The sequence below is a fragment of the Sus scrofa genome, chromosome 10, assembly GCF_000003025.6.
Source record: "Sus scrofa isolate TJ Tabasco breed Duroc chromosome 10, Sscrofa11.1, whole genome shotgun sequence".
NCBI lineage: Eukaryota > Metazoa > Chordata > Mammalia > Artiodactyla > Suidae > Sus > Sus scrofa.
Genome location: NC_010452.4, coordinates 66393358 through 66464866, shown reverse-complemented (window position 1 = coordinate 66464866; position 71509 = coordinate 66393358). Strand labels below are relative to the sequence as shown.

The 71509-nt window shown below is 47.9% G+C and overlaps 2 long non-coding RNA genes across 5 annotated transcripts; one reads left to right on the top strand and one right to left on the bottom strand.

Moving 5' to 3' along the window:
- Positions 25662-30132, bottom strand: LOC102168177. Of its 3 annotated transcripts, none has more exons than XR_001304307.2 (3): positions 29847-30132; positions 27174-27614; positions 25662-26345 (listed from the first exon to the last, which is right to left on the bottom strand). It is a non-coding gene; the product is annotated as an uncharacterized LOC102168177 (long non-coding RNA). The 3 variants fall into 3 exon arrangements; XR_001304306.2 differs by having other exon boundaries at positions 27439-27614; XR_002336443.1 differs by lacking the exon at positions 25662-26345 and having other exon boundaries at positions 27064-27614.
- Positions 27699-31616, top strand: LOC100624137. 2 transcript variants are annotated; one of them, XR_002336442.1, is made up of 4 exons: positions 27699-28928; positions 30139-30331; positions 30821-30973; positions 31210-31615. It is a non-coding gene; the product is annotated as an uncharacterized LOC100624137 (long non-coding RNA). The 2 variants fall into 2 exon arrangements; XR_299147.3 differs by having other exon boundaries at positions 27717-28928; positions 30821-31616.

Genomic DNA, 71509 nt, shown 5'->3' with positions numbered 1-71509 from the left:
TGCTTGTGAGTCTCTGTCCGCATGTGGATCATTACTGCTACTTCTTAACTGGCGGGAATCTGTCACACCTGCAGCTTTCTTGACAGGTGCTGGGACGTATTAAAATCCCAATGACCTGCCTTTCAGAAACTGAGTCTCTTCATCACCAAGGCTGTTTGAGGGCCGTCTCCACACACAGCTAATCCCTCGTCTGACACAACCTTCTAACCTGGGCTCTACTGTAGTGGACAGCGGATTGCGTGTGAAAGCACGTGGGACAAGGCACCGGCTGACGGAAGGGACCTGCAGCGGAGTCAGGAAAGCCCCTGGCTTGTGACACAAGCGCACCTGAGCTCTCCCGCTGAGCTGGAGAGCAGAAGCCAGGCCCTTTCTGACTTTTTCATAAAACTCTATGCAGAGCTGGGCTCCTCCTGGAATTCCTGAGAAAGGCTCACCCTGGTGCCCACGGCCCACCTCAGAGGCCGTCCTGCCACCAGCAACCTGAGCCCACAGCGACCCCCGGAGATGGAGAGAGTGTCACACGGAGTGGGCCCCCCGTCCTGCCCAGTTTTCCCGCACGGTGGCCTCGGAGAGGGGAACAGGCAGTGTGGCTCCCATCGCTGCCAGCGTGGCTTCACGGGGCACGGGAGCTGTGGGCAGAAAGTGCCCAGAGCCACGCAGCATCTCCCTCAGAGCCGCGGGGTTTATGGGACTTGCCTCCTTCAGAAACCTGCTCTGCTGAGTCGAGTCTGTCTCCTTAGTCACTGGAGCTTCAGCTAGAGGAGCCGGCTTTTTTCCATATGGGGGGTTTGTGTGTGTGTGTTTGCATGCCCGCGTGCACTTACACAAACACACACGAGCACCCTGACTTCCCAGTAAGAATGTATTTGACTGTCTGCGGGTGTCTACGTGGCAAGCCTGCCCTGACCCTTATCATCAGCAGGCTACATGCCCTGGGGGACAGTGGAGTCTCTACAAACCCCACCCCCCTACCCCCGGGGGAGGTGGGACCCTGTGATCAGTCTTTCCTTCCTCTGATTTTCATACCATTTCCTTCCAGAGGTGTACAATTCTCAAAAGCTGATGTTTTAATTCTAGGTTTTCTGTGAACTTAACAAAGAAGGGTACCAAGTTGTGTATAATCAGAAACTTCTGTTTTTCAGCAAATACAGGACAGTTAAAATGTATAAGGTGATATCTGACATTGTCCCAGAAAAGACAAAAGACTCGTTAGTGGGACTGACAGGCGGGAAGAAGCTGTGTGTTTGCAGAAATATTCTCTGTCGATTGGGGTTTGGTTCCCCTGGTAGGCAGTTGCTAAAATTCATCGAATCAGATCCTTAAAAAGCATCCTTGGAGTTCCCACTGATGCTCAGCGGTTTAAGACTAGTATTCATGAGGACTCGGGTTCGATCCCTGGCCTCGCTCTGTGGGTTAAGGATCCCGCATTGCTGTGAGCTGTGGTGTAGGTCACAGATGTGGCTCAGATCTAGTGTGGCTGTGGCTGTGGCGCAGGCCAACAGCTGCAGCTCCAATTCGACCCCAGCCTGGGAACTTCCCTATGCCCTGGGTGCGGCCCTAAAAAGACAATAAAGGGTGGGTGCACCTTGGGGGCATGCAAATTACACTTCAGTCCTGCTGACTGGAAAACAGCGCCTGCTTCAGCCGCTTGGGATTGAGGTCAGGCGAGCACAGAGCAAACGGACTGCAGGGCCTGGAATGCACACAGCCTTCGGGAGGCCTTTCTGCTCTTCGGGCTTTGCTTTTACACACAATGACCCTCGGGAAAGTTGGCCTTGGAGGGAGGCTGTGGAAAAGCTGTGACTGTCCTGCTTCAGAGCTGGGTCTACTGGGCGCTCGGGCAGCTCTGCAGCGCTCTGTGGAGTCTCTTATTGAAAGGCCTGGGCGAGGAGGGCGGGGTCCCCAGGTTGGAGCCTTGGGGTCCCGCCGCTCTTTCTTACCCCTTGCAGGGCGCAGCGGTACCCCGTGCAGTGCTTGCTGAACGAATCACGGGCTGCGGGAGTGCAGACGTCACGGATGTCAAGCCTTGCTGGTTTTTCTCTCAGCAAAGGGGGAGCCGCTGCCCCTCAAGTGCCAAGTGTGTACATGCAATAATTTTTCATTTTTGGAAAAATAGGTTTCCAGGATAGGCTCTTTCAAGTTTCCCCAGCATTTTTTTTTTTTTTTTTTTTTTTTTTTTTTTAGTTTTGGTTCCTAAGTTTTATTGACGAATTCACACAAAGTATTCCAGGTAACAGAGTTTTAATTCTCATCTTCCTCTCCTCTTCATTTTAACTAATCTGGACGTATCAGAATTCACAACTCTCTTTGCTGTTAGCAACGATGTGTAATCAGTCACGTAGGTGCTTCTTCTTCAAATATTTTTTGGTGAGATATTTCAAATAACTTTCGGAAAAAGCCACCGCAGAAGTTACCTTCATCTTGCTTTTGTTTCTTTTGATTGTAACAACCCTCCTCCGCCCCCCCGCGTCCCCCCCACCAAGATTCCCAGCTTTTCCATTGACTTTGATTCTCTCCTGAAGAAACTGCTCAGTCTGCAGCATCCATGATTCCAGCTCCTGTGAGATTTGTGCAGTGGAGAATAAACTTCAGAACCTGCTTCTTTTTGGCCCCTTTTGCCACAAGTGTTTCACAAGCGCCATGCTGGCAGCAGAGGCAGAAAGCTCATTTTTTCCAGCTTTATTGATGTATAATTGACAAAAATTATATATATATACGTATATATATGGAGGGTATGTTACATGATGCTTTATACATTGTGAAATGATGAGGACAATCAAGCCAGTGGACCCATCCCTCACCTCACATAGCTGCTTACATAGATTCTATGTATCAGTGAGAGCTGCAGTGCTTGTCTTTCTGTGTCTGATTTATTTCACTGAGTCCTCCAGAGCCAGCCACGTTGTTGCAAATGGCAGGATTTTCTTCTTTTCAGGCGAATAGTATTCCATAGTCAATAAATTGAAACCCACCATTTCAATTTATATCATTCATAGATGTTGGCACTTAGAATTATTTTCTATCGGTGTTAATCCTTAAGCTATGCCTACAGATTTGTCCGTGGCAGAAAGCGTTTATTTTTTTGTGTGTTTGTTTTGAAGAGAAAGACCAACAACTGGGTCACCAGAAGCCGCTGGATCCCTGGCTGAAGAGTGGCTAATTCTGCTCTTCCCCGTGAACCAGAATCCTCCAGAGACTCTTGTCAAACAGGAATTAATTTCTCACAAGCTTGTGTGATGTTTGCCTTTGAAGTGGGTTATCCCTAAAGCGCACCGTGGGGACTTCGGTAAATAAACATTTTGCAATAAACTTTCAATAAGACAAAGATGTTTTTCTCATGGCTAATCTTTGGACATTCCCCAGCAACATGCTCAGATACTGGAACGTATGGATGCTGACCTGGTGATTTTTTATACATCAGTTTCCTCTTGGATGGAATTTACGGAGCCAGGATGCACCACTCAGAAGTGCTTTAGTCACAGGTCAGATGAGTTACTGCTCATCAGCTCAATCACTAGAGTCTTGACCCTAAAGCATATTACCTTGTAATACACAGATGCAATTCGGCAATTTTATGGCATCTGCAGCATCTATTGGATGGTACCAAAACAGGCATTTGTTTCGTGAGTCCTACTAAAAGTAACGAAGGATGGGGCCTCTTCCTGAAGAATCTGCGTATGTCGTCCAGCTGTCAGCTTAGGAGGACGGCCTCTCTGTTTCTAGGACTTGCTGTCAGACAGGGTAGAGATGTGAACTGTTAAAATTTCATGAAAACGCACGAGCTCCTTTTATAAAATAGATAAACAACAAGGACCTACCGTACAGCACAGGGAACTGTATTGAATATCGTGTAATAACCTATAATGGAAAAGAAACTGAAAGCAAATTTAGAGTGTGTGTGTGTGTGTGTGTGTGTGTGTGTGTGTGTGTGTGTGCGTGTGTGTATAACTGAGTCACTCTGCTGTACACCTGAAAATAACACACCATTGTAAATAAACTCTTCTTCAATAAAATAAAGGGGTAAAAAAAGGAAAATGTATGAGCCTTTTCCATCCCCGCAAAAAAAAAAAAAAAAAAAAAAATTAAAAAGCACTGTTTTTTTCCCAAAGACATGAGGTTGTCTCTGCCTGCGGTGTGAAGTTATTTGAATTCCTTCTGTGTGCTGAATGCTTCTGGAGGGACATTATCAGAATTCCTTGTTCATCTTGCTCTCAAATACCAATTCTGTGCCCTGATCTACCTTTGGTCCATTAAAGCAAACACAGCATTCGGTGTGAATTAAAATCCAGGAGACCCTTAGTCGTGGCATCAAGATGGAAATATGGAAAAGAAGGACATTTCAATCAAGAAGAGCCTTGTGTTGTAGGAAGCACATGTAGCAAGTGACTCCTCTTCTAAGGACGCCTTTCTTTTGTTTGGTCTTTTGTTTAAGGATGAGGAATGCTAAGCACTTTTATTTTAATCAGACTTGGCTTCTGGGAAATTCAGCTATTCTTCCCTCCTGTTTATCTCCATGCTGGGTAAGCGCTATCAGCCACACTGATTAGATAGTCAAATGTGCCCAGACTAGCTCGGGCTGTGCCCCACATCTTCAAAGACAAAGAAAGTCTATAGGAAAAGGCACGTGGCCTGGTGATAGAACGCTGCCATGTAATTGAAGAAGAAATGAGGTCACAGTGGAGAGTCCCAACAGATACCAAGAATTACCTTTTGTCTCTAACCCATCTGATATTCACTGATAGTAACTCAAGTTAGAAAAGTTTTGTCAGGAGTTCCCACTGTGGCTCAGCAGGTTATGAACCTGATTAGTATCCATGAGGATGCGGGTTCGATCCCTGGCCTCCAACAGTGGGTTAAGGATCCGGTGTTGCCGTGGGCTGTTGTGTAGCTTGAAGACATGGCTCGGATCCCGTGTTGCTGTGGCAGCTCCGATTGGACCCCTAGCCTGGGAACTTCCATATGCGGCAGGTACAGCCCCAAAAAGCACACACACACACACACACACACACACACACACACACACACACACACAAAGAAAGCTTGTCATCTCAAAGGAAATGGCTTTAGGTCATCTTTTCCATGCTGATTCCATTCTAGGCATGACTTGGTGAAGGTTATTAGGCGTGGATGTGAAATGTTAGAACACAATTATCAAGGTGCTTCAAGCCCTTTATCTCACTGACATTCCCAAGAGCAGCGTGGACATTCAGGAGACATCGGTGTCTCCAGAAGGAGGAAGAAGACCGGGTACTTGGTGGTGGTTACTGACTACCTTGGGGCCACTTGGCTGGCAAAGTGCAGATGTTGGAGTCAGATCTCATCTGTACACTAATTCTCTCTTCTCTGAGTGGCCTGGAGGACAAATATTTTTAAAGCCTATGTTCTACCTGTTGCAATGCAGAATCAGAAGGAAAGGCAATTTCCTTTTCACTTTAGTAGTTTAAGAAAGTAACCGTTTTTTTTTTTTTTGTCTTTTCTTGGGCCGCTCCTGTGGCATATGGAGGTTCCCAGGCCAGGGGTCAAATCGGAGCTGTAACCTCTGGCCTACACCACAGCCACAGCAACTCAGGATCCGAGCCACATCTGCAAGCTACACCACAGCTCACTGCAATGCCGGATCTTTAACCCGCTGAGCAAGGGCAGGGATCGAACCCTCAACCTCATGGTTCCTAGTCAGATTCGTTAACCACTGAGCCACGACGGGAACTCCGAAAGTAACTTTTTGAAACACATGCTTAATGTGATTATCTCACATGGTACGTTCTCAAAATGACTTTATAATTCTACCTAGTATACCTGGGATCCAAGTTATAATTTTGTATATTTAAATATTCTATATAAGTTCAATATCTAGAGTAGTCATCTCTATATTTAGTTTTTTTCCCCATCAATTTTACAATAATTCTGAACCGTTACCAAAAACAAACGAACGACAACAACCAAAAAACCCCCCAAACACTTAATTGTTTAGCTAAGGTGAAAAAGTCTCCAGAAAGTGTGTGAAATAGAGTTTTGCTGTCCTCGTGCCCTCTCCACGAACCTATTTTCACTAGATAACCCCATCTCTCAGATGACATTTTGGCTAAAAATTCAGTCGTTTTTGTTTATGTTTTTTGCTTTGTTTGGGTCCAAGTTGAGCATTTAGTCCACATGAAAGGTCTACCTAGAGGATTTGGAGACTGGCTTCTTTAAGGAACGAAGCTGGAGCTGAGGACAAATGCCAGGCGAGTGACATGGGCCAGCCACGTATTGTATGGCTTAGCTATAAAACATTGTAATGACACAGTGTATCCTATGTCCTTACGGCTGAATGCTCCTACCAGGTTGGCAATGGAACCCCAAGCAGTGAAAAATAACCTGAGAAGGGAAATCTGACTGCGAATAATACCTTTATTCAGCGTGAAGGGCCAGCGGAGACTCTGCCCCAGGCTGGAATGGTCGGGCCAGGGCCCTCCCAGGGCAGGACCCACCGGCCACAAGGAAAGCCTCACTCTCAAATAAGGACTCTGTTGCCTGCAGGAGAGAGCAGGTTGCTTGGAATCAGGCGGAGCAGTGGGATTAGGCGGATTTTTAACCTCAGGCTACGTTAGGACAGGTGGTTCACCTTAAAGAGAGTGTTTAAACAATACGGAGTGGAGTGGACGTGGGCGCAAACCTGCAAACTGGAGCAGCCTGGAGACAGAAGGAAGACACTGCCCAGCACTGCCACTCTTCCTCCAGAGAGGCCTGCACTCACGTTGCGGGCACTTAGAACACTTACCATTTAATGGAAGGAAAATTACCTGGAGCATCGGCATCTGAAGTATGCAGATATGTGTAAATAGCCTTGTAATTGAGGGGAGGGGGGAGGTTCCAATCCTGTCACCTCCCTTCAGCCTGCCCTGGGGCCTCTAGGATCACAGATTTTAGGGAAAATCTGCAAAATCCCACAGGCCCCAGGACAACAGCTCAACAGCTCCTGCCCTAACAGGATCCTGAGAAATAAGCCAAGGAACGCATGGAATGGGCTGCCGTTACTTTACGGCAGAAACGAAGAAGCAGGCAAAGGGGCTGCTGCCCACCCCCACCCCCCCAGCAACCACGGGTAACCTCAGGACGGTGACAGACGGGTTCAAACTGGCCTGGTGTGACCTGGCCGCGGGCCAGCAATTCTACGCCTCTTAGGGACAGAAATGTCTTTTTTTAGGAAAACGAAGTAGGTGAGAGTTCCCTCTCCAGCCCTCTCCAGCGCGCACGCACTCAGGTCAGCCTCCATGGGCTGGGAGAGAAATGGGACAGAAACGGCATCACAGGAGAGGTGGCCAGAGGAGCAGGTGGCTGTGGGGCTGGCGGGTGGCTGAGCCAGCAGGGTCCAGTTCACTGGAGACTTTCCAGTGGGCTCGGGGGAAGGGGGGGGAACGTAGTGGGCAGGGCTACTGCCCCCCCTCCTGGGGGGAACAAGTGGCCTTCCCTGTGGGAGGAGCCCTCCCTGGGTCTGGGTGGCCCTTTGGGTCACAGCCTCCTTATCCACAGGCCTTTGCTTTGCTCCTCCAGGCGAGATGCCCAAAGGCTCTGGGGCAGGTTGCCATGAGTCTGGGTGAGAGGAGAGCTCGGGGCCTGGCCAGTGGGCATCTGTATCTGATGGCTGAAGCCCAGCTCCTCGGCTCTGCCCAGGTGGTCTCACAGGGCTCCTCCAGGACCTTGCTCAGAGCCTGGCTTGTGGGGACCCCACCCAGGAGAGGGCCCGGATGAGCACTGGCTGGAATGTTGGGTGGGGGGGTGAGAAGAAAGGTGAGGCTACTTCCTCTCCCCTGACCCAGAACAAATAATTTGTGTGTCTGTGTGTGCCTGTGCATAGGTGTGTACACATGTATACTTGTGTCTGTGTGCATGTGTGTATATGTGTGTGCACTTATGTATATGTGTGTCTGTGCCTGTGTGGGCATCTGTCTGTGTCTGCATATGTGTAATCATCTCTGTGTACATGTGTATACATATGCCTCTATGTGTGTCCACGCGTGCGTGTGTGATGCATCTGTGCACGTCTCTGTGTGTGCATATATATATATGCGCATGCCTGTATGTGTGTGAGTGTGAGTGTCGGGGGGAGGCCACAGGGAGGAAGTGCAGGCAGGAATTGAGGGGAAGCACTTTGCTACCTAAGCACGGGTGTGTTTCCAGGAGCAACTGCCTCCTGCCGAGGGGCACAGGGCCCTCGGAGGCTTTGGAGCGACCCTGCCTTGCATTTTGGGAGAAACCCGCGAAGCTGGGTCCACCCAGGGACTGTGGAAATAGATCCGCCTGCGCCATAAAGTTCCACCACTTTGACTAAAGAACGAATTGTGAGCATTCCCTGTATCCTATTTTGCAATAACCTATAAAACAATGAGCAGGCACAGCTGTAAATGATGCAGTTTCTGCTGCAAAGACAGACTCCTCACAGGCTCCCCCGGCAGGATGTTTCCCACTCCCTCGTCCAGTTTTCTCTTTCTTTTTTTTCTATTACGACTGAGCCCTTTGACCTTGGATGTAGTAACGTCGATTTTTAATGCACTAGTTTTCCACTCCTTTTAAATTGTGATCAGAATCGAAATTGAAATGAGGAAAAACTGGAGGACTTGCGTGTGAGCCTCAGGAGCCCTTCAGAGACGCAACTCGCCTCTGAACCTCGTGGTCAAGACCAAGAGGGGTCATCAGGAAGAAGATGCTGGGCTGCAAAAGCCAGCACTGATGTTTCGCTTAGGTTCTCTTTGTAAAATCCAAGAATCCATTTACACGGGTTTTTAAAGGGGTGGATTTCGTATTTACTAGAAGCCTGGAGAGGGTGAATATGGACTTAGAAAGGGGTCACTCAGGGCCTCCCACCGCAGACCGAGAAAGCCAATGAGCCTAGTGCCCTTGGCTGAGCGCACGAACCTCAGGCTGTCCTCAAAAAACAAAGCAAAAAGGTGAAGCTGCTTCTCGCATGGTCCTTTAGTGGGCCATGCCCTGGTGGAAGTTTCTGGAAGGTGTTGCTCTCTGCCCCCAGCAGGGCCTCAGTCTCCCTCCTCCATGCCCCCTGTGTGTTTAGGGTCTGGGCACCTGTTGCCCCCACAGGACCCCGGCTCACCGCTGACATGGGACTTGCCACTTGGGCTGAGAGCCTGGTCTCTTAGCTCCAGTCTCCAGAGCCTATGTTGGGATGGGCTCCACAGGCGGATGCTTAGAGCCGAGTGAACAAATCCATGATTTAGCGGGGGTCGATTAAGCAACCTCGGGAGTTTTGCTGTGAGGTGGGGAGTCAGTGCATGCTACTCAGGGGCCCGCTCTCAAGGCCTTGTGCCTCCACAGAGAGTGTCCTCAGAGGCCATCACAACAGAAACGGCCTCGTGGGGAAAAGTGTGGGGAATTGTGATTATTTTTTCTTTTCCATGTTACACGTCCTTCCGACAGACCTGTAATCTCCAGGATGAGAGGAGAAGGTTAGGCCTTTAGTGAGTGTCATGAAAAAGATTACACACAGCAATGCAACATTCCTCCCCCATCAAAGCGATGAGTCAGCAGCTAGTAGCAGAGGCAATGACTTAGCATTAAACAAACAAACAAACAAAAAACAAGCCAAACGCTGGAAAATTCACAATGGCGTTAAGCAAATTTTTGGGCTTACGAATTCCTGCTGTTGAAAAAGTCCACGAAGCTTGTTGTAGTTTGTGAGTTGAGCACAGATACTAGAAAACAAAACAAAACCAAACCCAAAAAACAAAAAAACGACAAGCATCTGCCAACGCCCCTGAGATGAGCTCCCTGGAAATTGTGTGCTGACCCTGACAGGGGCCCTGCACGGAGGCGCATTTGGGTTCTGGGTTGCAGCCCTGCAGACGCTGGGTGACCTTCTGTGTGACACGTAACTTCACTGAGGCTGTTTCCTTTATGTAAAACATGGAGATAATCCAGAATATTCTAGCGCAATGTCTAAAACATAGTAACAGTCCACCGCAATGAGTGTCGGGGCAAAACAGGGCTTCAGAAAATGCTGAAATGTATGTGACAAAAGAGGCAAAACTTTTTGTTGTTGTTGTTGTTGTTTTAAACCATTTGTATGAAGGCATTCAGACAGGATGGCCAAACAGCTTCCCTAAATCCCCACTGTCTAGGTCAGGATTCAAATAACTGCTATTTCGAAAAATACTAATAGTCAATGAATTAGTTTTCTTTTCTTTTCTTTCCTTCCTTCCTTTCATTTTTTGTCTTTTTAAGACTGCACCCTCGGCATATGGAGGTTCCTAGGCTAGGGGTTGAATTGGAGCTACATCTGCGACCTACACCAGAGTTCACTGCAACGCCGGACCCTTAACCCATGGAGTGAGGCCGGGGATCAAACCTGAGTCTTTGTGGATACTAGTTGGGTTCCTTACTGCTGAGCCCAGATGGAAACTCCTAGTTTCCTTTTCTTGATTCAAATAAGCATCTCAGCCAATTAACCGAGGATTCCAGAAAACCGATCCCATCACACCTGGAAAGAAAACAGCCCATTCATTAGAAATTCCCTGCTTTGGAGGGAGCTCAGGAGAGTCCAGTGTCAGAAAGCAAACGAAAAGCTGATAACAGTTTGTGAGCCAAACCAAGAGGGCAGGAGGTGCACGTCAGGTCGTGGGTGTTTCCAGCGGGGGCCAGATTGTCCTCTGTTTTCAGAGACCCGGGTGTATCTGACTTGCACACGAGAGAACTCTCTCCACACACAGGGAGAGGTTCTTCTGTAAAATGCCAACAAAATGTATAAGCGACTACTATTTAGCATTATCTGTTGGGGTTTTATTTGCAATCTAAATAAGGGTTTGAAGATCGGCTATTTATAGGGCTCTGTACCTGGAACTCGAGCCGATTTTAATGCTATTCTTGGGCTTTGGTGATAGGAGATGACAGGAAAAGAACAACATCCAGGGGGACAAAAAGGGTACAGCTTTGCTTTCCCCTGTGATTTAGAAAGATCAGCTCTATGCGGATCACGCTCTGAGATCAGCTTTCTCTGGGGAAGCTGATTATATTTCTCCCGTGTCCACACCAACCCGATTTAGCCGTAACACGGACACGCGTGGAGAACAGAGGCTGTGACTAAGGAATCACACCTGGGCAGTAAAAGGAAGAGCATTTCTCCTTTTCTGAGGAAACCTCAACCTTTTCGGAGGAGCCTGAAGCAATGGCATTAACCACGTACCTTCGATGTGTTGTTTTTATATGGAGACTTTCCTTTGGCTAAAAAAGAGCCATTTCTTCGGGCTCCTGAAATAAGAGGGACCCTGGTGATTTCATCGTTTTTGTAACTGAGGTCTGTGCTCTTTCGCCCCGGAAAGCGCAGTTGGCCCTTCTCGGGGCCCCACAAGACAGCCCTGGATTTACGTCACTGCTGAAAGAATTCCGAGTATGAAGAAGTGCAGTTCCCATTTGCTCTCATCTCCAACGTAACCTGAATTAAACGTGTGTTTCGGGAGAAATTGTGACTGGATCCGGTTTCCTTGTGTATGCTTGAAAAGTCACGGCAGGCTGCAGAGCCCAGACGCTCAGCTCTCTCAGCAAAGCTTCCTGAGTGCTGGTTTAGTGACCGTTAAGGTGATGGGGACGTGGGGACAGATTTTTTTTTTTTTTTTGGCCATGCCATGTAGAAGTTCCCAGGTCAGAGACAGAACACGTGCCACAGCTGCAACCTGAGCCACAGCAGTGGCCATGCTGGGTCCTTAAACTGTTGTACCGCCAGGGAACTCCTGAGGACAAGTTTTTAATTACAGTCAAATGACCACACAGGCCCTTTCCTCAGAAACTAAAGGAAGGGTGTTCGTTGATAAGAGTCTGGTGGTGCTCACACCTTCCTCACTTTTACACAAATGACTCATTTCCCACACACCGCTCCGTGAGGGTGTGAATTGCTCTGACACCGTTTCAGGAGTGAAGGGCAGAGATTCCTGGGTTTCAGGGCCCAGGGGTTAGGCCGAGTCTTCAGGGTGAAGACAAAACCCTACGTGTCTCGCCTTCTTGTTCCGTGCTTCCACTTGACCAAGTATTCACATCTCATGGGATGAAAGAGCCGGAGAGGATTTCACCTGTCGCCAAGTGGGTGAGAACACAGCTTAAGGATGGGTCCCAGACAGCTGCCTGTCCCTGGGACAGAGACCTGGTTCTGCCCGGATCTTTCTTCTCTAGACACCGGGAGTCTAGTTTACATTTTTAAAAAATTGCTTATCAAAGTATAAAGCATCATTTGCAATCAATGGAAACAGACGGCTGTTCCCCTGAAGTTAGTGGCTGACTAGTCCTGAGGAAGAAAAGCCATTTCCTGAGCATCCCGCTGGGAGAGGCCCAAACAGAGGCGCATGGACCGAGGAGCGGACACACGTAGACAGGAAGGGGGCTGTTCGTGCCTGTCCTGACAGAGAGGACCCTCCGGGAAAGCTGACTGAGGAAAGGCCGGGGGCGGGGGGGACCCACACCCTTTGCGTCCTCACCTCCCTGGGGGGCAGGTGCGTGCCTCGCAGGCTGCGTGGGTCCCTCAGATATCACCATCCTGGCTCGATGTGCCCTGAGTGACACCCAGCAATCCTTCGTACAAAAAAGATGGCGTCCGAAGGTTCCAGGGTTTCATCGGCAGCATCTGATTGAGATGAACACCGAGGTCCCGAAGTCTGGCCCCAGGCGGCCCCGGGGAGGTGCTCCTTCTCTTCTGTGTCCTGGTGCAGTCAGGGCTCGTGCTTTCATCCTCCAAACTCCAGTTTCCAATGTGAAATGAGGGGATGGGGCTGCCTATCCCCCGGGGTTGTGAGAAGAGAGGAGATGGCCCATGTAGAGGCTTGTGCCTGGGACTCACAGGTGCTCAGCCTTAGCTGCTTCTGCACTTGATGCTGTTATTTGTAGACAGCGCTTCAACTGCATGAGCTACGTGTTAAAGCATCCTCAATGCAGAGACGGTAGATGTCTCATCGGAGGGCTTGCTTCTGCTCTAGCATGGTCGGGGGGAGCAGGAGGGAGGGATCCCCCAGTTTTAGAGACAGGAAGATTGTTTTCACATACCCTTGAAGTGAAGCGGGAACTGTGAAGTTAGCAGGGGGCCTTCAGGCTGTGGGTGCTCAGTGGAGGGAGGCTTGGAGAATGGCTGAATGCACATGTTTTTGACTCTCATGTACCCCTCCTCAAACACCGGGTCCTTCCTGTGTGAGAGCTACAGATGAGATCCTGGGGAGAAAGCTGGGCTGGTTTTTTGATTTAGGTCAGAGAAGGGCTGTGATCTTTCAATTCCGTCATCCTCTCCACCCTATGGGGAAGGACCGAGTTGGTCCCCACCGTATCTGCACACCAAGGACAGTGTCTGACCCAGTACAGGCTCCCAAGTACCTGTTTAATAGACGATAAGTAAGTTTTCATCACCTATAAAGATGGCTCCTTCCTAAAGCCAGACTTTATCATCCCTTGGTCAGGTCCAAAAATATTTGTTTAGTACGAACGTGCACATTAGCAAAAGATAGAGAGCCCTGGAAGGACTAAGGTCACGGTGGATTTTGCATTAGAGCAGCTATTGATTTCTGTAGACCCAATGGCCATCTCGTGGAGGGAAGTGATGGGATCTACTCATCTTTGTTTCATCAAATGTATGTATCATACACAGTGCTTTTCCTCAAAAAAAAAAAAAAAAAAAAAAAACCGAAAACAAAAAAACCCCTCTTTCTGGAGTTTCCTGATGGACTAGCGGTTAAGGATTCCACGTTGTCACGGCTGCAGCACAGGTTCGATCCCTGGTGCTGTGAATGCAGCCAAAACACTCCTTAAAACAGAACATGAAAGTCTCTTGCTATCGGATTGAATTGGACCAAGTGAGAAGAATCAGAGTTGGGGGTCTTTGAAGAGAATGAAGACCAAAAGTTGAAGTGGACCCGACTGAGGCACAGAATGGCAAAATGATTGGCATATTTAGTCAAAAGTTTTCAGCAATATGTGGGAAAAACAGTAAAAATTGCTTTCTCTTCTGAGTGGGTTGAATTAATCACATCGCTTAGCATTAAATGCACTGTTTTTTAATTCTAATGAATGAAAATTTAACGACCTGCACCTGTCTTAATATCCCTGCTGTTTAGCTGCAAATTGCTGGGATGTGGACCTTACACTTAAGTGTTTTCCTTTTGTGAATGTTTTAGCTACTTAATAAAATTTTATTGTACGAAAATGTGAAAGTGTGTAATTGAATCTTTGTTAGTTATTCTAATATGTTATACATCTGTAAAAGTGAATTTAAAAATTTGTTCAAATTAATAATTAAGTTTCTGCTTTTTCATGAAGCCTCTTAATAAATGCGTAAATTTATTAACTCCGTTAATATATGTTAATCGCCCTCTAAATACACTCACCTACTGAGTAATATTGAACCATTTGTCAAATTTTTTTCTCTGAGGGATTTGAAAAGAACATTGACTCAATAGTGACCCTTTAAGCTCTGAGGGAACCACATTGAAATAAATAATTGCTTCCTCTCCTCCAGTGAAATACATGGCTTTTTTTTCTGAAAAACTGCTTTTGGATTTTTCAAGTCATTTTTTTTGGAGATTATTTAGTTATTGCGTCATAATTTTTAATTGAAATGAAGCTAGTCATTTAGCAGCTTCTTGAAGGCAGGCTGCAGTTATAAGACCCTGGCAGCAGAATGACTTTGTGGACAGCTGCTCTTGGCTCGTGGGCTGAAGACCGCAGAGCAGAGGGAAGCTGTCACCATAGATCCTCCCAGAGGCTCACTGCTGTGTTCACAGGACTTGCCTGCTGGAACCCCCTGTGGTTTGGCCCAGTTTTACTGAGTTGCTGCTTTGAACCTTTTAGAAAAATAGGTGATGCTGGTTTCGACAGAGTAGTGTCTGGGCAGTCATGGGGACAAGACAGGATGGAGGAAGTACTGCTGCCTTTTGAGCATCCGCATGGGTTTAGCATAGACGACGGACTCCGTGGGTCCTTAAAAGTTACGTGACTTACAGAGCTTTATATCTACATCAGGGACAACCCATCAGTGAATGTAGGTAATAACATGGCACTAACTTTCTCGGATCCATTTAGGTAGTCTATAGCCCTTTCTTCCTTCCTTCCTTCCTTCCTTCCTTCCTTCCTTCCTTCCTTCCTTCCTTTCTTCCGGCTGCACTCCAGTATATGGAGATTCCCAGGCTAGGGGTTGAATTGGAGTCGCAGCTCCTGGCCTACACCACAGCCATAGCAACGTGGGATCCAAGCCGTGTCTGCGACCTATACCACAGCTCATGGATCCTTAACCCACTGAGCAAAGCCAGGGATCAAACCCACATCCTCATGGATGCTAGTCGGGTTTGTAACCCACTGAGCCACAAGGGGAGCTCCTGGCCATTTATTTCTGTTTTGTATTTCTACTATATCCAAATACCTCTAGAAAACTGAAATCAATGGAAGGGTAGGAGATTAAGAGGCACAAACTATTAGGTATAAAATTAGCTCTAAGGATAAGTTGGGTGACATGGGGAATATAGCCATTACTTCATAATAATAATAATACCTGAAGTATAACCTTAAAAATTGCGAATCCCTATATTGTACACCTGTAATTTATGTAATAGTGCGTCTCACCTATACTTCAATAAAAAAATACAACGGTTGAAAAAAAGGAGACTTACATCTATATGTTAAGGCATGTATATTTTTATTTTTCTATTTGTACCCATGGTTATATTTTGGTGTAAAGCAGTCATATCTAGTGATAGCTTAACGTTGAAATTAGCCCATATTTTCCCCATAGTTTTGTGTTTTTATTGTGTCTATGTAGGAATGTCTTCAACCTCAGCTTTAAAAATAGTATTTCTACATTTTATGGATTCATTCCAACTGTGTAAACTGAAAACTAGAGCCGCTCAGACAGGTGGAAATGATAGTTTATCAATTACAAGTTGGCATAATGGCTTATAAAAGCAGACTGCCCCTCTAAGGAGCCCTCGGTGCTTCCAGGACCAGGTAAGGCCTTCAGGATGCAGCAGTTCCACACTTTGAACATTCACACTTGGTGGAAATTAAAATCTGGCTTGAATGCTATCCCGAGTCGGTACTCACAGCGGTTCATTTCTCTCTAGACGGAAATCTGACTGGCTGTGTCTCAGCAGAGCCTGCGGACGTTTTAGTTTGATTCTATCCATGTCAGAGGGCTGCACTGAGTCATTCGTCGCTATTGTTTGTATTTTTTGTGCTTTTGTTTGTTTCGCTTTTTAGGGCCGAACCCACGGCACATGGAGGTTCCCAGGCTCGGAGTCGAACTGGAGCTAGAGCTGCTGACCTACACCACAGCCTCAGCGATGCTAGATCTGAACCGCACCTGCCACCTACACCACAGCTCACAGCAAGGCCGGATCCTTCACTCTCTGAGCGAGGCCTGGGATTGAACCCACCGCCTCGTGGATACGAGTCCGATTTGTTTCTGCTGTGCCACACATGAACTCCTTGTTTGTATTTCTGAATGGTCGGTGTAAATAATTTGGTATTTTCTTTCCCTCCCTTGACAAAATAAGGCGTGTACAGACACGTATGCTCAAATCAGGAATCAGGAATCAAAAAAAAAAAAAAAAAAAACCAAAAACCAACAAAAAACCACCAGGTTTGCTGTGACGTTTCGCCAGATGATTGGCAGATCACCATCTGGCTTTAAGTACCTGGAATGAAATTCGGGCGTCAGCCACCAGTCCCAACCGTTTCGACTCTTTTTTTTTTTTTTCCATTTACGATGATTTTTATTCTTTCCATTATAGCCGGTTTACGGTGTTCTGCCCATTTCCTGCTGTACAGCGAGGTGACCCCGTTCCACACACCTGAGCAGACTTGTATTTCTACTCTTTCTTCAAAGCCACCCTTTCAGGGAGAAGGGAAGGACTCTTTGCCAAGAAGTTATTTCCTGACTCCTGCCTCACCAGTCTTTACTTAATCTCCGTGCGGCTCAGTTTACTCGTCCAGGATGTGGTACCTGCCTCCTGGGATTCCTGCAAGGATAAAGTGAGTCAATACTTTTAAAACAATCGGAACCGCTACAGATATGCAATAATTCCTATATTTGTGTTGGTTGTTCCCCTGAACAACAACAACAAAAATAATAAAACAACTCACCGTGTTGAAATCATCCAGGATGGTTCAAAATTTAAATTTTAATCACGTTACTTGAACAAATCTTAGTGAATACATCTGCTTCGGTTTTTAATGGCAAAAGGTCTGTGCACCTTTCCAGCATGTGTGAGGGGTTCTGTCACCCCAGTTCGCTTAGCTGTGCCGAGGGTGGTTTCTGGATATTTCTTATAGCTCAGCGATTTCTGTGCGCCTCGACTGTACTGACAGGGGACCACACAGGTCATTTCAGAGCCCCCAGCAGTCATCCATCCTCTCGGCTTAGCCTGGGCGAACAGAGCTCAGAGCCCAGCTCCAGGAGCACTCTCTCTTCTGGAACATTCCTCTCTCCTCCTGGAGGGGAGCCATGCCTGCCGTCGACTCTGCTTTGGAAGTGATTCCTTCTGAACACGAGGTATAGCCAATGCCCCACGCTGGCTATCAGGCCTCTTGCAGAAGTGAACAGCCGTCCGATATCCATTAGACAGAAAGTAGCGGTGACGTTGGTCTAATAAGAGTACACTGGGCTCCTTCTCGTAGTTCTAAGAGCTTAAACTGCATTATTGCAATTTTGGCAGTATTTACCCTAATGGACTGAGAATTAAAAAGCTGCAGTTATGGCCACTCTAATGTATTTCTTCATTCAGTGTGGCTGCCTGTGCTTCAGATGGCCTGGCTCTTTGAAATCCCAACTAAAGCAGATTCATCCAGGAGAGATGAAATATAAACTAAGTGTTAACAGGAAGCCATGAGGCTGGGAAGGGTGCTCGGCTGGCCTGGGGTGGGCAGGGCTCAGAGTCTCTTGCTCTGAGGGGTGGGAGACAGTGGGGGAGTGTCCCCAGGGAGATGCGGGGAGGCCGCTGGGGTGGGGGGCTGTGGGGAGCCTGCTTTATTGGTGGTGCCCAAGCCAGGGGCCAGGAGGAAGGCAGGTGCCCAGGGGGAGCCTGGCAAGGTGGCGGGAGTTTCAGGCGCAGGCCTGCTGCATCCTGCAGGGGCTGGGTGGCTCTGCAGGATTAAAAGCAAGGAGACGGCATAACCAGACTGGTATTTTAGAAAAATACAGCAAACATGAAAATGCCCACAACAAAGCAGTTCAGTGGGTGTTAGAGAAACTGCATGCTTGTTGCCCATCTCATTTGCCTGAAGCTCAGGCAAGGCCACACGCACAGCCCCAGCAGACCCTGGGCTTCTAAAGAAACTCACCCAAGTCCCCCTTGAAGACGAGGAGGGGGAGGGGAAGAAACGGGGGGTGAAGGCGACCACGGAGGTTGTTTCCAGAAGACAGAATATTCCAGGGTGTCCCAGCCGGCGGGGGTGAGGTCAGCAGCATGCAGGCGCAGACTCTGACGCTGCTCCGTGCCCCGAGATGGAGCTAAATTGGATGCTGAATTTCCTTTTGATTAGAACAAAGAAGAAATTAGCTTCATTACAGGAGTTCAAGAGTTGAGAACAAACCAGTTGCTCTGTCGAATCACTAACTTCTCCTGGTTCTGAGACCAGCAAGCAGTATTTCCAACAGGCTCTCGGAAGGTGGGTCGCCAGCACAACCCCCAAGGGCCACGTGGTAGCCAATTTTGTGAGGACACTGCAGTGCTCTTGTTGATTATAACACGTCATAAACATATGCAAATTTTATACATATGCACGCAGGCATGATACAAGAAAGCAGAAAGGTACTAAGGAAAAATCTCTCCAGGAGTTCCCTGGTGGCCTAGTGGTTAAGGAGCTAATGTTGTCACTGCTGTGGCCCAGGTGCAATCCCCAGCCCGGAACTTCCGTGTGCCATGGAGCAGCCAGGAAGGGGGAATATACATCAAATGACGACAGTACCAATATTTCCTGAGACCGTCTTACCCTTTTCTCACACTGTTATACCTGCTCACATTTTGTGCTTATTGTTTGCATGTACTGATTTATATTTTTTATCTTACACCCACCTGTAAACCACACATTATTTACTTTGGCAAGTTTTTGAACTTCATCTGAATGGAGTGGGTGTATTGCTTTGTCTGTTCAGCATCAGGGTTTTGACATTTGTCCGTGTCACTGAGTGTTTTGAGCTCCATTCTCTTCCACTGCGGGGCAAATGGCACTTTGCTGTGTTAATAGACCACGTTTTGCTTTCCATTCACCTGTCAGTGAACGACAGGTTGCACTCAAATCATATCAAGCATAATTTAGTAGAGAAAGAGTCAAATGATATTGCCCAGTTGTGCGGCTTTCTAACAGTCTTAATCCAGAATGTGGTTTATAATATCTAGAGGATAAAATGACCCCACATCCCTCCCGAATTCCCAGTGCCTTTTAATAACAACAGAGAACTATTATTATTTTATCTGACAATCATCCGTATGCCCAAATTCTCTTTTGCAAATCAGAACTCTATTTACTTTTATATGAATCAAAATGTCAGGCAAACTTGATGTTTTCATATGAAAATTAAGAAACTGACTAGCACTATTTATAAAAGACCACTGAGTATTTGAAGGCAGAAAAAACATAATTATAAATCAGGACACTTCTGACAGCAAAAAATGAGTGGCGGAGAAATTATAAGAAGATGTCAGCTCACACCTGTCAGAATGGCCATCATCACAAAGACCACATGAGAAATGTTGGCAAGAATGTAGAGAAGAGGGAACACTGCTGGTGGGAATGTAAATTGGTGAAGCCCTTATGGAAAACAGTATGGAGCTTTCTCAAAAAATGAAACATAGAACTACCTATGATCACCCATTCCAATCCCGGGTACTTATCTAAAGATCTTCTTCTTGAGAAGATCTGCACCCTGTGTTCACTGCAACATTATTCACAACAGCCAAATATGGAAACCTAAGCCAAGTTTCCATCAACAGATGCATGGATGAAGAAAACATCTTATGCACACACACACACACATATGATGAATATAATGGAATATTATTCAGTCATGAAAAAGAATGAATTTTGCCAGTTGCAACAACATGTTAAGGACCTTGAGGTATTATGCTAAATGAAATAAGTCAGACAGAGAAAGCCAAGTACATTATGTTATCCCTCATATGAGGGATCAAAAAAAAAAAAAAAAAAAAACAACCAAAAAAACCAACTCATAGGCACAGAAAACAGATTGGTGGTGGGGGTGGGGAGAGAATGGTTATAAATAAATAAGTCCTGGGACGGAATGCACGCGTGGTGACGTACAACATATACATATGTGTGCTGTATACTAATATATAGCTAGATATAGATGTACATACACTATATCTGTATATATAATACGTACTCTACATAAATTTTGTATATGTATTGTATATATACATATGAATATGTTTTTTTTTTTTTTTGGTCTTTTTAGGGCTGCACCCACGGCCTATGAAGGTTCCCAGGCTAGGGGTCGGATTAGAGCTACAGCTGCCGGCCTACACCACAAGCCACAGCAACCTGGGCTCCAGAGTGAGTCTCTGATCTACACCACAGCTCACAGCAACACCGGATCCTTAACCCACTGACTGAGGCCAGAGATCCAACCCGTGTCCTCCTGGATACCAGTCAGGTTCTTTAACCGCTAAGCCACGTCGGGAACTCCTACACATGATATATATTGTATATTTGAAATTTACTAAGAGAGTATATCTTAAAAGTTCTAGCCACAAGGAAAAATGTATGTGTGGCGATGAATATTAACTGGACTTAATTCCTTCACAATATGTACAAATAAGGAAACACTATGTTTTACACTTGGAACTGATACAATGTTACATGTCAATTATACCTCAATGAATTTAAAAAAAGAGCACGACTCTTTTTTTGATTTGTTTCAACTGTTGAAAAATGTAAAAAACCATCCTTAGACCACCGCCACACAGAAACGGTGTGAAATCACCCTGAGGCCAGCGTCTTTGGATCCTGAGTTCCCCCAGTAAGTAAGGCCTGAGAGGCAGGGACTCTTGTCTTGGCGGTGATTCTGGCTGTGACACTCGGGGTGCTGGAGCAGAGGGGTGACACCACATCGTTGTTCACTGAAAGGGCATAAATGGAGTGGTTGCCATGACAGGAGTGCTGATTTTTAGAAGACAAATAAATTATTTTTTAAAAATAAGTGTGCCGTTGCTCTGTGAAACACCTTCTCTCCAGGACCAGGCTTTAGGTCACAGGTCTTGGGACGCGACTTAGTTTCTCATCGCTGAGTCTCCTCTGCTCCTAAGCTGACTGGCACAGCCTGGGGCTCTGCTCCCTGGCGGGGGAATTGGCCGAGTGGAGGGCAGATCTGGGGCTGCTGGTCATCGTCCTGGCCGGTCAGGCACTCATCTGGGAGACGGACCCCCCGGCAATCTGATTTGGTGCAAAAGCAAATGAAGACCCGGAGGCTGAGTTTGTTGTTATTAGACTTGCAAAGGGGAGTGGTACCTAAAAGGACCCTCAGGGAAGAACTGTCCCCAACCAGGTGTGCCCACCACTCTGCCTGGACAGTTCACGGTGCTCGGTCAAGGAGGATCTAGAGTTCGCGGCTTGTCATCCAGAAAGGCGACTCGGGAGCGTGCGGGGTGGAGGACTGCCTGGATGCTGTCCTGCGGAGAATCCGGGGCATCTTCACTCTCGCCGACTGATGGAAACACATAGCAGTGCTGTGGTGCCCTTTTCTTCACTTCCAAAGACTTCCTGATGCCTGGCCATGTGCCAGGCATTTGGCCGGGTGTCGGGAACAGGATGGTAAGACAGACCTGACATCCGCCTCCAGAAACCTTATCAATTGAACGTTATCATTATCTATATTTAAATCTCTATCTTTGTATGTGTGTATAGTTATCATAATAATAGTATTTAAATTGTCATGATATGTAAAAACAATACTGTATTAATTAAAATCCACAAAGATTCTGAGTAAAATTATTCATTTTTTTTTTTGGCTGCCCCCGAATCATGTGAAGTTTCTGGGTCAGGGGAAGAACCCAAGCCACAGCAGTGACCTGAGCCACAGCCATGATAAGGCCAGATCCTTAACCCACTGAGCCACCAGGGAACGCCAAAATTATTCACTTTTTGGTGCGTTCATACCTAACACTCTTAGAGAATAAACATTCCCTCCCACCCCACAATTTGTCTCAAAAGTAAAATGGTCTGAACTTTTTTGTTATAGCCGGGCCTCCATTGCAGTGGGTCTAAAACCCAAGCATCTGGGGGCCATTGGGGGCACAGAGATGTGCTTGATGAAATTTTGAGAAAAGGCCCAGAAATCTGCTTTCTACAAGCTCCCTAGAGGATTTTGTTGAAAGTGCTATAGAACTCCCATTTTAAATTTTGTTTGCAAATATTGTCTTAGACAATATTTTGGATACAGAATTGTTTGAATATTTTCATCCAGAACGGTCACTGGCTTAAAGCCACGCGACCTCCAAGGATGTAGGAAAATCTTTTTCAGGTCATTTAAAAAATACCTAGGAGTTCCTGTTGTGGCTCAGAGGGTTATGAACCTGACACAGCTCCCACGAGGATGTGGGTTCGATCCCTGGCCTTGCTCAGTGGGTTAAGGATCCAGCGTTGCCCTGAGCTTCGGTGTAGGTCGCAGACGTGGCTCGGATCCTGCGTTGCTGTGGCTCTGGCGTCGGCCAGTGGCTACATACAGCTCAGATGGGATCCCTAGCCTGGGAACCCCCATATGCCTCGGGAAGCGGCCCTAGAAAAAGCAAAAAAAAAAGTGTAATTATTCAGTACATTAGGCAGACCTGAAGTTTGCAATCGTGTAATAACAGTTTTGCTCAGAAATTTGAACACTTTTATTGTGTAATCCCTCCCTTGAAGGTTACTTGGCTTTTGACATTTTTTTCGTCTTGCTTTTTCATTTCTTGGTACTTATCTGCCTAAAAGGAACACTCATGAGCATAGCCCCACCCTGCCGCTGCCCGGACCCTGGAAGTTAAGTTGCTGGGAGTTGGGGGTTAGTCAGATGTGCCAAATCACCCATTCCTGTGACCCCCGGGTTGTGAGATGTCGGCTTGCCCGGTGGTAGGGCTCCCTGGAGATTAGCGGGCAGTTCCAGTTCCCGACGCAGAGCGAAATCTGAGACAATGTCCCCAACACGGCATATGATCATCAGGCCTGCTTCTCCCTCGCTCACCTGCCCTTGAAAACGTGCACCGGGATTCGGGGTGTTCTTATAAACACAAGTAAACTGGAAAGTCCTTAATTATATTTTCATCTTTATCAGAACGCCTTCTTCCCTACAGGTGACACCATGCTCTTGTTGCTGCCGGCGGCCTGCGTTAATCAGCGCGTGGCTTGTGAATTTTGTAAATGCTTCAAGCGGTGTTCACGCTTTCCAGTTGATTGTCTCATAAAATCGTGCTGATGAGATGGGTTTCTTTGTCCACTCTTCTAACTGTGCAGAAAAATGGAAACAATTTAAATCAAACCAATATGGCCCCAATTGGAAAGAACTGGATTATTTCATTTGTGCAAGTCCGAATGGGAGAAAATCATCTCTTCGCTGTGACGTTTGATTTCCTATGGAATGTGAATGCATGGTCTGGGTATATATCGGGTCAGACTTTTCAGTTAGGCCTTCAGTCAGAGTACTTATAACCTAGGTGTGTATATAAATGTGTGTGTGTGCATATACAGTGCACTATTTTGTTTTCTGTTATGTTATTTTTTGGCTGCGTCCACGGCATGCGGAAATTCCCAGGCCAGGGATTGAACTCATGCCACTGCAGTGACAATGCCGGATCCTCAACCCACGGAGCCACCCAGGAACCCCTATGCAAAGTATCTTTAAGGACAGTGAAGGATCACGGAAGGAAGCTTCTCCTAAACTTGCTTGTTTCGCTCAGGCCCATGGCACCCTGCACAGCTGCACCCCCGGCCCTTCTCAGGGCCCTTAGCTTTTCCCTTTGTCATTGGCCATAGAGACGAATCTTTGGTGACACGCGCTGCCCACATAGATTAGCCTTTTTTTTTTTTTTTGTTAAGAGGTAGTTCCTCACAGAGCAAAGAATCTTAAGTTCAGAGCCATGCCTCAATGACGGAATTTTATGTTCTTTTAAGAGATGCGATGGCACCGAAACTGTGCGGCGCCATTGTAGTGTTCTAACCAGATCTAGTCATCAGAAATGACAAATATCAAGTACATTTTCCTTTTTTTAACGTAGAAAACGGGACACAGTGTGTTACTTCCAACACGAGCTAATACTTTTGAAGGCAACCCCATGCCTGGATCAGGGTTGCCTCTTGTTGAGGCTGCCGGGGGTGCTCTGACACCTAGGCCCCAGGTGTGTTAATGCCTGTATCCTAACCCTGCCAAGAAACGGCAAGTTCACGAGAGAGTGAAAAAGTTTACTTTCCACCCCTTAACATCATCACCCCCAAGTGACCTCACAACTGGTCATCTCGTCCTCGGTGGGACACTGCACCCACACAATGCTCGAGGGGGGGGTAGGCCAAGACAGTTTTGTCTCCTCCCTTAACTGCTGTTTCAGTCTAGGTTCTAATTTATACCAAACGTAGTTACCTGGGATCCGTGGGCCTCAAAAGCAAAGACCTTACAGATTTGCTTGGGGTCAACAGCTGTGACTCGGTGGAGAACTGCCAGCCAGGAGTCCGTCTTACAGGAGCAGCCGAAGTCGGACCCTTGCCTCTCAGCTGCTCGGTTGGCTCTTGGAGTTAAGATCTTCGGAAGGAGATGGATAATCATCAGGCGTCTCCAATCCACGGAAGAAATAATTACACAGTATTGATCTGCTATCACAACAGGATAGGACAGTCTTTCTCGAAGTAAAGAATGATACCAATACTACTATATTTATTTTTTTATAATGATTTTTATTTTTTCCATTGCAGCTGATTTACGGTGTTCTGTCCATTTTTTACTACTATCTTTAAATCGAGACAGGAAAGAACACTACAGCTTTCTCTCGCTGTGTGTGAATGTAAGTAAAAAATGTCACACTGTGTATGTATAGGACTATATATTTATATAAAATATTGTGTACACACATATCTTTTTTTGATACTAAATAAAATACGACCGTAAAAAGTGTAAGGCAGTCTGCATCTAGAAGAGTTGCCGTGGCGAGTCTAGGTGAAGTCAGCTCTAATAGACCGATGCAGTCCCTTTCCTGACGAGTAGAAACGGGTAGAATCGCATCCGGAGCTTTTACGACGGGCTTTGGCAGCTGAGGGCACTGGCCTTTGCTGGCTGTGGCGGTGAACCTCCTTCTCGCTTGTATGGGGAGGAGGGGCTGAATTTCTTCCCTTCTTCCTTCCTTTTTTCTTTTTAAAATTTCTCACCCATTCATGTAACTGACCAACCAAATGCTTGGAGAAGGTAGACCCCAAAAACCAGCTAAAAGCCTATATAAAAACATACGTATATCTTGGAGTTCCCGCCGCGACGCAGCGGAGCGAATCCGACCGGAAACCATGAGGTTGCGGGTTCGATCCCTGGCCTTGCTCAGTGGGTTAAGGATCTGGTGTTGCCGTGAGCTGTGGTGTAGGCTGGCAGACGAGGCTCCAATTAGATCCCTCGCCTGGGAACCTCCCTGTGCCACAAGTGTGGCCCTGAAAAGACTAAATAAATAAATAAATAAAAACATACGTCAATCTTCAATATTCTGCTTTTATTTATTCAACAAATGAAAATTGATGAAAATCTGCGATATCTTGCAGATAGATACCTTCATTGCATTTTTTCTTAAAAATATTAGCACTTAGAGAAGAAAAGACTCGCGCGAGTGGCGATGGAGGAGGGGCTGACCTTTGCGGCAAAGTTTTACTGCAGGCGATGAAGGCAGAAGAATGCGGGTGCTCGCGCTGCCGGCACGTCCCTTTTCCGGACCGTCCGGTTTTACTGGTCAGCGCGGCCACCGGGAGTTTTAAAGTTTTCCATCGATTCTCTGATTTTCCAAGCGTTCTCTCCATTTGGCCTTCAGCCGTGGAAGGCATAGTACTTGTCATTTAAATTGTATACCTACAAGAATTTCATATCCACCGAAAGAAGCTAATCTGAAAGACCTCATTAGATTATGAATTATGTTTTGAGTCAGGAAATAAATACACATGTGATTGCTCAAGGGACAGGCGAAAGCGCACAGTCGCGGTTCGAGGTCTGGGCGGCGGGAAGCCCTCTCGATTCTCTTCCCGAGGCTCCCGTCCTCTTCCTTCCTATCTTCTGTTCAGAGCGTTAACACCCTCGGGAGAGGTGACGATCGGAGCCACTCTGGTTTGAGTGAGTTGTCCTCTGTTTTTCTGAAGATAAAGATACTTGGTGCGCTCAGCCGGCTCTGGGGAGGAAGGACACACACACAGGTCAACAGAATGGAAGGCGGGTGGCCGCCAGCCCAGCCCGAGGCTCCCGAAGCAGCCCTAACGCAGCCCCCAGGGGAGAGGCCGGCTCTGAGCCTACGGAGGCCCTTTTGCAGCTTGTAGAAAATAATACTCAGTTGTTAGGTGATGGGGGCGAGCTTAGGTTAGTCTTGAATAACAGATACATTTCAAATAAGATTTAAAAAAAAATGAGGTTACTCCATAGCCATCGTTTTCACCCCTTAAAACTTGTTTTTCTAAGTTTAAGATGAGTGTATATAAAAGTGCTATGACACCACTTTTCTAGTTTTTCAGAGTAATCTAAATTGTCTTTATTGAAAACCATATTTAGGGAGTTTCTGCTGTGGCTCAGTGGGTTAAGTCCCTGACTAGCATCCATGAGGATGTGGGTTCAATCCCTGTCCTCGCTCAGTGGATTAAGGGCCTGGCATTGCCGTGAACTGTGGTGTAGCTCACAGATGCGGCTCAGATCTGGCATTGCTGTGGCTGTAGTGTAGGCAGGCAGGTGCAGGTCCGATTTGACCCCTAGCCTGGGAACTTCCATATGCCACAGGGGCAGCCCCTCTCCCCCCCAAAAAATAAAAACATATTTATCTGGCCATCATTAACTACTGCTCTCTCTGGGAGGATAGCTACAGGAAACAATTGATATATTTAATCATTGGATGGTATTTATTGACATTTTAATCATTATTTTGGTATTTATTGATAATCATTGTGCCATCTCTAAGAATGGACTGCCCTCTCCAATCTTTGGTTGCAATGCTTTATCTTCTAGCAATTACTCAAGGTTCGAATGATCAGCGCTCTGTGGATGTGTGGATGGCGGAAGAAAGTTGAGAACAGATATCGCAGCAGCACGTGAGGCAGAGAGGCGCCTCGCAAGGAAACAGATGTGGCCACAGACATCGGGAGTCCAGGAGACCAGCTCTTAAGTCGCAGGAACGATGCGCAAAAGATGGCTCAGGACTGCCTCTGACGGCGGGGTTGAGAGCTGAAGTGACAGGTGAAGTTAAGGGCAAGCCAGTGGCAGAAATACAGGACATCCACCTCTCAGCTTTCATGAAACAAGCTGGACCGGGGGTCCAGGAACAAGTTGCTTCAAAAACAAGCTGTGTGGGGGTCAGAGAGTGAACTGTCATCTCATTACAGTTCTCGACTTCCTCTTTAGGCTCTGACAAAGCTTCTGTATTTTCTCGAGATCTCCCCAAAGCAAACAGGCAACGCTGAAAAAAAAAAAAAAAAAGAAAAGAAAAGAAAAAGGGAAGTTAAACAATGACTTGCTAAATTTGAAAGACACATAGCTTTTGCTCGTGATACCAAAGCTCTCCCGGAGCAACGCCCCTTTCTCTGCTGTTGTCCCATTTTCCAGCGAAAGGCACCTGGAGGAGGTGCCGACCTCAGCCTGGTGAAGGACAGTGGTTCCTCTTGGCTGGGCCACATGACCCCATCCTTTCTCCTCTCGGCTGGCTCTTACCAAAATCAGTCCTTACAAGCGGATGGCTGCCAATGCTCCAGCGACAGGACTGTGGGAACCGTTGTCACACTGGCTCTTCTGGGATCAGGGGTATGTTAGGTAAACAGTGATCTCAGTTTGGCTCATGCAGTTTTACTGACATCGTGATGGGAGATAGCAGGTCACTGTCAATTTACTTCGTCGCTTTGTTTTGGCTTTCTTTGTCTCAAGGAGCGAACCCTAAGGAAACAGAAAGGTTTCCTTTTTTTCTTTTTTTTTTTCTGCTAATTTTTGTCAACATAAAAGCAATACCCGCTCATTAAAGAAATGGAAAAGAAGAGAAACTCGTTAGGAAGTGACTGCTAATCGCCACCACTCACACACAAACACTGCATCTATCTCCCTTGATTTTTGAAACGTGTTTGCGAAGTCTTTGTACATTATTTTCGTGGGTTTTGAATAGCTGGAAATGAGGACTTTCTCCGTCTGTTCTGGAAATGCGACATTCTTCCATGGTTACTTAAGCCTGAACTATTTCAGCCGAGTTAAACTTTGACCAACCCAGGTGACTAGTTTATAGGCCTTGAAACCTAGTGGAAGACTTTGTGTCAGCAGAGACCACACACCCCGAATTCCTGGACTGGGTCTGGTGTTTTCCTTCCCCCAGTATTTCAGACGCATTCTTCTCATTTGAAAGCCGTGTGTCTTACTCAACCACCTCTCTATCTAAACTATGTTAAAGACACATAGAAAAGAGATGACATCACGGGGCCGCTTCTGTTCTTGCAGCCCCGTCTGTGTTCAGCTAAAGTGGAGCGGCCCTAGTGAGTCATGCCGTCTTGTGACCAGCCGGGCACTTTTCCAATCCAAGCGACTGTTAAGATCTCTGACAGCAGAACCTGTCCTTGTTTGAAGAGCAGATACCAACGGTGAGCTGTGCGCTTGGTGATCCAGGCTCCTGTGAGTCACCGCATGCGTTCCCATCCCACAACAAAACGCCAGCCGTGAGGTAGCACTTAGTAAAGCTGACTCACTTCCTCATTTGCAGATGAAAGGGATTGTCCCAGAAATGACAGTCTCACAGGTAAGTCATGGCTCCTTCAGGTCATAGCTGGTGAGTCTTTTAAAACACGCCTGACTGTAACTCCCTCTTGGCAGTGACGAGGTCTGGGGCAAAGCGAGTTTCTTCTTCGCAAAACAGTGTCACACCTTCAAAGCCAGGTCCACCTTTATCCTTAACCGTGGCCGCATCGCTGATTTCCGTGGCTCTTCAGGAGAAAGAACGCTTGCACAATCAGACGTCGGGATGATTGAAAAAGTCCCAGTAATTGAGTGCGAGTCAATGTCCACTTTCCTTTTTCTTGTCCACCAGGCACGTTTTGCTGCGGCTCTTGCCCTGGACACCTGAGTGGAACGTCATGGGCGAGGGGTGGATACCCCTCCGTATGGACGGATGGCCCGGTTCCGTGGGGCGGTGGGACTTCCAGCCAAGTCACATCGGCTTAACTGACTGGTGGGGGTCGGGGGAGAGGCTGCCGTCATGGGAAACCTGGCAACTGCCTCTCCCCAACCCGACGGTCTGTAATCTCCTGGGCTTTGCAATCAGGCCGCCTTTACAAACGCATTTCTCAAAGCCAGGTTGGAAGATATATATTTTTTAAAATGCAAATTAAATACAAAATTAAATACAAATACAATTTGGTTTTCTTAAATACAAAAGTTGTCGGGAGAAAAACGTGAGATCAGGAGACTCCTGTGCACACCACTGAAAGTTGTAACTCGTTTCTTTTTAGACTAGATTTTAAGAGCAATTTTAAAAATTGAAGTATAGTTGATTCAGAGTGTTTTAGGTGTACAGCAAGGTCATTCAGTTAGACCTTCCCGTGTTTTCCGCTTCTTTTCCATTAGAGGCTGTTATGAGACATCACGTGTTCTTCCCCGTGCGGTCCAGCAGGTCCTTGTTGCTTTATCTACTTTATCCGTAGTCGTGCTGGGGGCTTACCTGTTACAGAAGCGGAAGTAGGCTCCTCAGACGGGGATCCCAGGCCTTCCACTCGTCTAGAGCGTGTGCATTGCCCTCTGTTGCCTCTTTCCCTACTTGGTAGCCCTCGGAGTTCTCATGTAACTTCCACAGCTGTGCCATCGCTTCTTTTTGTCGTTGGGAAATCACGGATTATGAAACGTTAAACTGAGTACATTTAAAAATAACCTAGGCTTTTCTGCTGTTGGGGTAAAGCCACTGGCTTGTTTGGGGTTGCTAATGGGAATAAACGACCATGTGTGATTCCTTCTAGAGCCAGCTTGTTTGCCCGGAGGAAAGAATTCACTGAACAGCCACAGACTGCATTCCAGAACGTTAGCCAACCACTTTGCAAAAGTGTCCCGTTGGGTCAGGGCACGGCCTGCCGCCACTCCTGGCAAAGAGACTCCAAATGCCTGCCCGTGGGACAGAGGTCTCATTGCAGGATGTCAGTTCAGGCACTCATGGTGAGAATTTTTATTAGAGGTTATTTCTTCCTTTTAGTTTCCTGATAAAAGGCCATTGGAATTTTTAAGTCTCTGGAAATCCATGGGACTCTACTTGATTTTTTAGAAGCTGCTGGCCTATGCTTTGCAATGACTTCTCCCGGGGAACTTTGGTCTAATGACTATGTGGTGGGACAGTAGAAGTGTGTGTGTGTGTGTGTGTGTGTGTGTGTGTGTGTGTGTGGCGCGCGCGCGCATGCGTGCCTAGAAGATAATTTCAAATTCTTCAGGGCCCAGAATAGATTCGTCACTTTGCGTTTCTCTCCTTCCTCGCTGACAAGTCACAGTGCAGTTGTTCTGTATTTGGAACTGGGGATGTGCAGAGGCAGCTCATTGGTCCCCAGGGAGGAAGACCGCGAGCAGGGCAGGTGGAATGCGGCACTGCTCACATCCCCGCCCCTCTCTTGTCTGTTTTGGGATCGGACCACCTCTACCTTGATCTGCTTTCAGGGAAGACGTCACTGGAGCACAAGGCGATGACGGTGTTGCTAAGATGTCTGAGAGAAAATGGCAAAGCAGAGCCTAGAGAGGTTGGTGCAGGCTCCCCGGGTCCCTCGGAAGTGGGGCTGGGCCTCAGAGGATGTGCGTGAGCTGCCGGCCGAGGTGTGTGTCCCCCCTGGCTTATCCGCCGAAGGGGCTGAACGGAGGGGGAGCGAGGGCCTCGTCCTGGTGCCTGGAAGCCCAGCGCGGCCAGACTTGGGGATGGAGCCTCCAAGGAGGTGGCGGAGGTTGAATGAGGTCATGGGAGGGATCCCGCATCTGATAGGGTTGAGGCCTCACAAGGAGAGAACCCCATTCTCTCTCTGCTGTCTCCATCTCTCTTCCTCATGAGGACACAGTGAGAAGCCAGCCGTCCACAGACCAGGAAAGACCTCTCACCGGAACTTGCCCGTGCCAGCTCCCTGATCTTGATGCCCAGCCTCCAGAACTATGAGAAATAAAATCCTGCTGTTTGGGAGTTCCCGTTGTGGCTCAGGGGTCATGAACCCAACTAGTATCCATGAGGAAGCAGGTTCCATCCCTGGCCTTGCTTGGTGGGTTAAGGATCCAGTGTGGCCGTGAGCTGCAGTGCAAGGTGCGAACGCGGCTTGGAGCTCGTGTTACTGTGGCTGCGGTGTGGGCTGGCAGCTGCAGCTCTGATTCAACCCCTAACCTGGGAACTTCCACATGCCGGGGGTGGCACCCTAAAAAGCAAAATCAAATCAAATCAAATCAAATCAAAATAAAGTCCTGCTGTTCAAGCTGCCTGGCCTGTGGGACTTTGTGATGATGGCTAGAGCTGACTGAGACAAGGCCCCTCAGCCTCCGGCACACGGGGGGGGGGGGTCCTGTCCCCCAAGAGGCCAGCCTGGCTTTGCCCGCCTGCCCCTCTGCCCTCTGCGTGGGGGTGCTCGAGATTTTCTCCCAGACTCTGCCTTCTTCCCTCCCACCCACATCAGAAGCTCCAGCCTTAGGATTCCAGTAACAGGTCACATAACTATTTGTACCCTTGGGTCCTGGCTGGATACATTTCTCACAGCATAAAAAGTAATGTTTATTAGCTGATGGATGAGTCTAAGAGATGACCAGCCAAGTTGTACCAGATATGTTGCCAGAGCTTGTCTTTACTCTGGTTTCAGATTTGGCAAAGAAATATGAGGATAATCTGCACAAAATTCTGCAATTTGGAGAGGGGTGTGTGTTTCTTTTCTCCTGGAACAATCCAGAGGGTCACCTCCGTACCTTGTTTATAAACGTAAAGTGAAGCATAGGATCCCAAATTCTACAAAAGCACACTTTACTTTTCTTTGAACAGAGGCCCTTTTCTCAGTAATATTAAAATCCCACCAAATTATCTGATACGTGACCAGGGTGCTTCGGACTCTTCTCTTTCTTTATAATTATTTAATCTATTTTTTTAGTAGAAAGGGGGAAAAAAAATCCCTTGAACCTGACTCCTTTCTGCTTTAGCAGTGCGGCTTCTTTCACTCCGGGTGAAATAAACTTAAAAGAAAGAAGCTCGTCCCCCCCACTCCAGGCCATATGATGTAACGCGAGGCAGGGTTTTTCAATTCACAGCAGTTCCTTTTCGGACTTGATCAGAAAACTCAAGCCACATGAACTGAGGCTACAAGGGATTAACACTTCTTAATTGTTTTTACAGAAAGACTCTGTATATCAAAGAAATAATCCAAAGTCTCTTTCATTTGCATTTCTAAACTAAAATGGCCCTGGGCCTTAATTTAAGTACTTGATGTACAGCCAGTGAAGCAACTTACCTTCCTAGCAAATTGTAAAAATCAGTTTTAGTTCAGAAGGTGTTTCAGAGACACCTTTGCTTTGTCCACACTAAAGCTCCGAAGAGTCTCATCTGTGACATTACCTGTTTCTCTCTGAACTTTGCACATGTATTTTGGAAAACCGTTGTGCCATGGTTTCATTAAACGATGGCGTTTGAGAGAGAGGCCGCATCACAGCCTGCTTGAGCCCCACCTGACTGATGCCTTTGGCTCTGTCTCTAGAAGCAAAGGTGAAGGAAGCGATGACTTAATTCTCTCAGGAATTTTGGCCACAACCTCCTTCCTCGCCAGTACAAACCTGGCCTGAGCACGGGCCAAGCCACGGAGACAGCTGGCGTCATACAGGTTTTGTTCAGGGAGTTCCCGTCACGGCCCAGCGGTAACGAACCCGACTGTGGTCCATGAGGACTAGGGTTAGGGTTCAATCCCTGGCCTCGCTCAGTGAATTAAGGATCCAGTGTTGCCATGAGCTGTGGTGTAGGTCGCAGATGTGGCTTGCATCTGGTGTTGCTGTGGCTGTGGTGTAGGCCGGCAGCTATAGCTCTGATCCGACCCCTAGACTGGGAACCTCCATATTCCTCGGGTGCAGCCCTGAAAAGCAAATAAAATTTTTGCTCAGATTGTTGGATTCTTAGCAGATAACTGCTTATAGCTCTTCTGCACTGTCAGCTTCACTCTTCTGCCCTGACCCTGGGTCTTAACGCATTTAGGATTACATTTGGCTGCAAGTCACTGAGAGCAGAGTAACCAGACGTATTCACAGATGAGGTTATATTAAACACACATAAGAATAAGTACCAAGGAGGAGCGTTTGGGGCTAACACAGCAGCTTTGTAGTAACATCTTCAAGGATCAACTTTCCTCCTCTCATTTCTGACCCCTCTTCCTGCCTGGTCTGGTTATTCTTGTGGTTCTAGGACGCCTGCTATCCATTTAGGCAGCTCCATGTGCAGGTTGTTCCATGGGGATAAATGCAAGATAAGTGAGTTCTAGAATCTGCTGCACTGCCTTGTGCTCACAGTCCATGGCCCTATGCTGTGCACCACAAACTTGTCAAGAGGGTTGATCTTGGGTTACGTGCTCTCACACACACACACCAAAAAAGGGGAGGGAGGGAGAGGACAGGAGGAGACTCTGGAGGTGATGGATAAGTCTGTTAGCTTGCGTCTGGTGATGGTTTCCAGAGTTGCACACGTCCAGCCTCATCCGATTGTACACATTCAATATGTGAGGTTCTTTTTTTATTATAGTTGATTTGCAACACGCTGCCCATTCCTGCCGTACAGCAAGGGGACCCAGGCATACACAGACATACATCCTTTTTCTCACATTATCCCCCGTCCTCTTCCATCACAAGTGACTAGACACAGTTCCCTGTGCTGTACAGCAGGATCTCACTGCCCACCCACTCCAAATGCATCAGCTAACCCGACTCCCAATCCACCCATTCCTTCCCCGTCCCTACTCAGCAAACATAAGTCTGTCTGCCAGTCCATGATCTATTTCTGTTTTGAAAATAGATCATTTGTGCCATATTTTAGACTCCGCACAGAAGTGATATCATACGGTGTCTGTCTTTCTCTAACTTATTTCACTCAGTATGAGAATCGCTAGTCTAGTTCCACCCGTGTTGCTGCAAATGGCATTATTTTGTCTTTTTAATGGCTGAGTAGTATTCCATTGCATATATACCACATCTTTTTTTTTTTTTTTTTTTTTTTTTTTTAATTTTTAGGGCTGCACCCATGGCATATGGAAGTTCCAAGGCTAGGGGTCAAATTGGAGCCACAGCAACATAGGATCCAAGCCGAGTCTTCGACCTACACTGAATGAGGCCAGGGATTGAACCGGCATCCTCATGGATCCTAGTTGGTTTGTTAACTGCTGAGCCACTAAGGGAAATCCCTATACCACGTCTTCTTAATCCATTCATCTGTGGATGGGGTTTTAGGTTGTTTCCATGTCTTGGCTATTGCGAATAGTGCTGCAGTGAACATATGGGTGCATGTGTCTTTTTCAATGAAAGTTTTGTCCAGGTATAGGCCCAGGAGTGGGGTGTGGTTCTTTGTCTATAAATTATACCTCAATAAAGCTTCTGAAAAGAGAAAAAAAAAGGCAGGAGAAAGAGGCTAAAGAGTCTTTCTGCTGAAGAATATTCTTCTTTTTTTTTTCCACATATTTGAGAATTATAGACTTCGTGGGAAGTTCTGCTTCCCCCCATGGTCCAGGACTTGGCCACGTGTCAGTGCCCAGCTGTAAGGGGGCTTGGAATTAGCTTTCTAGCCTCCACGGCTGGGAGACAAAGGTCAGGGGTTGAATGGTAGCTCTCTGCGGCAGCCCCTACCCCTTCCTCTTTCCTGGAGGTCCTGACATGCACAAGGGAAAGGCCCACAGTGGGTTTACCTCCCCCAAACACAACTACAATTTAAAAAAATATCCCAATTGATCTGAACAAGTTCTCTAGAACTAAACATGGTGTGAAATGAGCCATGGTGGGTTCCAACTCTGCTTCTGTGCAACCCAGGCAAGAGACTTCAAGCCTGTAAGCCTTGGTCTCCTTATTTGTAAAAATGAGCCTCTGCCCTCAGTAGGTTTTCACAGGAACCCCCCACCCCCAGCGGCCCCCAATGGATCACTCCTGTTGCGTGAATTTGTCTTCCATATTGAATCTAGGCTTCACCCACACCAGCCTTGGCCAGTGAGATATCAAATCACATGAAACAGGAGTTCCTGCCCTGGCTCAGTCGTTAATGAAGCTGACTAGCATCTATGAGGATGAAAGTTCGATCCCTGGCCTGGCTCAGTAGGTTAAGGATCTGGCATTGCCATGAGCTGCGGTGTAGGGTGCAGGTGTGGCTCAGATCCTGAGCTGCCGTGGCTGTGGTGCAGGCCAGCAGCTGCAGCTCTGATTCGACCCCTAGCCTGAGAACTTCCATATGCTGAGGGTGCGGCCCTAGAAAAGCAATAAATAAATAAATATCACATGAAACAAGCAAACAGAACACAATGAGCATGAGGTCGTCTTGTCTGACGGTGAGGAGAGGAAGAGGGGCTCAACTCCTGAGGTCCCAGTTGAGCCCAACCCCTCACCACCTGCAAGCTGTTTGCAGCCACAGCAGAAGCCCAGCAGACGTTGTCTAAGCAACCCGCCTGAGCCCAGGGGGTGTTGAGAAAGTCGGGCATTGTTGGTTTAAGCCACTAAGTTTGGGGGCAAAAAAAAGTTAACTGGTACACACAGCAGCTTTCCGGCGCAGCTGCCAACAAGGACGGTGAGATTCCAGGCAGAACACAAGCCCCTGAAAATAGTTATTATTACTATTCTTGCTGTTGTTATTTTCCATTGCACAACATAGATCCATGAAAAAGCTTTGCCAATTAGAAAAAAAAAAAAAAAATCAGGAGTTCCTGTCGTGGTGCAGCAGAAATGGAAGTGACTAGGCAGCATGAGGTTGCGGGTTCAATCCCAGGCCTCGATCAGTGGGTTAAGGATCCGGCATTGCTGTGAGCTGTGGTGTAGGTTGCAGACGTGGCTCGGATTTGAGTTGCTGTGGCTGTGGCGTAGGCCAGTGGCTGTAGCTTGGATTTGATTCCTAGCCTGGGAACCTCCATGTGTTGCAGGTGTGGCCCTAAAAGGACAAAAAGACAAAAAAAAAAAAAAAAAGTCATCAGCAGCACATACTTTCTTAGCACCTGCAGTCTGTTTAGCACCATCCTGTGTGCAATGGGGACTTTTCTTTAAGAAGATTATATCCTGGCTGATACATTTAAACTAATGTAACAAATGATCCCAATACACTGATCCCCACAGGCCATGAATAAGCAACAGGAGAGCCAGTTCCCGGGAACACAGCAAATGAGTAAACACTCAAGGCATCAGGAATCAATGTAGATTTTTGGAGGAAGCTTCACGGAAAATGCCTCTCTTGGGCCAGGTCTCAAGTGGAGGGAAATACTTGATAATGCTCTTGATATTTGACAGTTGTTGAGAGTTCCTTGCATGTAGCCGTGACAATAAGCATTGCTTTTTGCCCTTTTGGAGTCCATCCTTCCGTAACCTGATGAGGCAGCTTTGTCCTATCTTCCTTTCCTCACGGAAACCCTGACTGAGGAAGGAGGTGAAAATTCCCCGCTTGCCCAGTTCTGCTCCTGGTCAGCGGAAGAGCTGGGATTTCATGCCAGGGTTGCCTGACTTCACAGCAAACCCTCTTCTTTGCACAGAACTGGCAGAGAAATTACCTGTGTTTCGATCCTAAGAAAACTCCTGAGGTCGATGGAGAATTCACCGTTACTGCGGTCGCCAGCCTCCTGCGACCTGTGTTCTCAAAGTTCCAGAGTCAGTGTATTAACAGAAAGTTCATTTAGTGATTAAAAGACGTAACCTACTGTCCTAGAGCAGAAGAACACAATGAGCTGGGAGTTCTGTCACGGCTCAGTGGGTTCCGAACCCCACTAGTATTCATGAGGATGCGGGTTCAATCCCTGGCCTCGCTCGGTGGGTTAAGGATCTGGCGTTGCTGTGAGCTGTGATGTAGCTCCAGGCATTGCTGTGGCTGTGGCGAGGCCAGCAGCTGCAGCTGCTATTTGACCCCCTAGCCTGGAAACTTCCATATGCCGCAGGTGTGGCCCTAAAAAGCAAAACTAACTAACTAATGAGCTGGCATGTGTGTGCCAGGCACTGGTCCCCTGCCTTAGGCATTTGCTGCTTACTCGATTCCTTGCAATAGGAGGGTGGGTTCTTTGACTTCCCTCACTTTGTAAATGGTGTAACCAGAGGCAGAGAAGTTAAGTCAATCTCCAAGTCACAGGACTGGTAAAATGATGGGTTGGGGGGGGATGGAAGCCCCCATGGCTGCATTCTGCTCATGAAGCCCAAGTTGTCTGCTTGCCGCCATGGGAGGCTGGCACACGGGCACTCACACTCGGCAGAAGCAGTGGTGGACGAGTGCACCCAGAGGGACAAGCAACCTTTCTGCACATTTCAGCTTCTGCCACCGGCTGTGCCATGTCACTAAGCGCTGGCACGTCGCCCCCGTCAAAGATGAGGACTCCGAGTTCTAGGGAATGAGTGAGGGTGGCCCTCGTCCTCGGGGGACACTAGGGCTGGGAGCAGGTGCTCCTGTGATGTCAGGCTCCCTTTCTTTCTTCATTCGTCTTTTCAAACGTTAATTGTATTTAATAAAAGCTCCATATGGATGTGATGGGAAGAAAAAACCTGTCCTGTGAACCACGCCGTTCCCGGCCCTTCTCTGCTCTTTCCTCTTCTCAGAGGAAACTTTCTTCCCCAAATCTTTTCACTGGGTCTCTTGGAATCTCTAGAGACCACACTGATCTTTCTCGAACTTCCAGGTCTGGGACTGCTCACTGACGCTCCACCTCGGAAGATGAGGCATGAGGCTGGCAGCCCATCCTGCCCTGCGCCTCCCGGGTGACACCGTTCACGTGCTTTTCCTTCTCCGCTCAGCTTCTTGGTTTCTCTGCTGTCCCCGGGATGCGCGTGTTTCCACTCTGCTTGGGTTTTAATGTATTTATCACCACCCAGCCCCTAACTCTCTCCTAATTGCTACGTCCTCCCTCCAATGACACACAGTAATGGCCCCCTCACTGGTCACCTCCCCAGACCCCGCTCCCTGCCAGAACCTTCTCTCTGCTCTGTTCCATGCCACATGCTTCCCAGGCTTCCTGCAGAAGCTGCTTCTGGAATTTTCTTTCACTGTCATTATGGGAACTCCCTTGACCTTGGCCTTGTGTCTTGCCTGTTTCTGAGATTCCGGGAGGTCCTTCTTCATGGTTAACCTGCTGAGTTTGATGGGCGCATCTGTGGTAGCGCCTCTGGGCCCGGCCACGCTCTCGGGTCTGTGGAATCTTGGGGACCAGAGCAGGTGTCCCTTGCCAAACCCTGCTGGTTCTCTTCTTTTGAGCACACAGTGGGACCACATTCCTTCCCTTCCGGAGTAGGGAACAGCTCTGAGATTTACCCACGCCATGTGAAATGAGGCTCTTCCAGCAGAAGCTTCTGGAGCCAGTGTGTGCTTCGCTGCCTCCTCTGTCCTTTGTGTCTCAGAGGTGACAGACCGTCCAGGGCTGGGCCGTGAGGCACAGAGGTTTGCTGGGCCTTCCCCTGAGATCTGGGGCCTCCTTGTTACCGGAGTGGAACTGAGAGCATCCTGGCTGCCCCAGAGGATGTGGCCAGGCTCGAAGACAAGAAAACCTCCAACTGAGTTATGTCGCCACTTCAGCAACACTTGGCGATTTTTTTTTTTTTTCAGCAGCTGCTGAAGCCTGGCAATGGCTAAGAACTTCACATTCATTATCTAATTTGCTCTTTCCACTAAAGTAGGAATTATTCTCATTTCCGTTTAATCCCAATATCCCATTAATCCTATTAACCTAATTTATGACCCAGTCTTGATACGGAGGTAGGTATTAATTAATCTCGTTTTACTGATGAATAAAATGATGCTCAGAGAGGTTCAGAAACTTTTTTTTTTTTTTTTTTGGTCTTTTTGTCTTTTCCAGGGTTGCACCCACAGCATATGGAGGTTCCCAGGCTAGAAGTCTAATCAGAGCTGTAGCCGTGGACTACACCACAGCCACAGGAACATGGGATCTGAGCTGCGTCTGCGCCCTACACCACAGCTCATGGCAAGGTCAGATCCCCAACCCGCTGAGTGAGGCCAGAGATGGAACTTGCAACCTCATGGTTCCTAGTCAGATTCATTAACCACTGAGCTATGACGGAACTCCCAGAAACCTTTTTAAGGTTATGCTGAGAGCAGGGAGCCTGGGTCTGAACTCGGTTCTGTTTCATGCCAAAGTACCTGGAGCATAAATTTATAAAAATCAAGATAGACTTTAGTTACTTAGAGTCTTTGAAATGTTTCAAAGGATAAGGTAGTTCATATTATCCTGAGTATGGGAAAAAGTGGAAACCCAATTTTCTCTGCAAAACTCCTCCTAGTTTTGCCAAGAATTGAGCAGAAATTGAATTTAATAAAAATATTAAAGTACATGCAAATAAAAATATTTAAGTACATGCAACTGAGTCTTTTTTAAGGCGTCAAAAGCCCACCTTTGCATGCAGGCTTTCTAGGAACCACTTTGGGCGAACGGCTGGTTTGTGTTTCAGAAGATGTGTGCTCCGAAGTTCTGGGTCTCTAGCTCTCAGGTTAAACTCCATTTTCAGCGGACCCTTAAGAATGCTTTTTTCCCCCTTGGGATCTCCTGGAACGCAGAGAAGAGCGAAGACTGAGCGTCTCCCAGGAGAAACCGCTCTATGCGCCAACTTGCACACGAGCGACGGGAGCAAAATTCCGCAGAGTCATTGAAGTGGAGGTTTGCCGCAGTTTTCCACCGATTTAAGCTCTGGGCAAGCCAACGATTCAGGTTGAGACCCTATTTTGATGCACCTACCTGGTTAACGGCCTTGGTATGTCCTTCCCTCTGGACACGTAAAACCCACAGAGTATTTCTTTTTAAATGTGAGTGATCAAGACAGTCGTCCACAAAATCAGCAATTCAGGGGAGAACACAAATACCAGTTTATGATCCATCGAATGAATGGCCTGATAGCATTTGCCAAAGGCTGAGTTTCTGGCGCATGATGGGTTTTTGCCTGAAACTTCAAACTTGCTGAGAAGATTCCAGACAATGTGAATTCCAGGCCAAGGATGCGTTCCTCCCTCCAAACAGTTCGGGACGCTCCTTGCGGATGCTTTCAAGTCCTCCCAGCCTCCAGGTCTGTGAGTTAATGACTTTGGGGGTTCTTCGTGGCAGCTGGTGGCTCATCTGGGGACTGTCGCTTTCCGGTAAAAACAAACAAGCGAAAGTTGAAGTGTGACTCTGCAGTCATGTGCCCGACCCTCTTCTGTCATGGATTCAACCCAAAACGACTTCCCAAAGAGGGATTTCCTGATCCCTTTGCACCCTATCTTTTAAATTTTAAGCCATTTGACTCAATGAAAAAATTAAAGTGAAAATGAGAGACTCGCGTTTTGGGCTTTAGGCGCATGGATCACAGGCACACAGGGCTTCATATTTGGGCAGGAGAAGGAAACCCTCTCGGGAGTGCAAAAACTCACGCTCAATTTACCTTTTTTTTTTTTTTTTTAACGGATGCATCCTCAGCATATGGAAGTTCCTAGGCTAGGGGTCAAATCAGAGCTGCGGCTGAGGCCTATGCTGCAGCTTGTGGCAACGCCAGATCCTTGACCCCCTGATCGAGACCAGGGATGGAATCCGAATCCTCATGGACACTACGTTGGGTTCTTAGCCCTCTGAGCCGCAGTGGGAACTCCATTATTTGATCTTGTGTTACGCTTGTAACACGCTCGTGCCTTGCTGTCAATGCGCTCGCCTGAACGAGGGGCTCCCTCATCTGCGGGTTGACAAAGAAGCTGCGTGTCCTCCCTCCGGCGGCCGGGCTGCATTCCCTCTGCGCCCACATCCAGCCGGCAAGGATTTCTGGCTTCTTCCTCCCTTCCCCCACGTCTCACGGACCGCTGCTGACAGGTGGAGCCCACGACTTTGCAGATGGGAGCGGGCCTGCTGTCATTCTCCTGCCGCTGTGAGGAGAGCCCTGGTGACGATGTGGCACTTCTGCCCCTTGTTCAGAGTGTCAGCAAGTGGCCATCAGGGGACCCTCCTTTTAGGACCCGACATCCCTTCCAGCCTGACGATTTACAGCTGTGCAGGCAGGGGCTGTCTGTGTACCTCGGCTTTCACGGCACCGGACAGTTGCCACTGCAACTTCAGCTGAGGCTTTAATTTTTTCACTTTTTGGGAAATACAATATTAATACAATTTGTCACAATTCTCTAAGGAGCACTATTATGCTAGGATTTTAGTATGTTTTACCAATTTAGTTGTCATAATGGCCTGCAAGTGCCTTGATTTTAAATCCTTATTTCCCAGGTCTTTTGAGAGCTGGCTATAACCTGAGATTATTTCCCTAATGGACTGCCTCTATAATGTTCCTCTTAAAAGCCAAGTGGTACTTATCACTTCATTTTGCAGAGCGAGTGACATTTTTAGCTTGGTATTAATAATCCAACATTATAATAAAAATAATAATAGCAAGGATTTGAAAATCCATTACAAATCTCCCTAAACCCAGGTGAACTCATTAACTCTTAGGTAAAAGAAATTGGAACTAAAAAAAAGGAAAAGGAAAAGAAAGCTCTGCTTTTATTCTGCCCCTTGTGGTGACTTTGAGGGAGCGGAAGAGGTAGAAGTGAATGCTCCCGACTTCACATCTGGGGTTGGGCTCCCTGGAATGACCTGTTAAGATAAGCTGTGAGATTTAAAAATGAACACAGAGAAAGAAACATCCCTCTTATCTTGGAGTCAGACAGATGAATGTGAGGGCAAAGGCCTTGTTTCTGCTTTTGTGGTCCCAGGAGGTGGGCTGAGGCCAGAGAACAAAGCGACCTGGCTAAGCTTCCCCACCTTGCAAACAAAACCTGCAAACAAGCTAGGATTGTTCAACAATCCGAGTCTTATCGGAACAAGCTTCATCCTCTGTTTTTCTGTCTGAGAGATGGGCGCTTCGGTCACGGAGCGGGATGCTGGCCTCCCAGGCCTCTCCAGTGTCGGGCTGTAGGTGGACGTCCCAACCCAGGGCCTGAGGCTGTGGCCTGACGTGCAGACAGGGTCTGTACAGTGAGGATTAAGTTAAGGGGTCCTTGCGGGGCCCGTGTGCTTATGAAAGGGGATCAGGACCCGGCCTCACCCAGGGGAAGCAGACTGCGTGACGGTAAGATCAGAGACTGGGGGCTGCGTCTGCCAGCCCAGGAACCGCAGGCTGCCAGGAAAACCACAGCCACAGGAGAGAGGCCTGGAGCAGATTCTCCCTCGGAACCTCGAGGAGAAATTAACCTGTGGGCACTTGACCTTGGACTCTGGCCTCTGGACAGTGAGACAGGAGAGGTCTGACACGTCGTTCGTGTCTTTGTTACGGAAGCCCCAGCAAACCAACACTGGACACACGGGGACCCAAAGCCCAGGCCCCATGACGTCCAGGCCTGTTGAGCGCTCCAGTGAGTTTAGTGGGTGATTCCCCATGAGACTCTAAACGACCACATGCAAAGCATCAAGGGAAGGCCTCAGAGTGATTCGAACAGCAAATGCTGTCAGAATTCAGAGGGCAGGAGAGAGACAGAGCTGGAAACTTCCAAAGAGTCCCACTGCTTGGATCAAAGAGCAAAGGAAGAAGAGAGCCTATGAGTCGAGAGGAAGAAAGCAAAGGCCTGGTTTTGGAGATGCGTGCTGGGAACCAGAGCCAAGGCCCCATCTCTTTGCAGGTCTCATTGGCTGTGGAAAGAGAACCAGTGGGACAGAAAGGACCCCCTGCAGGCGAGGGGCTCGGGTGGTGGAGGAGGGAGCCCTTCCATCAGACTCAAGGTCTCCGGGAGGTTGTGTTTTCCTCTACCCACCAGTTTAAGAAAACATAGAAAAGCCAAACTATAAAGATGTATTCTGCTACTTCCATGCAGCGCCAACATCAGGGCCAAACATCCAGGTAATATGCAGGTACATCCCTGGCAAGGCCCTTGTTGCCTGGGAATGACTTTATCATTTAAGACCATGAAAGAAAGTTGGATTTTATGCTTAAAGATGGAAACATTTCTTGCCATTTGTAGAGCTTATCCAAACTCAACTTCACGTTCCTATTCAATCCCCATAAATGGGAAAAAAAGCTATTTAATGATTGACTGGGGTTGCCTTTAAATATAGTTTTGGCCTGTCTTTGAGGGCTTTTTCTTTCATTTTCTCTTAGTGGGTTTCCATTTGCTATGGCCTCTCCTGGTTGGTTCCATCTTTTCAGCAGCTCATGCGATTCTGCCTTTATGGTGCAGATGCAACCCCTCTATCATTTTATTTTCCTCTGAGGAAATTCTCAATATGTGAGTTTAACTCTCAAAGTTGGTGAGACAAGGAAATGGCGAAAAACCACAGTGGAAATGTGACTCACTCAGAAACTTCAGAATGGCCATGTGCTACTAAAAAGAATTAGTCATCCCCACGGCCTGGCCAGACGTCTCCTTGGATCTCCTGTACATAATTTACTGGTCTTTCAGCGCCTGGTTTGTTCGGGGTGAACACTTGCTACCCGAGTGGGCATCATCCTCCTTGCCACGCGGTCTTCCTCGCCTCTCCTCCACCAGTGGGAACAGAGATTCACCTAGGCCATGTGTGCTCAGGAGGATGCCTGCTGTATACTTTCACCCACTGGATTAAGAATTAAAAGTGAGTAATTCTAGGACGTGGTCGCAGTCATTGAAATAGAGGTAGAAAGGTTGACAAGTCTCATTTAAACATGGGCATTGCAGTCACTGGATAGACATCTGATCGAATCACCATCTGCTCCATTGGCGTGCAGCTCTTCAGAGGAAGAAAAACCAAAGCATAGCTGGGTCTGAGGCATCCTGTTGGAAGGTCAACAGCAAATTACACTTGTGTCTCCCCAGTACCTAGTTCACCGTTTCGGTAATGCACACTCAACCACTCAAGACCCGTCTGTGGTTTAGTGGCAATGTGGGTCTTGGTACAAATTAGAGAGAGACCCCCTTCCTCATCACGCATATGCTGTGCTTGTTGTTTTTCTCAGAAATGACTGACTTTTTCCAGCTTCCCCGAGGTATGGTTGACAAATAAAACTTGTCCATATTTAAGGTGCACCATGTGGTGGTTTGGTACATGCGTAGGTTGTGACACGATCACCACAAGCAAGTTGATGAACATATTGCCTTCACATCGTTGCTGTGTGTGTGAGTGTGTGTGTGTGTGTGTGTGTGTGTGTGTGTGTGGTGAGAACACATAAGATCTCCCCCCTTGGAAACTTTCAAGTGCGCACGTAGTATGATTCGGGGGTGTCGCCACACTGTAGATTAGATCCCCAGAATTTGCTCCTCTTAAAACTGAAAGTCTCCACCCTGGCCCATCTCCAGACTTCGCTCACCACGGCCCCTGATACCCACCATCCTCATCCCTGCTTCTCTGAGTTTGGCTTTTTAGATTCTACATGTAGGTAGACTCGTGCAGTATTGGTCTCTCTTCGTCTGGCTTATTTCACTCGGCACAATGTCCTCCAGGTTCGTCCACGTTTTCCCAAAGGGCAAGATTTCTTTCTTTTTTGTGCTATTATCCCACATTTTCTTTATCCATCTACCCATCCACAAGAACTTAGGTTGCGTCCAAATGTTGGCTATTTTGAATAAAGCCACATCAAGCACCAGACTGCACGTATCTCTTCCAGATAGTGATTTTACTTCCTTCAGATAAATGCCAGGAGGGGGGTTGCTGGATTATAGGGTAGCCCTAGTTTTGATCTTTTGAGGCAATTCCATACTGTTTTCCGAAATGGCTGTACCAGTTTTCTGGCCACGAACAGAGCATTATTCCCTCCCCCACCTTCCTGCCAGCACGCGTTATCTCTTGTCTTTTGGATAATGGCCATCGCAAGAGGTACGAGGTGGCATCACACTGCGGTTTTGACCTGCATTCCCCTGGTTACTGACCTTGAGCATCTCTCCATGTATCCATTGGCCATTATCTACTGTGTGTCTTCTTTGGGAAAAATGTCTATTCAGGTCCTTTGCCTTTTTTTTTTTTTTTTGCTTTTTAGGGCTGCATCTGTGGCATATGAAGGTTCCCAGGCTAGGGGTCCAATCGGAGCTGCTGCTGCTGGCCTACACCACAGCCACAGCAATGCAGGATCCAAACCATCTCTGCGACCCACACCACAGTTCATGGCAACGCTGAATCCTTAACCCACTGAGCAGGGCCGGGGATCAAACCTGTGTCTTCATGGACACTAGCCAGGTTCATTACATTCTGAGCCACAGCAGGAATCCCCTTTGCCCATTTTTAAGTGGTGTATTTTTGTTTGTTTGTTGTTTGTTGGCTCTTGAGCTGTAATACTTTGGATATTGGATATTAATGTTTTACCAAATGTACATTGTGTAAGATTTTCTCCCTTCCAAAGGTTGCCTTTTCATTATGTTGATTGTTTTCTTTGCTGGGCAAAAGCGTTTTGGTTTGATGTAGTTCCACGTGTTTGATTTTGCTTTTGTTGCCTGTGCTTTTGGTGTCAGATCAAGACAGATTTCAAAGACTAAGGATTAATAACCCTCGGTTAGTCCTGGGCTCTGTCAGAGATCTCAAAGATCTTTTCTCAACGAAGAGCGAAGAAGGACTCATTCCCAGCCGTGGCGCAGACACTGTCCTGAGAATGTGCCTTTGGCTCAGGGGCGGTTTTCACCTGGCTGTCCCTCCCTGCCCCTCATGCTTCTTGATCGTTCCGTCGAGTTATTTTATCCTCAAGGAAGCAAGCAGAGCCCTTACCTCTAGTTCCCAAGTCGTCCTTCCATCCAGCCTCCTTCTTACCGGTATTTGGCCGAAACCAGTTTGTTCTGATTTGGGTAACACAACGAGGCTCAGTTCACGTCGGCACCGAGTGTCCGTGGCCAGTGTGATTTAAAGACAATGGGACAGAGGAACACTTCGGGTGTCATGTCCCATCCGTGAAAAGATTTCAATCAGGGCCTCCCAAAGACGTATTCGTGTTGATGTGGCTGTTGCAGAAATGAAAACCTTCTGTTATATGTCGAGCATTAGAAAAGATACACAAAAATGTACATTCAAAAAACCGATCAGATAAGAGTACCTGTCAGTAGAAGTCCCAGTTGTTACTCCTTGGCTTCCGATTTGTCCTTTCATGCAGGCTGCGGGGGGTGGGCACCCCTGTTTTGAGACCCCTGAGCGACGTGGGACCCCGCAGGCTGCAGGGAAGTGCTCAGGAAGAGAAGGAGGGGCCCTTCCCCTCTTTAGAGCCCCACTCCTGAGGCTGTGTCCTATCAGCGAGTGAAGCCAGGCAGCATAGGAGCAACTTATACTCATTGGCCTGAGTCACCTGAGTGTTTGTGCTTTGTAATCACCCAGGATGAGCTGCTCTCTTCCAGGTAGGACGCAGCCACAGGAGGCTTGCCATAAGCCCAGAGAGGGGGTCGTGGGGTTTCTCCAGGATTCTTCTTCAAGGCCGGGGGAGGATGCAGACAAAAGTTCATGGCCTACGTACCACGTGCCAGGCACAGGTGTAGACGGCTGGAGTGTGTTAAAGAGATGGTGGCTCCAAGGCCTAAGTGTTGATACAGCAAATGCTGCTATTCGGGTTCTTACGCGATCACTGAAATGACCCACAGTTAGGGATTAACAGCCTCACCCTTTACACCTTACATCGTAAGCCGCCCGAGCATCAGAGAGGTTTGACCACCTGACCTTGGTCCCACTTAGTGAAAGACGGACGACGCCTTTCTGATTTATAGCTAAATTGTCAGGCGTTTCCCCACTTTTCTTTCTTCCTTCCTTCCTTCCTTTCTGTCTGTCTGTCTTTCTTTCCTTCCTTTTCTTTTTCTTTCTTCTTCCCTACCTCCTTTCTTTCTTTCTACCTACTTCTATCACCATACATAGAGTCATGTCTACTCCTCTTTTTTCATCTTTCGTCTTTTCAGGGCCATACCCGCAGTGTATGGAGGTTCCCAGGCTAGGGGTCTAATTGGAGCTGTAGCCACCGGCCTACGCCAGAGCCACAGCAACTCCAGATTTGTGCTGTATCTGTGAACTACACCACAGCTCACGGCAGTGCCGGATCCTTAACCCACTGAGTGAGGGTTCCTAGTCGGATCCGTTTCTGCTGCGCCACAACGGGAACCCCACTCCTCTGGTGGACAGTGATGGTAGATACTGTTTATCCGACACTATCCTTTATGCTGTGTGCCTGTACTTTACAAGACATTGTATATATTTAAAAAAGCGCTTTATGGTTACGGTGATTTAATTAGGTTGAGTTCTCCAGTGAAACAAATAGGATATATAAATTAGAGAGATTTATTTTAAGGAATTAGCTCATGTGGTTGTGGAGGCTTGGTGAGTCCAAAATCTGATGAGAAAGGCCAGCAGCACAAAGAAAGGGTTAACTCACCCATTTAGTAGTTTGGGAAGCATTTGTTTTCATATTTATTCTATCCTTAAAAACTAGATAACTAAAATTGCTATTTTAGAAAAAAAGTAACTAATATGCCTGAAGGAATATTGGAAAATACAGAACAGCAGGCAGAAAAAAAATAGTCAAATGTACCTACTACCTTTTTTCTGGTAAGAGCTTTCTTTACAGGTTGTCAATATGCTCTGTGCATACACACTGTTCATGTGAATTCTTTCGCTCATCATCATCCTTTTCTGTGTTATGGAAGAATCTTGAAAACTATTACGCTGAATGTGTCTGCGACCTTCCCTTAAGTGGTTAAACCTGTGCTTAACAATTACTTTTCCAATTTGTTTCCGAAATTTCTCCTAACCATAAAAAAAAAAGCATGGATTTGGGGTAACAGGGATTGCTATGGGCTCATTTCCTACCACCTGCCCCCCAAATTCACGGATTGACTCCTAAGCACCACTGTGTCTGTGTTTCGAGCAAGGGCGTAATTGAGGTTACATGGGGTCACAAGTGTGGAGCCCGGATCTGATGGGATTAGCATCCTAAAGAGGGGAGGGCAGAGATTTCTGTCTTGTCTCTGTCTCTCTGTCTCCTGTGAGCTCATAGGTGGTGTCTGCAAGCCAAGAAGAGGGCTATCCTTGGACACTGGCTCCTCCGGCCCCTCGATCTGGGACGTCCAGCCTCTAGAACCTGAGGAACCCAGATCTGCCCCGGAAAACCCCCAGGCTGGGGTGATCTGTTACCCGTCTGGAGCTGACCGATGCACTATCTTTGTGCACGAAGCTCCCCCTGCAACCCCCACTGCATCTGCTCATGCTTACGCTTCAATAGCCATCAGACTTAAAGCACAAGTTCAAGGATAAAATAATTACGAATTTGAGGTAGCAACAGCAGAGCATTGAGCGAGGGTGGGCCCTCCTGACCTCACTCCGTCTGCAGGTCCCAGGCCCCCCCCGCCAGAGCTCTGGGGTTTCCCCTGGGAACCGAGGGCCTTGCTCCCCAGTGCTCCCCACCCTGATGGGTGCTCCCCAGAGCCTCCTGTCCTTTGCTGTGCTGTGCTGTGTAACCACCTCTCGGATCTCTGTTAAGGAGGTTCTGTGGGTCTTCTGATTAAGAACAATTTTTTAGTGGTTATTTTATAATTCTATGTTTATTGAGAATCAACCAGGAAATCACAGAAACACAGAGCTGGAAGGAAGCGCCCATTCAGGGTTCATGGCTGTTTATGTGTTTTGCGTGGTGTAGGTGGTAGAGCCAATCCTTCAAGGAAAATGTTTGAAGAAGGTAGTTTGTTGTGGAGGGTGCGGGGGGCATAGAGCTGCCCCGATGGGGGTGGGGGTATCACCCTGCCCCGCACCCCCTTCCCTGAAACGTACTTTGAAAACCAATGATGTGGCCTCAACCCCTCATTTAAAATATTTATTTTTGTGTTGCCCTCTAGAGATCTGCAAAAAATGGCAGGATTACATTTTTTAAAAAAGCAGTATTCTGGTGTTTTAAAAAGTGCCAGGATACCTAGTGGTATTTACAACACGAAGACGTGGGGAACAACGCCTCAGGATGTACGTGCCTCTCAGCCCAGAGCAGCAGCCGTGTCCCCCTCTCTCTGGCCTTCAATGATGGGAAACCCTCCAGATGATAGGTTTTGCTCCACGGAAATAGGCTGGACCTTTCCCCCGGGTTTTATGGCCGAGCCCCAACTTCCTTCCTGTCCTTGACGTTTTGTCACTTGTTTTACAGCGTTCTCTGCCTTTTCTAAGAGACTGAGTCAGCGTTCTCGTGTTCACAGCTGGGCAAAGTCATGGACTCACTGGCAGAGAGCTGGCATCATAGTGCCTTCTGATGTTTTTAAGGCCTTGTATTGTTTCACTACGGTCTCTTGCTGCGACAACTTTATGTATCCATTCATTCCACAGTGTGGGAGTGTTTCCTGTTCACATAGCTGGCGAGCTGATACCCCGGGAGTTGCAAAACTAAGACATGATCCTTCTATTGCAGCAGGACAGCGTATAGGATGCAGCCAGGGAGTCCGTTACCGATCAACAAAGACTAGGCTGTAGTCCAGTTATGGTTTCAAAAGGTCATTCATTTAGAAAAAAACTAATTTTCTTGTAATAGCCCAATGACGTTTGTATTTGCTAAATATGTGCAAGGCTTTAAGAAACATTATTTTAGAATCTCAAAATGTAATTGGTTAAAACCTGTGCTTTCTGTGATGTTTGTTTGCATTTTAATGTTTTTAGGAAATGTAATTTGGCTTATAAAATGCTATCAAAAAGTTGAGTCAAAAACAGTTTTCATACAAGGAGATCCTGCTGGGTAGCATTGAGAACTATGTCTAGATACTCATGTTGCAACAGAACAAAGGGTGGGGGAAAAAATGTAATTGTAATGTCTACATGTAAGGATAACCTGACCCCCTTGCTGTACAGTGGGAAAAAAAAAAAAAAAAAAAAAAAAAAAAAACTACCATGAGATACCACCTCACACCAGTCAGAATGGCCATCATTTATAAATCCACAAATAACAAGTGCTGGAGGGGCTGTGGAGGAAAGGGAACCCTCCTGCACTGCTGGTGGGAATGTAAACTGGTTCAGCCACTATGGAGAACAGTTTGGAGATACCTTAGAAATCTATACATAGAACTTCCATATGACCCCGCAATCCCACTCCTGGGCATCTATCCGGACAAAACTCTACTTAAAAGAGACATGTGCACCCACATGTTCATTGCAGCACTCTTCACAATAGCCAGGACATGGAAACAACCCAAATGTCCATCGACAGATGATTGGATTCGGAAGAAGTGGTATATATACACAATGGAATACTACTCAGCCATCAAAAAGAATGACATAATGCCATTTGCAGCAACATGGATGGAACTAGAGAATCTCATACTGAGTGAAATGAGCCAGAAAGACAAAGACAAATACCATATGAGATCACTTTTAACTGGAATCTAATACCCTGCACAAATGAACATCTCCTCAGAAAAGAAAATCATGGACTTGGAGAAGAGACTTGTGGCTGCCTGATGGGAGGGGGAGGGAGTGGGAGGGATCAGGAGCTTGGGCTTATCAGACACAACTTAGAATAGATTTACAAGGAGATCCTGCTGAATAGCATTGAGAACTTTGTCTAGATACTCATGTTGCAACAGAAGAAAGGGTGGGGGAAAATGTAATTGTAATGTATACATGTAAGGATAACCTGACCCCCTTGCTGTACAGTGGGAAAAAAAAAAAAAAAAAACCTTAAAAAAAAAAAAACAGTTTTCAGTGGATTTTCTCATGGAATATAAATAGGTTACAAAAAGGAACACTGAAAAACAGAAAGAGGTTTCGATTCGGACGGTTAATAAGAGAGAAGCGGACAGATGAGAGACGTGAAATCAAGGTTTTGGAAACTTAGCTTAAAAGTCCTACCAGGAGACAAAAATGTGCGTGACTCTGCTTCTTTTTCAAGAAAACCTAATTCCTCTTCCCTCTACCGCCTCACTCTCCAGTCTTTTACTTAGAATTCTTACGTTACGTTTACACAGTTCCCTTTTCAGTATCATTATTTACAACATTATCACCGTTTCCATAGTTCGGCAGAACCTCCGTTTCCATAGCAACGCTCTTGGTTTCCTAAACAAATAGTATCACAGTGTTAATCTCGTTTCAGTGTTATTGTACTGTGTTATTAGATACAAAATTCAAAAAATAATTTAAGCAGGGTTTGAAAGGAGGTCGGTTGGTGTTATTGTTGGGTGCTTGCAATATTAAATTTCAATTTCATATTAAAATACATATCCGTTTGAAAAATACTGGGAATTTTGCATAGTAAACATGATACCAATTTTATTCACTAGTTATAAAACAACCTAATTTAATAAGAGAGCGTTCCAACACACTAGCAATATACGGGGAGAGGTTTACCATCCTCAGATTAAAATGACTGTTTTTCAGTTGCCCCGGATAATTCAGCCTCCCCAAATCTCTGAAGTCCTTTATAACATACTCACAGCAATATTTCCTTTTGCCCTTTTTGCATTTTAAGTAATTTCCACCCGTTCTGCCTTTTATTTTACAGCCCCGCAGGAACAACCATAAAACAGACGTCAAGGGAAAATTGATGACTTCTGTTTTCTTTGATTGAAACAGAAGAGGAAAATTAGTAGGTTTTTGTGTCTTTGTCTTTAAATTGGCTTATCATTACCCTTAATTTCTTCTCTTCAAAGCAAATCTTCTGGACTCGTTCAGAAATGGGACTATGGCTTGCGCCCAGCATCCAGTGCACGTCTGGCACATCCAGGTTGCTTTAAGTGGGTGGATGGCATTTGAGTCCTCCAGGAGGGCATCGGGCACGTGGGGGAGAAGACGGCCAATGTTCAGGTGAGGGAAACAGGAATGTGCCTGTCATCTAACCGCAGTGAGGGGAGCTGCAATAACAGTCCCTCAGCATCGCCGTGGCCTGGCAGATGTTTGAACAGGGCCTGCTCGGCTGTGCACATCTGGATCTCGGTACTCTGAGCTCTGGCTCATTTAACACGGCCTTTCAGAAGCCTCTGCTTTTTCACTCTCCTTTTGAGTATGTCTTCCCTGAAGCACACATTTAAATGAGCTTCCCCTCCCAATTTCAGCACCCAGGGCATTGAGCAAGGGGGTACAATATCACAGGTGACAGCGGTGAACTGGTTTGCTTTGTGATGGAGAAAGGAGTCAATAGTGATGGAAGCTGATAAACTTTGGATCCACCACACCCCAGAGGGGGAGCGGGGACGGCCAGGCACCAGGCCAACGCATCTCCGCTCTGGCATCTGAGCTGCGTGATTTGCGGCCCGTTCCTCACCTCCTCTGAGCCTCAGTTGCCGTACCTGTAAAGTTAGAAAAATACCACCCAACCCGACACTGCTGGGAGATTAGAGATGTAAATAAGCAGTATGGTCACACTTGCTAAGAGGAACTGGTCTGTATCTCTCTTCTCCCATAATTGGAAGTTTGGGATCAGAAGGAGCCCGACTCCTCCGTAGTGTGCAAGGGAGCTGTGTCGGTGAAGACGCACACTGGCCGGGCTTGACGAGCATTCTCGCCCTCACCCTGTCTCCGGCCCCCGTGCCCCAGGCAGCTTTAATGTCCCAGTGGGGGAGGTAAGCCTTCAGACTCCCCAAAGCTGCCCCGTTGGTGGGGGTCCCGTCAGCAGGCTGCAGACTGGAAAGTCACGGAGAGGAGGTCCCTTCCTGATCTCTGTCCCTGCAGGGACCTTCCCCATGCTTGTCAACCTCTCACGTGGGTGCTGAACATCGGAGACCTGCTGAAATGCAGATTTGCCTTCAGCGGGTCTGGGTGTGGCCTGAGTTTCTGCAGCTGGCGAGTTCTCAGGTGATGGCACGGGAGCTGGGCCAGAGACCGTGCCTTGAGTGGGAAGGATTTCAACTCCCCCAATCAGAGATTTTCCTCAGATTTGTTAAAACCCTAATCAGGGGCCAGTTCTGGTAACCCTGGGTCCCCGAACTACTTTGGCCCAGGCATATTTGGGGTTCTTGTTCTAGTTCAAGATCCAACCCATCCAGTGTCATTGACCTTGGCTTCCTTGAAAGATGGAGAGATGGGGGCTGGCTGAAATCTCTCGGGTCCTTTTCAGAGATCAAAAGTGGCACTCTTTGTCCTTTTAGACACAGACACATCAGGACAGATGCTGAGTCGCATCTGTTCAAGTCATCATTAAGTGAACTCTGCCCGCTGATACGGCTTCGCCTGTCCATTGAGCCTTGGGATCAATGCGATTCAGTTGTATTTGGAAAAATATATATACACGACGAGAACGGCTTATCCGAAACAGTTTAATAAATACCCCGATCAGAAATTCAGTGACTTGTCTATGAACAAGTTTAGAACCTGGCTGTCGCATGTAATCCTCAAAAGGTACAGTGTACTTAGTGGGTCCGAATTCTCTAATAAAATGTGTTCTCAATTCTTTTTGCTATGGAGTCAGGATCACAAATCCAGTTAGGTTTGCTTAGACAAAGTTGTGTTTGGTTTTCTGTTCTCTTGCACTTCAGAACCGTGTTGGCATTTTAATTGTTACATCTTGATAGCAACATTTCTTTCATGGAAACCTTTTAATGGCAACTCACTCTTCTCTGAGCTATTTTAAGAGGAAATTGTATTTGAATGGTCTAAAAAAAAAATCCAGGGCTTTCTAGGGGATTTTGTCAGTTGGGTTTTCCTTGCTTATGATCTCATTGTCCAGGATTGTATAAGCTTCTAAGAATCAAAGGGATAGTGGTTTCTAATAAGTATACGCAAACACAGAACTATTTTCACTTTTATTCATATGCTAAATATATTCGCTCAACTGGCATGGACTTCATAATGAATCATGATGAGTCTGTTTGCCCTCCTCAAAAAAAAAAAACCCAAAAAAGCGATAAAATTGTAACAAAATCAATTCCCTTTGGAAAAGGAGGCAGCCAGTTTTCCAGTACTGCTTGCTTGCCATGGAAAACTCCCCCCCGACCCCGTCAGTGATAAACTCGCAGAAGTAAGTATATAAAAAATGTAGATGAAAATAGGTGTCATCCTCACAGGGTAAGGAGCTCATGAAAATTAAGCTCCTAGAGCAGTGCCTGGCGGGCGCCACGTGGCCAGTTAATCTCATGGATTGTCCTTATTCCTGACGCTCATCTCATTGTGTGTAGTCAGCCAACTTGCAGTAGCATAAGTTCTTGCTAGCTTTCTCTGCCCATGTTAAGATATATATATGTAATATGGCACATCTCTCTCTTTTTTTGAGTAGACTCATAAATGATGGTTTCAAATGGTTGCAGAAAAATCTGGCATCGTCTGGGGGAAGGAAATAATGCAAATATCCTCTGAAAGCCCACGTGAACTGTAATTTGAATGTTCAGTTCAAACAGATGACCGTTGTCAGGGTTCTCTGTTCATAGAATGTCCCTTGGAGGGTTATGATTTATGAAGAAACTGTTTTCCAAATGAAAGAGCAGAGCATCTCAATGGGGGAGGAAACCTCGAGCCTATAAAACACACATGCCGATGAATGTATAGGTTTCTGTAAGAAATGCATGGATAGTTCCCCCTGGTCGCCCTGATGAAAAACTCGTCTTGTCCGGTTGCATCACCTGTTGTGCCAACAGAGCGCTCATGCTGAAGTGGTGTTTGCACAGGACAAAGGAAAAGGGGAACTTGGCATGTAGCTGGTTTAGTGAAGCCAGTCTACCATTTCAAATCACCAAGGCCAAACATTCAGTTGGATGGATAGTTTTCTCTTGCTGAGACCACGAAGCCATTCTTTTCTGTCTGTTTGGTGCCAGTGAGGAGGGGGACGCACGAGGAAAGTCTCCACCACTCGACGGGGATTTTCTGCAGTGTATTTATGCGAGGTGAAGCTCAGAGGATTTTCCCTGTGTAACAGCACGTCAGGATGGCTGTCGGGTTTGCCAAAGATGCTCAGCAGCAGCGGTGACTCATCAGATAGAACAGCCGCCAGACACAGCCCCCCGGGAATACGATTAAGCACACATTCTCAGCTGTCAGATGCCTTGGGCTCAATCTCAGGCTCAACCCTTCACGAGCTGCTTGACTTTGAGACAGCTCCCCAACCTCTCTGAGCCTCAGAGGAGGCACTCTCCTTGGCAATAGGCTCTCTGGACCTGATCCCAAAGGCCATGGAAAGAGGGGCCACAATCACGTACACAGAGTGAGCAGAGCAGTGCCTCAGGCACAGTGGCCAGCACACATTAGTGATTATTAGACAATGAATAATGTTTCCTATAACTGCACTGAGATCATGAGTCATGTAGAGTATTTTGAGGAGCGGCTTCGCATTTGGCCGGAGATACAGATATGAACATCATGGCTTCATTCGGTAAAATCCTGGCAACACGGAGCCACTCTGAAGCTTCTCGACCATGTTAAGGTCTCAGATTCTAGAGCGAGCTCAGCAATCAGGTACCATCAGTTTAGACAGGGCTGTGAAGATCAGGAGTTTTAGATAAAGTCCACATGGCTCGGATATTAAATAATTCTCAAACTCTGGATTTAACTATGTCAGCATAATTCCGGGAGTAACCATTTAACCAATTGTTTCAGTCCGCTCTGGCTGCTGTAACAAAATACCACAGACTTCAACGACAGATTCATCTTCTCCTCGCTGTGGAGGCTGGAAGTCCAAGGTCAAGGAAGGTGCTGGCAGGTTCAGAATCTGGTGAGAACCTGCTTCCTGGCTTGCAGATGGCTGTCTTCTCCCTGTGTCCTCACGGGGCCTTTGGTTTTATGAGTGCCTTGCAAAGAAATTGCTGATATTCCTTAATAAAGATTGCTGAAAAATTGGAAACGTGGTTCTAATATGCATGCAAATCAGATAAAGAGCAGAGGTTCTAATATGGGGAAATTCCAGACCCAGGCAGACCTCAGAGAGATTTTGGGTTTGGTTCCAGACCACTGAAATAAAGTGAATATTGCAATAAAGCAAGCCACACATGTTTTTTGGTTTCCCAGTGCATATAAAAGTCAGACTACTATAATCTCTTAAGTGTGACACAGTGTTATACCTAAAACACATTCACACCTTCATTTAGAAATACGCTACTGCTAAAAATGCCAGAACAATCACAAGAGGGGCCGCAAAGATCACCAACCACAGGTCACCGTAACAAATATCATAGCACTAAGAATAATAAAGATTGAACTGTTGTGAGGCCTGCCCACGTCTGACAGAGACATGACGGGAGCCAATGCCATCGCAAAAATGACACCTGGAGACTTGCTCTTCCCTTCGGTCCGTAAAACACGTGTGTCCACAAAGCCCCACAAAGCGAAAGCCAATAAAATGAGGTGACATGAAGTCACTCTTAAACTCCGGTGCATGACCAGTGATAACGTCGCTTCCAAGGCTGCTTGGAGCAGAGACCGGGATGACACGGGCCTAGGAACTGAGCCGTGACAGTGACCAAGGCAAACGGAGCTTTAGGGAGAAGACACAGCCTCCTCGAAGACAACAGTCTTGCAAGCTTGAAGGAGAGGCTGGAGAAGCCCCAGCGGGAAGAGAGCAGGTGGAAGGCACGGGGAAGGGGGGAAAGGCGGCAAAGACACCGTCCTCCCCGCTGGACATTTAGGCTACAGACCGAGGAGCTAGGCTAACGAGGTGTAAGTACAGCCCCGCAAAGTTGCAGTGGAGAGTTAATGAGTCAAAAGAAAAGTCGCAAGGAAACCCCAGCCCCTGGTGGTTGGTCTTCACCGCTCACAACGTGTCACATGTGGCCTTAGGCTTTCACGGGAAGTACCTAGAGTCCCCTCGACCGAGAAGCACGATGTTGAGAGTTTCGCGTGGAGGACCAAAAAGCCTTAAAGAGAAGGACTTCGGACCGTCTGGCTCAACGACAAGTGAACACGGTCGGATTTACCAGGTTATCTTGAGTAAAGGCTCTTTGCAGTCGAGTTACCTGAATTAGACAAGTCTTTTCGCTTTTTAAGCTTTAGTAAACACTTCCTCCCACACAGACTCAGAGCCACACTGGCCTCTGATTCTCTGAAAGGGAAACGCCCTGCTCTGAGGTTGGGTCCTGCTGCCCTGATCAGCTTTACGTCTCACTTGCTGGAAGGTCTCTGCGTGGGGCCAGCCGGGCCGATGATGGGGAGTCGGGATAACTCGCCCCCACAGGGGTGGAACGCAGCTCAGAGTCCATCCTTACTCCCGGACTCTTGCCATCTTCACCTCCTGCGTCCACCCTGTACCCACACGGCTGGAAAACAAGGTCTACACGGCTTGTCACTTGCTTTCTGCCCCTTCCCTAGAGCCCACCTGCCCACCCTGCCTGTGTCAGGGCAAGCACCCGCTAGCGTCACGTGTCCCCACAGGACAAATCCTTCTGGGTGCCCCGTTTGGGCCGGTCACCCTCCTCAGCAAGAGCAGAGACTGACATTAGGCTTCCTTTCTGGCATTAAGTTTTCTTTGTAAGCTGGAAGTGCGAGCACTGCTTTACTGGTGCCCAGAGAGAAGGGCGAGTCGGAGAACCTGGTGCTTCTGGGTTTACCTGGGAGCCCACCCCCGCCCAGGGAGTCCATCCTAGAGGTGGAGGCTCCACTGTTTTCAGTCTTTTAAACATCAACTCTTTTTTTTTTTTTTTTTTTTTAAATTGTCTTGGTGTGTACTTAACCACTTAACCTATAGAGGGGTGTTAGTTTCAGGTGTGCAGCGAAGTACATCAGGTTTCCATATACAAATATTCACCCTTTTCAGATTCTTTTCCCGTTGGGTTATCGCACGGCTCTGAGGAGGCTGCTCTACAGCCCGTCCCTGTCACTCATCTATTTACACACAGTAACGTGTGTCTGTCGTCCCAACCTCCTAACGGATCCCTCGCTGACACTTCCCCTTCGGGAACCTTAAGTTTGTTTTTGAAATCTTTGAGTCTCAAATATCAAGTCTCAGGAAATGTCTTCTGAGGCTTTTTTTTTTTTTTCCTGAAATGCTTGCTGATTTTTCTCTCTTTCATATCTCCCCATAACTCAGTACTGGTATTTTTCGAAATTGATAGTTTCTCTCCCTTTGAAGAAATTTCAATGAGCTGAGATTCCTTTTTCTTATTGATCAGGAAGATGCTGCCTCAAGCTGCTTTCCTCTGGAGACGGAGGGGTCACTTTTGTGACGGTTTTGAAAGCAGGAAAATTCCGGAGACCTGGCAAAAAGATCCGACCTCAAGGTCTGCCCGCTTAGAGGGCGTTCTTTAGCGATGAGGTAATGTTTGGTGAGCTTCTAGGTGGGACTGAACTTGGTGACCCGACCTCGCTTGCTGGGGGGTGTTTCACCAGAGTCCACGTCAGCCACGAGGACCCCTGACGACAAGGACGGAGATACTGGTCTGACCTGAAAGGAGGCGTTTTCTAACTGTCCCCAGGCCTTCTCTCCACACTCAAGCTGCAGAGGCTTTTCCCTCGCCCTCCCTCTGGCTTTTCCTATTACGAATCGAAGGCAGGAAGGGAAAGATGGCTCAGGTCCTTTCTTTCAAACCCCTACTTTCAGATTGGCAGCCAGCAGCAGAGATAAATGAGTCACTTATTACCGACGTCACAGGGAACTCCAGGCCACAGATACTGTGCAGGGTTTGAAACAGGAGACAGAGAGCATGTGATTAAAGCTGCTCGCTCCATTTAATGACAAGACCCACAACAGACAAGGAATCAGGAGGCACGACAGACGCTCCTCCTTGAGCCACAGAACGAGGGGATAAGGGGACTGGGCTTCAGGAGTTAATGGGCAATGATCCACGGGGTGGGGCGGGGGGGGGTCTCCCTCTGCTTGTCAGTACATTCCATGAAGCCTTACTGCACCCTGGGGGCAGAGCCACCCAGACCGTGAAACACCTTCTGTTGCAGGCTGAGTGGCCTCATTTCCAGACCCTTACCACACATGCTCAAAGCGGTTTGCTGGGTTGCCCACTTTATTTAAGCCATCATCTCACATTTCTAGACATTCCCGGAGACGCCTGTGAATTCAAGGTAGGCGAGGAACGTGGTAAATTAGAACAAGTCCACCTTTCCCTCGAAGGAGAATTTCCTGGCAAAATTGAGCCTTGGGGTCAGTTATAGTCAGGGCATTCCCAAGGCTGGATGACCTCCCAGCCTAAGTCTGCCCCCGGACACAAACCGGTCTCCCCAGACTCCCCTGCCCTGCTCCTTTTTGCTCCTGAGGCTGCTAATCATTTATTAGTCAAATATGCTTGGTAAGGAGTTCCTGCTGTGGCGCAGCAGATGAAGAATCTGACTGCAGCAGTGCAGGTCACTGCTGAGGTATGGGTTTGATCCTTGGCCCTGTGCAGTGAGTTTAAGGATCCAGCGTTTCTGCAGCTTTGGCTTAGGTTGTGGCTGTGGCTCAGATTCAATCCCTGGCCTTCCCTATGCTGTGGGCGTGGCTGAGAAAAAAATGCGTGAAGAATAACCATTGGCTATAGTCACCAAGGAGGTCAAATCACCATCCTTGACCTCAGGACCAGTCGTCGAGGACCTGATAAAGTTATCGGCTACTTCTACCCAGTCAGAGGGCTTGAGGGTGGGTGCCAGGGGGCTCCCTGCGGGCAAGGTCACAACCCACCAGCTTTGCAGCCTCTGTGCTTAGTCTCGCACCTGGCACATTGACCTCTGTGGATACACGTGACTTCAGTAAGGAGCGAATTGGAGCAACACGATAGGGAGCTATTTTCTGGGGCGCTTATCTCCGGGCATGGTGACCCTGACAGGCGACCAAAGGTACGGAGATCTGCTTAATGCACACTCTGACGGTGACAGCCGAACGGCATGGCAGGCAGCAATTTTTTACCAAGGGACAAGGGGGTGGGGTCTAGGAAAAGGGGGGTGGAAAAAAAAATTATAGAGATGGAATTGTTCCTTAAAATTATATCTTCACGTTTATTTTTGCAGGTGTCATTGTACATGTGGAACCTGAAATACTGAGTTTCTTTGTACATCAGAACTAAATATCCCGTTTTACTGCTGCATCCACTGCTGATGTCTTTGAAGCCTTGCAAGAAGAAAATCACTACCTTACGAGCAGTCTTAACTGAATCAGCTATTTTGCACCAATCAAAAATGTATCTATTTTTATCAGGATACAAAAAAAAAAAAAACCCAATACGTCTATAAGTAATACAAAGTTGAGGATACAGGTGCTAATTGATTGACATCCCCTAAGAGCACCGCCTCCCACCTCCGCACACCCTGGTCTGACGTCCAATTTTAAATTAAGACTGGTAGATAAATTCTATTTTCTGTAATTTCATTCAGCTCTAGGCCCGAGTTGTTTGGGAGCTACTGGCCTGAGGCACTAAGATTCTCATCAAAGGGACAGACTAACGAGGGTTTCTTTCCAAGATCAAAGCATGTCTTTGTTTCTGGGTGATTACTTTTCTTTTAACGGCGGTGTTTATTTTTGTACACATGGTCCTTTTTGTTTGTTATCTAAGATGTTGTGAAAATATTGCTGCCAGGACTTCAGCGCCGAGTGGGACCCTCTCGGCCTCAGTTTCTCTGGGCGTCTGTTCTGGGCTCAACTGACCTGTGGGGACGGGACTCCCCGCCCTCCCGCCTGGCCCCTGGGCCGCCTGCCACCCACCTCTTCAGCTATCAAAGGCTCTTTGGCCAGAGCGGTATGTTTTGGTTTCATCTCCAGGTACTTTGGACTCGGGAATGTTTGGCAGGAGAGAGAAAAACAGAAAAGGTCAGTTTCACTTGAGGCCCCATGATGCCAGCGGTCGTTTCCCACAAGTGACCCGGCTCTGACTCAGCTTTCACTTTTCTTGTGACGGCGTCTCTGATGGCATCCACATTCCAGATCAGCCGGCGAGGGAGCAGCGCGAATCTTGGCATCCACACGGCGGATGCTCAGCCTCCAGCCGGGCCATCTCCTGCCGCCTGTCTTTTCCCCGCAGGGGTGCAAGCTGGCAGGTAGACCCGGGGGCCCCCAGTTTTGATCTGCGTGGTATTTTTAGGGGAGAGACTGTGAGCCAACATGAAGAAAGGGGAAGAGTTGATGTACGCATCTAGTGGCTGTCTGCTGAAAGTGGTGGCCATCTAGCAAGACGAGAGCCGCATCTCCCCGAGGCTGCAGCGGGCCAGAGATGAGGGGGTAGCCCCTGCCTTTTGCAGGGGAACTGCCTTCTTCCCTTTTCCGCAGTCTCCAGCACGCCTCACAGTGGCCCCTGCTGAGGTCAGGTGATCCTTGCCAGTCACGATGGTGCTTATACGCCAGTTTTTCTTACTTCCAGCCTGCATTTCTCTCTCTATGCCTTTCTTGGCCCACGCAGGTATTTGGATTTGCAGCCTCTCCTCCACGGAGTATTTTATTCATAAAATCCCAGCTTTGGGTGCTTTGGGAGGCCATCCAGTTAAATGGCTAAGCGTATTTTATTAACCGCATTGACTTCCTTTAGGCCCTGTCACTATCACTTGGGGTTCCTCCCCTTGTCTTCTCCTGAGAATAGGCTGGTATTGTTTCCCACCGGACACAGAAGTCAGCCTGTCAAAGTCAGGCAGGGGACAGGCACAGGGGACGTCCCATTTTACGATGGACCTTTTACCTGGATGGTCTCAGGTAGCTCTCAGGACAACTCGGAAAGGACTTTTTATCACCTCTGCTTTATAGACGGAAAGGTCACGGGGGGTGAGGAGCTGGCCCAGGACAACACAGTGGGTGGGGGTGGGGTGGAGCCCAAACAGAGTCCCTCCCATCTTGCTCCCTCACAGAAGATGGTACTGCCTTGTCGAGTCCTGGGCTTGACAGTTGGAAATCTTTAATTATTGTCAGAGGAGCGCTAGAATTCCCCAGCTGGATGTCTTTAAAGACAAAGACTGTATTTTACTGTTATTATCATTACTAGGGATGTGCCCCCAGCATGTGGAAGTTTCTGGGCCAGGGATGGAACCCACACCATGGCAGTGGCAACGCCAGGTCCTTAATCTATTGTACCACCAGGAAACTCCCAAAGGTTGTATTTTAAAACAAGGCAAAGAGAAAGAGAGCTATCATGAGTGGTTTCTGGGTTTGAAAACTATTTCAATTTTCTAAGGACTGACAGTTCATATAACCTGCATGGCTGTCATTCTGCATCTCTCACATGCGATCCCGTGTATTCTGACTGCAAGTCATTATTCGATGGTGTGGGAGGAAGACGACTCTCCAGCGTTCAGGCTTGGAATGAGCAGCTTCCTCCTGCTCCCTTTCCGACCAAGCCCTCTGCTCTGGGCGTTACTTCTCAGCTGCTGGAGGAGAAGGTATTTCCCTTTCCTTCTGACATTTCAGAGATGCCATTTGATATGTCAGCTGATGTGGTCATTTTTGCTACAGCAACTTACAAAGGCTGCGCTTCTTCCCAACTGCTGCTCTCCCAGGGATCATCCCTTACCCATGGAGACGGCCGTAAAGAGGGGCCGTCCTCTCAAGGCTTTTAAAAGGATTTCTCTAGAATCATATATGCATGTGTGTGTATGTATGCATATATGTGTGTATATGAGTTTCAAACACTAAAAAATTTATTTTGCAAAATTCACTTCCAGTGAAGGGAGGAAAGGTGATTTGTGTGATTCCCCCTCCCACCTGGTGACTCAGTTCATTTCAGGACGATGGTTTTAAACAGAATCATAGCAACGGGGGAGCTTGATCAACGCTTGCATCTATCGTCCTGAAAACTGAATTCATACCAACCCGCTATCCTACAAGAGAGACTAGGTCACCCACCTGAACTTCCTTTTGGATTTCCATCTCGATGTTCCAAGAGAAATAACGATTTTGCGGGGTCCTTTCTTGCCTTGAAAATGCTGGGATTCACTCCATCTCGTCCTCTACCCACGCCCTCAGCAACGGACAGTGCTTCCTCTCCAGGGACGAGTCCCTTATGCTGCTTCACCCTCCTCTTTAAAGGGGCCGAGTACCCAGCCTCCAGCCTCCACCCGCGGCCTCTCCAGGGGACAACACTGTCCCTAAAAATTCAAATCGCGTAAGGGACTATCACGAAACGGTGGGGAAATGAAGGGAGGAGTGAGCCGCGAGTCCTTTGCGCCGGCACTCAGATCCGAATGGGAAGGGGCTCCCTGGCGGGGACCTTTTACGAAGGCAGCGAATTAGACAGGGATCACATTTTCGTTGAAAGGGAGCAATGGTCTGTTGACTCCTGCTCACTGCTGAGGCCGCATTCCCAAGCATCGGCTGGGACAGGCTTTCCCAAAGGGACATGTAAGTTATGTGATTTGCTGGGGCCAGCTGACCCTCCAGGACAAGGGGACATGAATGTCAGTGGCCCAGGGTGCTGTCCAGTGGGGGCTGTGGTCAGCTCTTCTCCAGGCTTCTCAATGCAAGTGGCTCTGTTTGGATGTAGATCCCTTTCTGCATCGTTTGTTTGGTCTCATTTCTTACCTTCCCGTTATTCTCCCCCCCCCCGCCCCCCGCTTTTCCTCCTTTGTGGTAATTGAGGTAAAGGACTGTGCATGGCTTTGCTTTCCACCCCCCACTAGAAAAGGTAACTGGGATTTCAACCAGACAAAAGTAGCTAGTTTTGCAATGACTTGCCATCAACCTCACAGATAAAGGGTATAATACACCAGAGCAAGCTCGAGTTGAAAAAGAATGTCAAGTATCAAATAATATTTCAAAACACTAATTAATATCTTCTTGAGATGCACCTTCTGGGGCGTGAGCATGCCTCCGGCTTGTATCTGTACCATCGGAATGAGCAGTCCCACCAAATGCATGGTTCTGCCATAACACACATCCATTTCCCACCTGCTCTTGAGGTGACGTGGCTGCGCCCGGATCCCTGTTCCCCTGGGGTCTTGGAAACGTGCTGGTGTAAAAACGTGTCCTGGTCACGAGTGACAGACTGTGATTTGTAGTCATCCAAACGCAGAGGGAAGAAGACATCAGATATGTCCAGGTCTGCGTCACCTGCTAAGCTCTGCATCTTAAGAACTGTCTTTCCTTCATGATTTAACCTATTAATTACATAGGAGCTGTAATTCCCAGCTCCTGTGTGACCTTAAACAATTTGCAGAAAGAGCCAGTCTTCTGGAACTTCTGCCTCTTCAGAGAATCCCCTGAAGAGGCAGCCTGAGATGCTCTAAGCATCAGGAGCTGCCGGGACGGGAGACACTGGAGCCACAGCAGGAGCATTAAGGCCAGGGCTGGGGGCGGGGGCTGCCAGCTGCCTTCCTCTTTGCTTTCTTTTTCTCTCCTGGGAGCCCTAAGTGTTGAGGCAGGATTGAGGGACCTGCCACAGCTGGAGGAACTTCCCAGAGAAGGAATCGAACTTGAGTGGGGAAAGCAGACAGCTAGCGGCCACCTCCCCTCCTATTAGTTCTGGGAGGGTCCGTGTCACATTTATAACCAAGAGAAGGTGGCAGAAGTCATGTTATGGGGCATCCGAGGCTGGGCAGAGTTAAGGCAGTATCCTCCTTGCTCTCTGGAACACTCAGGCTGGAACGCTGGGGAGCCATGTGAACTGGCCCCGCTGCCCTGAGCTGCCGTGTTGGGAGGAAGCCCAGACTGGCTCACGCAGGGAGCTACGTGGAGAGGCTGGAAGCTACTCGGAGGAGAGAGGTGGGGGGGCTGGGCCAGTGCCCACCTGCTCCCCCAGATGTTCCAGCCCCCTCCTCCACGTGACTGCAGCCAAAAGAGAGACCTTGAACCAGACACACCCAGCCAAGCCCTTTTCAGAGCCCAGTCCCCAAACAAGTGAGCACAAGGGAAGGGGTTTCTTTCGGTCTCCGAGTATCGGGGACATTTGCTGCACAGAACTGGATGAGATCATGAGACCTGGGGTCCCGGCTGTGGTTTGCTGCAGACTCGACATCTGATACCCCAGATGCCTCGCTGTATCTTCCTCCTGGAGGGTGGTGATGTACTTCCAACGAGACAATGCACCTCTGAGAAAAGCAAAAATCACCGCGTCCACAAGAGCATTTTAAAACGTCCACTGGAGAGAGAAGAGCGTGAAATAGACGAATTTGGGTAGGTGTTTCTAGAAGAGAAGCTGAGGGAAAATTAAGCTGGGGTGTGCGGAATGGGCAGGAACATTCTGCACTAACATCTCACCGCGCTCTGTTCACCTACAGATGTATTGTCACTCCTGCTACGATCCGTGTCACTGTCCCTCTTGAGACGCAGCAAAATAAGCCTCCAGCCAGCCTGCTGGGCCTTCAGCCTGGCAGCCTTGCTTACTGGGAAGTGACCCTGGGGAGATTAGCCATAAATGTGCCTTCTAACGCATGCTAACTGTGGATGCGGTCAGTTCTCCTGTGAGCGGTCCAGCTGCCTCCCCTCCCGCCTCTCAGGGCATCCTGGGTGGCCTTGGTCTCACCCCTCTGCGAGCACTGGCTCCTCTAGATCCACTGCCCAGGGCTGGCACGGCCCTGCCCCTGGGCCCCATGTCTGTCCACATGACTTTGCAGCACTTAGGTCTGTGACGTTTATTCTGATGGGGGTTGTCCACGGGGGCCTTTCCTGTCCCCTTGGAGAGCATGTCCTCTGTGGTTTCTGTCTGCTGGTCTCTAGGGCCTGACCGGAGAGTGAACAGACGGGGGTGGGGTGGGGGGATCAGTGATGAGTGGAGCGTGCTTTTGCGTTAGACCACAATCAGTGCAGATTTGGCGAGTGCTGGGGCAAGGCGGTTCTGACACTGCCCATACGCCGTGCCAGTGATCCATCCATGAACCATGGGGCCGTTTGTTTGAGTGGCCACATGTTTAGAAAAGGGGTTGAAACCTAGAGCCTGCTGGTGTTTTTCTAGCCTTCTTCAGCTCCAGGCGGCAGAATAGGATAATTATCATTTAAATTTCCCTGTGTTTTGCGGAAGGTGGATTTTCCATGAAGCTGGAGAACCTTGGAGCCCTCGGGCTGAGCTCGTGAGGTCACATGTTGGGAATGTCATTTAGAGGGGACATGACACCCTGGCTAAGACGCTGTCCTTTCCCTCCAGCCCTCCACGCAGCAGCTCTCCCGCGTCAGCTGGTGGTGGGGCCGCAGGAATTTCTGAGACCCGGCGAAGGGGCAGTTAAGCTGGAAACAAGCCATCGGAATGGCAACTTGAAAAGCCATTTCAGAAAGTTTCCATCGAATCCGAGATTCCAGACTTCTGATTTTGTGAATTTAAAGGGTACCTTTATCCAAAGGTTATCTTTATGTTACTTACAGAAGAACTGAGAGGAGAGGGAAAATTTAGCTAAAAATCAACAGAATAAGAAACAAAAACAATCACAGGCAGAGACATCAATAGAAATTACTCTCATTTCCAGAAGTAATGGTACAAAAAGTTTTCAGATCAGACAGAAGAGATCATTCACTAAAAGGAAGCCTAGGTTTCTAACAAGTGTGGAGTGGTGATGTGCAACTAGTTATTACTTAAGAAAACATAAAATGCCCTGAAATTTTTACGGTTTATAGGTTAAAGATGTTGACAGAAGTTTTCTCACATTTGACAAAAACTATAAAATATTTAGCTGATATTATCAGCTAGGAGTTGTGAAGCTGAAAAGGACTTTTCTAAGCCAAGGCTAAAAAAAAAAAAAACCCCAAAACCCAAAAACTCACAAAACCCGTTTTTTTTTTTTTTTTTTTTTTTTTTTTTGCTATTTCTTGGGCCTCTCCCGCGGCATATGGAGGTTCCCAGGCTAGGGGTCAAATCGGAGCTGTAGCCACTGGCCTACACCAGAGCCACAGCAATGTGGGATCCGAGCCGCGTCTGCAACCTACACCACAGCTCACGGCAACGCCGGATCCTTAACCCACTGAGCAGGGGCAGGGACCGAACCCGCAACCTCATGGTGCCTAGTCGGATTCGTTAACCACTGCGCCACGACGGGAACTCCACAAAACCCGTTTTGATGACACCTGCTAGAGGAGAGCCTGGATTATCCTCCTAGTATCTCTAGAAAATTATCTTATAAAAGCTTTGCCATAAAGAGGCAATCCAAGAAGAGATAAATAAAAAATCTGAGTGAATGACGTTAGATGTGACAGGCTGTTAAATAGTCAAATATTGTGGATTCTTCCTGAATTTGCAATGTTTGTGGTATTTGTCACCTTTGAAACGTTTATAATTTATTTTGATTTCTGTTTCCCCACACATCTTGATTTTTATGTTTGTATTTTGTATTCTTTAATTTTTTTTCTTTTCGGCCACACGGGTGGCATGCAGGAAGTTCCCAGGCCAGGGACTGAACCGGTGCCACAGCAGTGACAATGCTGGGTCCTTAACCCCCTGGGCCGCCAGGGAACTCCTGCATTTTGTATTCCTATTCATAATGTGGAACTTTAAACTCTTTATACATTGAGCCCCTCAGGTAACGCCCTGCCTCAGATTCCTGACATCTGCCCCTCCAGTATGCTGTCTGATATCCACGAACTTGAGACGAACTTGAGAGGATTCACATAACCCCACAGTCTCTGGTTAACTGATTGTTAATTTTAACTTAAGCCTGTGTGGAAAACCTCTCATGTCTCTTCTCACGGCGAGTTCTGGGGTTGACTGAATTTCTTTCCAAGGACAGAAGGGGTCAAGGAAACCAGGAGCAAACGTGACAGGTGGAAACAGGGTTGGCGTGTATTTCAAAGGATAAATGCATTCCGGCAACATCCATATTGACCCCTGCTCAGCCGAGGGCACTGACGAAGCCTTCAAGTCACAGAGGTGCCCTTGCTCACCCATCTGCCCTTGTGGCAGCCATCAGCTTGGTTCATATAAGAGACGAGCCCTGGATTTGGGGGCCCGGAAGAGTTTTGTAAAGAGCAGTCTTTCTCAGCAAGGATTTAAACTTTGGTAGGAGAGAAGCGACAAGATTTGACGTTATCTTGTCAACAAACATTTCCTTGGCTTGGGTTAGGGTACAAGTTCCTAAAGCCTATGGGGCTCCTGCTGTGTAAACCCAGCTCCCATTTTGGAAGAAAATGAATCCGTCGGTGTCTGTGTGGCCACGAGTGTTCTAACCGTGGAAGCAGTTCATCTGGAAAGAGTACCATTCTTCTCAGCCATTCGCTCAAGAGCATTGTGGGAAAAGAAGACTCAGCCATGGTTGGGGGCACGGGGAGGTTCTCGTCGGAAGCCCTGAGCTAGGTTATTGCACTTTCTTAAACACGGACCCTGATGTTCCCTGACCTGCCCCATCAGCGGAGGTGGCCGTCCTCCCTCGTCCGGAGTGGCTGTCCTCACGAGTCTTCCGGGACGAGGCTGTCTTCTCACCGCGCCCACTCCCCATCTCAGGCCTCCTCGTGGCCGCAAACACCCTGGAGGGGGCACTTCCTCAGTCGTCACTCCCCGGGTCTCCTCGACTGCGCGCTCCCACCCAGCTGCCTGCTGCACACTTCCGCAGACGGGGCAGGCCTGCGTCGCTGCAAAGGCCTCCTGCCCCGCCTCCAGCCATTACATTCACCGTGTGACAAGGTGGCGCAAAGTCAGAGTCCCGGGAGCACCACTGTTTACCGCTCACGGTTCCTGGGACCAGGACTCCAAGCCCACATCACCAGTGCCTGTGGTCCAAGGTCCCCTGAGGACACAGCAGGGCATCCACCATGCTGGGCTCACCCCACGGCTCCACCAGCAGCATTTGCCCCTAAGCCCCTCATGAGTCTGCTGGCAGGACTGAGGGCCCCACAGGTGGGTGGCTGAGGGCTGTCCCTTGCTGGCTCCTGGCCAGGGGCCCCTCTGCCCCTGACGTCTGCTCTCCCTCAGGGTGACAGCGGGAGAAGGGGACGGCGCCCAGTGCAGAGCCAGGGTCTCTGTGTGGCCATGTCTCCGGGGCCACCTTCCACATCCTCTGTTTGTCACAAGAGTCACTCAACCCAGCCCTGGAGACACTCCAGGGGAGGGTCTCACACGGGCGTCCCTGGCTCCCAGTGTCCACGCTGAGGTCTCACTGGACCTTTATCCACGTGTCAGCCGCTGTGCTGAGCATCCGAGAAACAGACATCACGGGGCCTCCTCTAAGAAAGCTCTGCGGTGTCTGTAAATGTAATGATACAGTCAAAGTAATTTAATTTTTTTTCCCCCAGGGCCACATATGGTTGTAGCATATGGAGGCTCCCAGGCTAGGGGTCTAATCGGAGCTGTAGTTGCCGCCTACGCCACAGCCACAGCAATTCAGGATCCGAGCTGCGTCTGCAACCCACACCACAGCTCAAAGCAACGCCGGCTCCTTAACCCACTGAGGGAGGCCGGGGATCCACCCTGCAACCGCATGGATACTAATCGGGCTCTTAACCCACTGAACCACAAAGGAAACTCCTAACTGAAATAAGGTACGCTTGTATGACACAGTGTACACGTTCCTCCTGATTGATGGACGCAGGCAGCTTGCACGTCGTGTCGGTGACCGTCAGTCCAGATTCCCACTCGAGGCTGTCCGCGCTGAGATCTGGATGGACGCTGCGCTGCTGGGGACCCCGACCTCAGGCATGCTGCTACCACGTGGCACCCTGATCTGGACTTTGTGGCTTCTTGGCTACTCTTGAGTTGGTTGAGCATCAAAGTCTTGACTAAAATGGTCATACAGAATCTACCCGGTTTGGGAATTAATTTATGGCAATACAGAGTGGTTTTATTTTCACCAGTTTGCTTTGTTGTTGCTTTGCTTGTTTTTAATTGAGGATGTATTGACGTCCTCCAAGGATATGCTGAGAATTGAGGGACCCTTTCTGTACATTGCACGACTGTCATAAGCTCAAGTCTATTCCTCCAGACCCGCGTGCCTAGAGGGAGGTTTTGGTCAGTGTTGGCAAAAGGCAAGGCTAGTAGGGCTCACTGGGTGGACAGAAGGCCACAGGCCCTTCTCTATAAACCCTCTTCGTGGCAAGTCCCTTCTTTGCCCACCCCCCCATCCCTCTCCATCTTCTACTGTTGATAACAAAACAGAAGAGGAACGAAGGCCTTGAATGATTGGAATAGCACGCTGCTCCAGGGACCTTTGGTGATGACAGTTAACTTCTGAGTATTTAAACCGTGGGACATGGATTTCTGCTAGTTTCAGATGATTGGAGCCCTTCTCAGTAAATATTTTTCTCCTGAATTTCTTAGCAGTGATTGAATGGGCCCCAGACTCTGGTTTAGCCTTTACTGGCGATTCAGGGTTCGTGGAAGGTAACTTTGAAAGGACACTGCCATCGAACAGCACAGGATTCATGACAGAAAGAAAGGGGTGTGAACAAAAAGGAGCAGGTGTCAGAGAAGGAGGGAATGGCTCTGACGGCGTCATCAGTGAAGGATTGTTGCTTCAGAAGTGGGACTGGAGCCGTGTCTGGATGGAGGGGGAGAGACTGCATTTGTACAGAGAAGAGGGAAGTCATATCGGGTAGGAGTGAAACAGGTGCAAAGCCACACGGGCAGGGCTGGCCGGCACCAGTCACGGTGCCACGGCAGATTGGTCTGGGTTTGCTGCTGCCGGAAGGTGCAAGGCTGCGGCTCAAGAGGTGAGCCCGGTCCAGGGGGAGTTACATCCATTTAGTCTTTGGATATTTACTTGGTGGTTACTGAGTGGCAGTTTCTGGGGAAGCCATGGTGAGCGAGTCAGATAAGGTCCCTGCCTTCTTCTACAGCGCTGGAAACAGTGCCACAGAAAACACACAAACACTAAGAGCAAATAACAGGATCCGGAGTGAGGGGCAGGGGCCTCTCCGTGGAGGTGACCTGCTCTGTCCTGGTTTTAAGGGGTGGCGGAGAGCGAGGAGACCACCGGCCTGGAAGGGCGGTGGGATTCCAGTTGGGCCCCCTGCCGGGGTGGGAGATGATGGAGGAGGGAGGGGTGGGGAGGGGGCGGGCTGGGGACAATGGTTGGAATGTGAGAGGACAGCGGTCACGGGTCACATTTTCGGACCTGAGTGACAGGTGAAGGTGGACTGCCCTTGGAGGTGCCCAAGACGGAGGAGGGGAAGCAGCAGTTCCTGCACATGCGGAGGCTTGGCTGACGCACCTGCGGTGTTTAACTCCCTGTAGACATCAGAGCAAAGGCGACACGGAGACATCTGGAGAGAAGTCAGTGAGGTAGGTTGAGCGTTGGGTGCAAATAAGACACACACGGAACAATGGACCAGAACGCAAACCAGACTCAAGCTGGAGGGAAAGTTCAATGCCAGGCATTGGATTCTGCAGACGGCCATTCGAAAGCGGTCCTTTTCTGGCTGACCTTCCTGGGCACACAGATCAGCCATCTCTGGTTTGCATTGGACCCTTGACTTAAAGAATCTGCGAGGTGACAAGTGTGTGCCGTTCTAAGTCCCTCCATCTGGGGGCATTTGTTATGCAGCAATAGAGCCCCAGAAATTCCACTTTTATTGGGGCATACTTCATGTATAATAAAATTTACCAGTTTTATTGCCCGTAATTTTTTCAAA